This window comes from Martes martes, assembly GCF_963455335.1.
Source record: "Martes martes genome assembly, chromosome: 9".
Lineage (NCBI taxonomy): Eukaryota > Metazoa > Chordata > Mammalia > Carnivora > Mustelidae > Martes > Martes martes.
The window spans coordinates 10,801,769-10,871,769 of record NC_137896.1 but is presented as its reverse complement, the minus strand read 5'-3'; the positions used below and the strand labels follow the sequence as shown (position 1 = coordinate 10,871,769).

The 70,001-nt window shown below is 50.0% G+C and overlaps 2 protein-coding genes across 3 annotated transcripts; both read left to right on the top strand.

Annotated features, from left to right (window-relative positions):
- Positions 1 to 9,702: 9,702 nt before the first annotated feature.
- Positions 9,703 to 25,949, top strand: RNF114 (ring finger protein 114). The gene is made up of 6 exons (XM_080813053.1): positions 9,703 to 9,859; positions 14,170 to 14,320; positions 16,441 to 16,547; positions 16,904 to 17,018; positions 22,744 to 22,851; positions 24,098 to 25,949. The coding sequence occupies exons 1-6, from the start codon at positions 9,720 to 9,722 to the stop codon at positions 24,161 to 24,163; spliced, it is 687 nt and encodes a 228-aa protein (XP_080669179.1). The 5' UTR covers positions 9,703 to 9,719; the 3' UTR covers positions 24,164 to 25,949.
- Positions 25,082 to 48,048, top strand: SNAI1 (snail family transcriptional repressor 1). Of its 2 annotated transcripts, none has more exons than XM_080813052.1 (4): positions 25,082 to 26,171; positions 42,094 to 42,152; positions 42,765 to 43,292; positions 47,037 to 48,048. In XM_080813052.1, the coding sequence occupies exons 1-4, from the start codon at positions 26,167 to 26,169 to the stop codon at positions 47,219 to 47,221; spliced, it is 777 nt and encodes a 258-aa protein (XP_080669178.1). In that variant the 5' UTR covers positions 25,082 to 26,166; the 3' UTR covers positions 47,222 to 48,048. The 2 variants fall into 2 exon arrangements, with proteins under 2 accessions (XP_080669178.1, XP_080669177.1); XM_080813051.1 differs by having other exon boundaries at positions 26,110 to 26,171; positions 41,995 to 42,152.
- Positions 48,049 to 70,001: the final 21,953 nt, after the last annotated feature.

Below are 70,001 nucleotides of genomic sequence, written 5' to 3'. Positions count from 1 at the left end.
AAGGTGAGCTGAGAATGGGGTGATGGGAGATCAGCCCAGTCTCTGAGGACCTTGAAAGTCAGGCCAAGAGTCTAGATTTGACCCCTGGAAGCACCTAGGAACCAGTGAAGGTTTGTGAGCGGTATAGATGGTGATTATAGACCTTGCTCTCCAGCCCAGGTGTCTGGTGCTTGGTGGATAGGGTATGGTGCATAAAAAATCAGCATGTGAGGCCCCAAGAAACACGGCACATTGGAACAGAAGTGATTCGCAGCTGGTACACCTGGGTTCAAATTCCTGGTACTGCGTATCATGGCCCCATGAATTGGACAAGCCACTCAATCTCTTAGCCCCTCTACAAGCTTGGACTCTAGAACCAGAAAGCCTGGATTTGACTTTGCTGCTTCCTATGTATGACTTTGGACAAAATGACCTAACTTCTCTGTGCTTCGGTTTCTTCACCTTTGAAATGAGAAACATAAAAACAGTACTTACTTCCATACAGGTTATGAGATAGTCCATATAAGCACTTGACATAGTAAGTGCTCATTAAGCATTATCTATTATCACACCTTTTTTATTAAGTGGGATAATGCATGGGAAGAACTTCACCCTGGGAAGTTCCAGTGCCTGGAAGGCAGCAAGCCTGCAACTAATGTTGTTCGTGATTAAGGTCATTGCTGTGCAGCATGAATTTGCTAGGGGCTAAGAATTCCATCTGCTTCTCAAAGCTCAAAATTATTAAAAAAAAAAAAAAAGGCTCAGAATTCATTCTGGTCTCCACTGGTAGAGGCAGGACTGGGAGAATTTTGTAACCCCAAAGAAAGCATGTCTAGAAATGAAAGCTGGCATGTCCGGATTCTTCACTATCAGTAAGAAAGGCTTTCTTCCCTCTTTTCCTTGAAATATAAACCCAACTTGCCAATCGCTTCAAAGTCTTTGCATCTGTCTCGGGAGCCAACCACAGATCCAAAAGTAACTCAACTGACTTAAGGTTGTTTATTGGGAGGTCCTTCTTGCCCAGCACAGCTCCAAGGAGACACAGCTCATGGGGTTGGATGTGGAAGACTCAGCCAGCATTCCATGTGGGTGATTCTAAATTGCTCCTGAGAGCGGTAACTCAGACTTTATGAGCTCCTGGTACTTACTATTCCAGTTCCTTAAGGGTTTAGGTCTTAAAGACTGTTTGTTAGAATCAACTGTCTTTGTCCTTCCCTTGAACAGGCCAGGGAAAACCACAAATAAGTTGTCTTTGTTCCATAGCTACAATACCCCAAGGCAGGAAGGCAAAGTAGACTGAAGCCAAAAGGCCTGAGTTGAGATCCCAGCTCTGCCACTTTCTAGCTGTGTGGCTTTGGACAAGCTGTAAAACCTCTCTGGGCCTCGGTTTCCTTATCAGTGAAATGGGACACACAAACAAAGATTAAAAAGTGTGGCCTATGATATCTTCAAAATATTAAGGTCTTGAAAGATAAAGGGAGATCGGCCTGCCTGGCTGGCTCAGTCAGTAGAGCATATGACTCTAGATCTTGGGGTCATGAGTTCAACCTCCATGTTGGGTAAAAAGATTACTTAAAAAAAAAAAAAGGTGAGAGATGAACTGTTCCAGATTAACAGAATTTACAGAACCTGAACAATCTAATGTGCTATCCCAGATGGAACCTTGAGCTGGGGTGAGGGTACACTTAAAAACAACAACGGGCGCCTGGGTGGCTCAGTGGGTTAAAGCCTCTGCCTTCAGCTCAGGTCATGGTCCCGGGATGGTCCTGGGATCGAGCCCCACATCAGCCTCTCTGCTCTGCAGGGAGCCTGCTACCTCCTCTCTCTCTCTGCCTGCCTGTCTGCCTACTTGTGATTCCTGTCTGTCAAGTAAATAAATAAATAAACCTTTAAAAATAAATAAATAAATAAAGATTATTGAGACAATTGGTAAAATATGAAGAAGGTCTACAGATTAGATAATAGTGTTGTATCAATGTTACCTTCCTTTTGATATTTGTACTATGGTTTTGAAAGATAATGTCTTTATTCTTAGGAAATACACTCTGATAGAAGGATAAGAACATCACGTCTACAACTTACTCTCAAATGTCTCAAGAAAAAGAACATATGCGTGTACAGTATCTATAAAAGCCAGCCATATGTGTGTCTGTATATACAGAGAGGAATGGAACAATAAAGCAAATGTGATAAAAATGCTGAAGGGGTCTCTGGGAGTTCTTTAGTTTTGCAACTTTTCTGTAATTCTAAAAATTAATTCAAAATAAGAACTTACAAAAAGAATGACCTAAATATAAAATAATACTTTTTGTGATTTATTTTTAAGATTTTTATTAATTTATTTATTTGACAGACAGAGATCACAAGTAAACAGAGAGGCAGGCAGAGAGAGAGGAGGAAGCAGGCTCCCCACTGAGCAGAGAGCCCGATGTGGGGCTTGATCCCAGGACCCTGGGATCATGACCTGAGCCGAAGGCAGAGGCTTTAACCCACTGAGCCACCCAGGTGCCCCTGATTTATTTTTTTGAAAAGGTTTAATTTATTTATTTGAGATAGAATGAGAATGAGAGAGAGAGAGAGAGAGAGAGCACACAAGCAGGGAGAGCAGAAGGCAGAGGGAGAAGCAGGCTCTCTGCTGAGCAGGGAGCCCGGGGTGAAACTCGATCCCAGGACTCCGGGATCATGACAGGAGCTGAAGGCAGACGCTTAACCAACTAAGCCACTCGGACGTCTTTTTCTGATTTCTTAATGACATTAAAAACTTTGTTGTGCTAACAAAAAAGATATTAATGTTATTATTATTACCTTAAAGACTTTATTTTTAAGTAAAAATGACCTATTTTTAGGTAATACAGGGCTTGAAACTACAACCCCAAGATCAAGAATGCATGTTTCCACTGAGCCAACCAGATGCCCCAACAAAGATATTATTAATGAAATATTTTTGTGAGAGGAATGTGATTGAAAATATTTCATTATTTTTTAACTCTTAGTTCACGTTTTTGTGATATGGCCAATTGAGAATATGTTCTTCAGTTTATTTTGATACTTGCTTTTTTAAACCTTTTTTTTTTTTTAAGATTTTATTTATTTATTTGACAGACAGAGATCACAAGCAGGCAGAGAGGCAGGCATAGAGAGAGGAGGAAGTAGGCTTCCTGCTGAGCGGAGAGCCTGATGTGGGGCTCAATCCTAGGACCCTGGGATCACGACCTGAGCTGAAGGCACAGGCTTTAACCCACTAAGCCCACCCAGGCGCCCCATGCTGCGGTATTTTAAATATAATTATGCTGGAGCTACAAATAGACAAATGTAAATATCACCTGAAAAGACACATTCTTTTTTTCCTTACTTAGAAGAATATAATTTTAAAATTTTAATAATACTAGATAACTATTATTAAATGTTTAATATTTGCTAGCCATTGTAGTAAATTCTTTTTTTTTTTTTTAATATGGGAGCTTCTTTTTTTTTTTTTTAAAGATTTTATTTATTTATTTGACAGACAGAGATCACAAGTAGGCAGAGAGGCAGGCAGAGAGAGAGGAGGAAGCAGGCTCCCTGCTGAGCAGAGAGCCCGATGCGGGGCTCGATCCCAGGACCCTGGGATCATGACCTGAGCCGAAGACAGAGGCTTTAACCCACTGAGCCACCCAGGCGCCCCTGTAGTAAATTCTTTACGTGCACTAAGTTTTTTGTCTTTTAATTTTAATTTTGACTTATCGTTTGCATAAAATGAAATGCACAGATCTTACAAGTTACAATTCAATGAGTTCTGACAAATACACCATCTCTTTTAAAATACAAAATATTTCGGGTGCCTGGGTAGCTCAGTTGATTAAGCATCAGCCTCTTGATCTGAGCTCAGGTCTTGGTCTCAAGGTCTTGATCTCAAAGTCATGAGTTCAAGCCCCGCATTGGGATCCACGCTGGGCATGGACCTTACTAAATAAATAAATAAATAAAATAAAATATAGAATATTTCCAAAGCCCCAGAAAGTTCCCTCAATGTCCTTTCCATTTAAGTCCACACCCAGAGACAATCACTGTTCTTTCTTTCACCACGATTAGTTTTGTCTGGAACTTCATGTAAGTATGATCATGTGTAAAGTAAGTATGATCATATGTAAATACTTTCATTCAGCATATTGTTTTTGGGATTCACCCATATTATAAGTACAATGTATTAACGTATTAATAGTTTGTTCCTTTTTATTGCTGAATTGTAGTCTTTCATATGAAGATGCCACATTTACCCATTCACATGTTGATTTACTTTGCTGTGTTTCCAGGTTAAGTCTATTTGAACATTCTTGTACAAGGTACAATGAACATTCTTTTTTTTTTTTTTTTTTTTAAGATTTTATTTATTTATTTCTCAGAGAGAGAGAGAGAGAGAGAGTGAGCACAGGCAGAGTGGCAGAGGAAGAAGCAGGCTCCCTGCGGAGCAAGGAGCCCGATGTGGGACTCGATCCCAGGACGCTGGGATCATGACCTGAGCTGAAGGCAGCCGCTTAACCAACTGAGCCACTCAGGCGTCCCTACAATGAACATTCTTATACAAATCTCTTTTTGGACATGTGTTTACATATCTTTTGGGTAAAATTTGTGAATTTTACCTAAATTTATTCTTTGGTGAAATTTGGGGTCACAGAGTGGACCTTTCAATGAACGGTGTTGGAACAACGGGGTAGCCATCAGAAAAAGCTAATATTGGATCCACCCCTCACACTGCACACAAAAATTAGTTCAAGACAGATCATAGCTTTAAACATAAAAGCTAATACTACAAAACTTCTAAATGAACATGTTGGAGAATATCTTTGCAACCTTGGGTACATAAAGATTTTTTTAGCACATAAAGCCCTAACAATAAAAGAGGTGGGGGGGGGGAGATAGGTTAGACCTTACAGGAATGAGAATTTTCTGCTCATCAAAAGATGATAAAGTTTGCTTCAAAATAAGGCAGGTGGTGGGTGAAGGGAGGATTTGATGAGGGTATAGAACACATAAAACTCATCATGATTTGTAACTAACAAAGCTGGGCAATAGGCATAGATAAATACATCATTCTATTCGCTTTACTTTCATATGTGTTTAAAATCTTCCATAATGAGTTTTATGATGTGGCATTAAGAAAAAGAAAGACACAGCTAAGAAAACGAATAGGCAAGCCACAGACTGGGAAGAAATATTTGCGGTACATAGATCTGATAAAGGATTTGTATATGGAATTTACAAGGTGTTCAAAAATTTGGTACAGTTCTAAGAAGTAGGCCTGAAATAGCTTTTAAGTATGTATGTATGGATGTATTTTTTAAAAAAGATTTTATTTATTTATTTGACAGAGATCACAAGTAGGCAAAGAGGCAGGCGGGGGGCGGGGGGGGGGAGCAGGCTCCCCGCCTAGCAGAGAGCCAGATGCCGGGCTCGATCCCAGGACCCTGAGATCATGACCTGAGCTGAAGGCAGAGGCTTAACCCACAGAGCCACCCAGGTGCCCCCCTATACGTATGTATTTTTTTTTAAAGATTTTATTTATTTATTTGACAGACAGATCACAAGTAGGCAGAGAGGCAGGCAGAGAGAGGAGGGAGGAAGCAGGCTCCCCGCTGAGCAGAGAGCCCGACGAGGGGCTCGATCCCAGGACGTTGGGACCACGACCTGAGCCGCGAAGGCAGCGGCCCCAACCCACTAAGCCACCCAGGCGCCCCTATATGTATGTATTTTTAAAAGATTTATTTATCTCAGAAAGAGAGAGTGGGGAGAGGGGCAGAAGGAGAGAGAGAATGCTAGAGCAGGCCCCCTGCTGAGCGTGGAGTCAGACATGGGGCTTGATCTCAGGACCCTGAGATCGTGACCTGAGATGAAACCAAGAGCTGGCCACTTACCCAACTGAGCCACCCAGGTGCCCCAGCTTTTAAGTATTAAAGCTCAAAATTGCTTGTGTGCCACACCTGTGAGCAGGTCTGTAGCAGAGAACTGTCTATGGTGGTGGAGATGTTCTGTGTCTGCTATGTCCAGTGCATACATATCTACTAGCTACGTATGGCTCTTGAGCTCTGGAAATAGGGTTAGTGAGACAGAGGAACTGATTCTTTAGTTTTGTCTTTAAATGTGTTTACATTTAAATAGCCACAATATTGGGAAGCGCAGGCCCTAGGGATAAAGCTCTGAAAATAGAAAAAATAAGAGTATATGCTCTTGTAATGTAGACAATTATAGGCAAATTGCCCACTCAGGAGATTGTATTGTCTGTTGCTGCGGAATAAATGGCCACAAATTTAGTGGCCTAAACAACACATGTGGATTATCTCAGTTTCTGTAGGTGAGGAGTGTGGGCACAGTGTGACTGGGTCATCTCACACAAGGGCAGGGAGATCTCCCTGCAATTTTCCTTAGGATCCTTTTTTTAAAGATTTTATTTATTTATTTATTTAAGGATTTTATTTATTTATTTGACACAGAGAGAGATCACAAGTAGGCAGAGAGAGAGAAGGGGAGGCAGGCTCCCCGCTGAGCAGAGAACCCTATGTGGGGCTCGATCCCAGGACCCTGAGATCATGACCCAAGCCGAAGGCAGAGGCATAACCCACTGAGCCACCCAGATGCCCCTAAGATTTTATTTATTTGACAGAAAGAGACACAGCGGGACAGGGGGACACAAGCAGGAAGAGGGAGAAGCAGGCTTCCCGCTGAGCCTGGAGCCCAGATGCGGTGGGCAGATCCGGGATCCTGGGATCATGACCTAAGCCAAAGGCAGACACTTAACAACTGAGCCACCCAGGCGCCCCCATTGAATAACATTTTAAACCATCTGTCACTGCCTATTTGAGATCCTGTATTTCTCCTTTGAACCTTGCCGAGGGCCTGGCACACAGGAAGCCCTCAGGGACTCTTTGTTGCCTGGATGTATGAGTCTACATTGGCAGTAAAAAGCCTGCAAAAACGTTGAGCCGGACCGATTCCCCACTCCAGGCTCACAGCAGATCTTAGATGATGTGGGCAGTCTGAGAGAGGCTGACCGAAGCTAAAGGACAGGGAGAGACTGTTGTGGGAAATAGTTTCCTTAAGAACATTGAGAAGGGAGGGCGCCTGGGTGGCTCAGTTGGTTGAACGACTGCCTTCGGCTCAGGTCATGATCCCGGACTTCCAGGATCGAGTCCCGCATCGGGCTCCCAGCTCCTTGGCGAGTCTGCTTCTCTCTCTGACCTTCTCCTATCTCATGCTCTCTCTCACTCATTCTCTCTCAAATAAATAAATAAAATCTAAAAAAAAAAAAAAAAAGAACATTGAGAAGGGAAAGTTTCATTCATTTAACACATATTATTAGGTTGATTGTGGCTGAGTATTGGGTGTGGTGATGAGGACTGGCAGTGTATTTGCAAGCTGAGAAGGGATCATGGGGACATTCTCATTGGGAATGCCTAGAAAAAACAGGAAAGGGTGGAGTACATTCAGGCTAGTCGGGCACAGATGGGGGTGGGGGCATGGGAGGGGGTGGAGGATAGTGAAGGCTAGTGGTTCTCAAAGTATGGCTCCTGGTGCAGCAGCATCGGCCTCACCTAGAATACTGTTAGAGGGGCACCTGGGTGGCTCAGTGGGTTGAAGCCTCTGCCTTCAGCTCCGGTCGTGATCTCCGGGTCCTGGGACTGAGCCCAGCGTTTGGGCTCTCTGCTCGGTGGGGAGCCTGCTTCCCTCTCTCTCTGCCTGCCTCTCTGCCTTCTTGTGATCTCTGTCAAATAAATAAATAAAATCTTTAAAACACACACACACACACAAACTGTTAGAAATGCAAATCCTTGGCCCTACCCCCCTACCTCCACTGGCCTGTTGCATCAGAACCTTGAGGGGTTGGCTCCCACGACTGGTTTAGGTGACTGAGACACAGGTACTCTTAAGTGCAAACGTGCCAAAGCCAGACTGCATGTGTCCAAATCCTATCATTTTCCATTACCATCAAAAGGTAAATTTAATCTTTTGGTGCTTCAGTGTGCATAGCTGTAAAATGGGGATAATAGAGCCAAAGTCATAGGTTGCAATGAGGATTTATTTATGTAAAATGCTTAGACCAATAAGCATAAAAAAGTTCACTTAATATTTCAATCCTATCCTTTTGACTCTGTAACTAAGTGTATAAGGTCATGGTAAGTTCATTTCAAGAGACCAAACTGGGGGCAATCCATCTGAAGCCTGGGTCTGGGACTCCCCTGTCCCTACCCCAGGGTCTGGCAGCAGCTGCAAGGCTAACACAAAGTCTTATGAATACATACGGCACACCTCTGCCCCTGCCGGAGCAACCTCATCCTCGGAGGGGAGATCGGGCATATTTGGTTGGGAAGAGGTCAGATGCATGAGTGCCTGCCACAGGGATGGGAAAAAGAAACAGTAGAATGTAAACCCCTTGGGCTGCTGCATATGCATGCCAAGTTATTTATTGGTGAAAAGATGCCCACGTGGATAGCTAAATACAATCCTCCTGCATTCAATTAACCTGGTTAACAAACAGGATTTATTTGTCCTGTGTAGACTCCATATTGTGAGGCCTCTGGGGCCTTTCAGGATGGAAGCTTAATTGATCATTGATTTTCCTGGTCAGGAAAACCTGGTTAGAGTTGTTAGCAGAGCCTGCCTTTTTTTTTTTTTTTAAGATTTTATTTATTTATTTGACAGAGAGAGATCACAAGTAGGCAGAGAGACAGGCAGAGAGAAAGGAGGAAGCAGGCTCCCCGCCGAGCAGAGAGCCCGACATGGGGCTCGATCTCAGGACCCCGGGATCATGACCCGAGCCGAAGGCAGAGGCTCTAACCCACTGAGCCACCCAGGTGCCCCCAGAGCCTGCCTTTTAACAAGAAGTATCTTTTCTTAAATGGGCTGTTCACAAGAGCCTAGTTGGTGCAGTACCAAGTGGAGACAGTTGGCGTTCAAAACATCTGGGCTCCAGGCTGGGGGCCTTCTTGTGAGACTGAAGTTTGGACTATCAGCTTCCCAGTCTCTACAGAGCTGTAGTTGGGCCCCATGGCCAGGAGGCAAGTGAACACAGCAGTAAAGCATGGTGACTCCCACTTCTGCTTTCACTACTGGTTCACTGCTGGTTTGTGCCCATAGCCTGTCTTCAACACCTCTCGTAAAGGCTGATCTCCCTTTTCAGTGTCAAGAGTAACCGGCATGAACTAATAATGCTGTCTTGTTTCCACTGTATTTTTACATTGCTCTTAGAAATAAATGATTATTTTCTATTCGTAGCTCAGGGAGTGATATACCTCCCTTTAAAATTTGTTTGCCTAAAAAAAATTTTTTTTTAACGAAATGTGTTTGCCTAAGTTTAAACCAAAGGCAAGTCGATTTGGGATGAAATATTATGTAATTGTAATGATTTAAATTGAGGAAACAGTGCCTGAAACACAGAGCCTGCTCCAGTTCTGCAGGTGTCTGGATCTGACTGCCGTATTTTCCAGTTTTCCCTCGGCTTCGCCCTCCTCCTGTCAGTCGGGGGAGGCGAGGTAGGAGGAGAGGAGAGGGGGACAGGAGGCGTGGCCCACACACAAGTCCCATCCCATCCACGCGCCCTTTCCACAAGCCACGCCCCGAGCGCCCCTTGCCGCCCAGGGTCCCGCCTTTGCCCCGCCCCGGCTGGCCGCAAGCCCCGCCCCAAGAGCGCGCGCTAGCCCGGTACCTCGCCCCGCCCCTCCGGGCTCCTCCTTCTCGGCCGCCGTTGCGCCGCTCTGCGCGGCAGGAAGATGGCGGCGCAACAGCAGGACCGTGAGGGTGGTGCGCAGCTGGCTGGGCCCGCAGCGGAGGCCGACCCGCTGGGCCGCTTTACGTGTCCCGTGTGTTTAGAGGTGTACGAGAAGCCGGTGCAAGTGCCCTGCGGTCACGTGTAAGGGGCGAGCCGGGGTCCGGTCGCGGGGCAGCCTGATGAGGAGGGGTGCGGCGGGGAGTGTCTGGGGCGGAAGCGCTAGGACCGGTCTAGAGGGTTCTTTTCCCCGGGCCCTCCGGGGCTCCTGAAGGTCGGTGGAAGTCGGCGGGGCGCTCTTCTCACTTCCAAGTATTCCGCGGTTTGTTGAGCGCCTACTGTGTTCCAGGCGGCCTGTCAGGCTCCTCACCCGTGATAGTGGAGTCGCACCCTGCTGGGGATTAGGTAGGGTCTCAGGTCGGCCCTTGGTGGGGCTCCTGGCCGGCTCATTCGGTAGAGCGTGTGACTTGTGATCTTGGGGTCGTCAGTTCGAGCCCCACGTTGGGCGTAGAGTTTACTTAAAAGAATAAAGTCGGACTTTGGACCGTGGACAGCCACGCTTTCTCTTGAATAATCTGTGCATTGCTCCTAAAGTATGGTACACGTATGGCGTCGTGTATCCAGCTTTACCAAGTAATTCGAATGTGCACTGAAGTTGGAAAAACACTGAACTAGACTAAAAGAACAAAAGGGAAGTCTTGATAATAGGTCTCACCGGTCTGCCATTAACTGTGAAAGGGTTTGGGAGTTGCAGATAGCTCTTTTTAGTATTCCTACTTGTGTACGGGGTTTGCTGCATTTTGTTTGAGATTGAGCCTCCAGGGCCTGCATGTTGCTGATGCATTGGTTGTGAGGGCTGAAGGAGACGTGTGTGAAAATGACCAGTACAGACTTTGGGCTGGGCTACGTGTCTTGAGGTTGGCGGGATTTGAATTTAAGCCTTGCGCCATCAGACATACAAACACCTAAGCTGAAAGAACTGTAGAAAATGTGGCTACTTCTTGCTGCTGGGTGTTGGCTTTTCCTCAGTGGCCTCCCGCAGTGCTTATCTTGGGCATTATCTTGGCATTGGTTTTAGGACATCTTTGCTGGAGAGTAGACACAACAGGCTCCTGCTGGGCCACAGGTATTTTTACTCCTCCAGCAGAGCAGTACTGCAGGGGAAGAGGGTTGACAGCCATTTTGCAGGTGAGGCTCAACATAGGGCAGACTCACCATTGTCTTAACTCTTCCCAGATGAACTGCAGGTGTTTCCTTGCCAGCCCAGAAAATAATTTGGCATCTGGCAAGGGCTCCCCAGCCACACTGACTGCTTTTTGCTTCTTCAGGTACTCTAAGTTCTTTCTAGCTTTAGGCTGTTCCCACTTGCGGTTCACTTAGCCTGGAACGCTTCCTGCCCCATCTGCACTTGCCCTGTCAGCTACCCCAAATCCTTTCCGGACTTCAAGTCCCAGTTTAACTTACTTCCCTTATCATCATTCCTACTTAAATTACTTCCCTGCTTCACTCCCGGGACTTCCTTCCTCCCCTTCTTCCTTGCGGAGAGCCAAACTTAGGGATCATGAGGACAGTGACCATATCTGTGTTGCCCCTTTCTGTATCCCCAGTGCCTGGCACAGTGTCTGAGCTTCCATCTTCCAGTCTTACATTCAACACACTAAAATGTTCGTATGCCCACCATGTGCCAGGTTCTTGGGGCATAGTAAGAAACAAGGTGATTCTGCCCTCAAAGTTTACAATCCAGTGAATTGATGATAAAGTAGGCTAACAAGTGTTAAAACTATTGTGAAAATTCAGTATGCAGTGGGAGGGTATTATAGGGATCAAACTGGTGTGTTTGGGAGTGATCAGGTAATGAGTGGATGGGTGACCTGAGAAATTGGTGGCAGAGGCTAGAGAGTGTTCTCATTGAGTCATCTTTTCCTTGGATCACCCCTCACTACTTTTACCTGATTTTGGATTAATTCATTGGATTTCATTCACAATTAATATTTATAAAGAGGCTTGACCCAGCACAGTTTACCGATGGAAGAGCAGCAGAAGTTGAGATTTCCTTGAGCCACGTGATCCTTTCCTGGGTCAGAGGTCAAGGGGCAGTACTGGGTTTCTTGGCTCTTTTCTGTACTCACCATCCTGGTTCCATGTGTTCATCAGTTCGTGCTGATTAAAGACAGATGGATGCACCTCTGTGAGGGCAGCACAAGTCCCCCTTAGTTCCAGCCAAGTGCTTTTTTGCTCAGCCTAGTTAGTGGCAGATTTTTGCTAACTTTTATGCTTGGAAATCAGCATCATTGTAGCTCTCGCTGGGTGAGGCATTGAGTTTTTTTTTTTTTTTTTAAAGATTTTATTTATTTATTTGACAGACAGATCACAAGTAGGCAGAGAGGCAGGCAGAGAGAGAAGGGAGGAAGCGGGCTCCCTGCTGAGCAGAGAGCCCATGCGAGGCTCGATCCCAGGACGCTGGGATCATGACCTGAGCCGAAAGCAGAGGCTTTAACCCACTGAGCCACCCAGGCACCCCGAGGCATTGAGTTTTTATAAAACTGTTTCAAGCCCTGAGTGACTGTGTCCCTCCAATTAAGTGGAATATAGCTGGAGAAGGGCAGGTGGCTGGAAGCCCAAGAGAAGGCTGAACTAGATCAAGACCTGTGAAAAAGGAAAGAGAAACCAAAAGCAAGCCCAAGACTCGGGGACTATTTAAAAGCAGGCTTGCATGATGGGCATGACTCAGGCACAGAGTGGCTGGTGAACGTTTGGTCAGCGAGCTGTATCCCGGTGTGTGCTTGAAGGCTTGAAGCTGCTTTTTTTCTACCAGCTGGGCTTGGTTTCTCTGGGACCTCTGCTGTCTTGGGTTCCTCTTGTGATCTGCCTTTGAGAAGAGTTATAATAAATGGTGCCTGCAAGGCCCTGTCTGCCTCTCCAACCTAACCACTTGCCCTCTCCCGGTGGTCTACCCATCATGGTCCCAGAGGGCTCCCTTTCTGCTCTTTAGAACTCCCTTTGTACTTCATATATAATCTCTTTGTGGAACTCTTTGTGTCCAGGTCTGGGTGACTGTCTCCTCCTAGTTTTAGGTCTTAGCTCAAATATCGCCTCCTTAAAGAAGCTCAGTATCATCCACCTCGGCTGATCTCTGCTCGTTTTATTTCCTTCCTGTACTTAATCGCTGTCAGAATTAACATTTGTGTCTTTCTCCACTTTGGAATATAAGCATCAAGAAGACAGGGATTTTGTTTACTTCTCCACTGTGCTCTCAGTGGTGAATCACTAGACTCATCCTGTCCCAGACTGGTCTGTTTTGGGTGGCAGTGTTAACATCTAGTTTTATGACAAAAAGGAAGAAAATCCTTAGAGACAGTAAAAATTTGTCAATGCACAGGTTAGCTTTCCTGAGTTCTTCCTGGCGGGTTTTGTTATCTTACCTTAAACCTGTTGGGTATGTAGCCAGGCTGTTTTCATGCTGTGTTAACCTCTCTCACTGTTTACCACCGCTCAGCATCACTCCCTGCATAGTTTTCAGGATAGAAACTTGGCCTTCTTTGACTTTCCTTCTCCAAATTCACTGAGTTCCCAAGTCCTACTGACTCTACTCTGAATCATTTCCTGAGTTAATTCTCTGTTGCCTTAGGCCCTCAGAATTCCTTGCCTTAGCCATCTGTTTGGTTTCTGCTTCAAGGCTCCTGTCTTTTCTCACCTAAAAAAAAAAAAAAAAAAAAAAATGAAAACCAGCAACTCTCTCATCCCTGATAACCCCAGCTATTTTTCTAAAACTCGGACTTGGCCTTGTTGATATCTTTAAACATCTGGGTTCCTACCGCTCATGAGGAAAGGGGTTAGACTTTTATTTCCTTAGGTGCCTAATGAATTTTTAAGTCTGAGTGCCTGGAATATTCTTATTTACCTCTGCCAGCTGAGCTCTTTTAAAGCTCTTTCATGAACGCTGCCTCTGAAGACTTACCAGCCCTGTCCTCCTTGGGTCACAGCGAGGTGGTCTTGTCTTCGTCTTCTCATAGAGCTTTGCCTTTACCTCTAAGGATAGAGCCTCCTGTTGGTGATGCTTGACACTGGACTGAGGCTCTGCTGCATGTATTCCATCCCAGTAATCCCAGAGGTGGCTACCACCATCCCCATTTCATAGAGGAGAAACTGAGGTTCAGGAAACCCCACCAAGATCCCTCAGTGGCCAGTGCTAAGGTTTGAAGACTGTGCCACAACACCTTTCACTGTGTGTCTTGACAGTTTGTGTTTGTTTTTGTTGGTGGACCTGTGTGTTTTTGGCAGGACACTCCCCCCACCCCCTTTCTGGCCTGGGAGGACTCAGTATTTGAATCAGGAAGAGGGAGCAATATGTTTTTATAATCCATTATTCATTGATGTCTCTTTAAAAGTTGATCCATTTTTGTTGTCTTGTCTCCACAATGCATGACGCTGGTTCTCTGTGTGTCTTGTTCTAGCTTTTGCTCTGCATGCCTGCAGGAATGTCTGAAGCCGAAGAAGCCTGTCTGTGGGGTGTGTCGCAGCGCTCTGGCCCCTGGCGTCCGAGCTGCGGAGCTCGAGCGGCAGATTGAGAGCACAGAGACTTCTTGCCATGGCTGCCGTAAAAATGTATGTGGAAGTAAAATGGAAGAGTCAGTGTCTTTCTGTGACGAGAGGGGGTAAAACGCAGAGCTGTTGCCACGTTGTTTCTGAAGTTAGAGCTTGACTAGGTGACTAACAGCACGTGTGCATGCTAGTTATCAGTGGCAATGGCTGTGCTGTTTCATTTTAGTGATCATATTGGTTTTACTTCGTTTTTTTAAGAGTTCATTTAGTGTATTATATATTGTAGCTTTGAAAACCATAGGAGTTAGTTATCCCAGTTTCTTCCCCTATAAAAGAGCCACTTTCCCCAAAGCATTATGGGTATAATGGTAGGATGCTATTTAATTTTTTAAAATATAAAATGAGGTCAGCATCTCAGAAAAGCTACCTGCTGTCATGAGTTTAAGGGGAGATGTTACAGTCTGTATCATTATGGACATAAAAGATATTTGAAGTTTTTTAGTACTTGATAGAGAAAAATAATGACATAAAGGTCATTATGAAATTACGTGATTGTAAGAGCAATACTTAACATTTGAAATGCATCCATGCTCTTTTGTATAATCATATTAGAATCAAATGTGTTTATTTCACCATCTATATAAAGGAGAAATACTACTGTTTTATTTCCTAAGAGATACAGCCTTATAGGTTTTGAAATCATGATTTTGTTTATTTTGGACTGTACAAACACAAAATAATGTAGGTTTTTTTCCCTTACTCCAGAGATTACCTCTCAAAAAGTGATTTAATTTAGAAGGGCAAAACATTTTCTGCACTTTGACAAATACATGTAAGGTTTTTACAAACACCTGTGTAGGAATTTCACAAAATAGGAGCATACTATATAATTCTAGAACTTTTTCTCACTTTTTTTTTTTTTAAAGATTTTATTTATTTATTTGACAGACAGAAATCACAGGTAGGCAGAGAGGCAGGCAGAGACAGAGGAGGAAGCAGGCTCCCCACTGTGCAGAGAGCCGACGCAGGGCTCGATCCCGGGACCCCGGGATCATGACCCAAGCTGAAGGCAGAGGCTTAACTCACTGAGCCACCCAGGCGTCCCTTTTTCTCACTTTTTAAAAAATTTTTTTAGACATGTCAGTTTCATTTCTTTAACCACTTTAGTGTGAATGGCTGTGAATGGATATTCCTTATTTCCTTCCTTTCAGAGTGATTTAGCACTAGGGGTACAAAGTGGTTATCATTCTGATTAGGGCTATTTCCCATCCCTTTTAACTGGGAGCTCTTTGGTTGGCGGTCTGAAGGCAAGTCCTTTAGCTGGAGGTGAGACAGAAAGGAGCATTATGGTAAGCCAGAGCTCAAATAACGAAGCTTTCTTTTTTTCTTGTGGTTTCCTTTAATTTTGAAACTCAGGATATTAAAATGAAATTACCCGTTACTTTATCTTTATGCATGCATGATGGGTTTTTTGGGTTTTTTTCTGTATACTTTTGATTTTTCTCCATTTTTAAAGATTAGTGATTGTATTGCATTTCCAAGTGTCCTCTAAACCTCCAGAAATGTTTATCTTCCCTTTATCTCTCCTCTTCATTCGTTATGCTTTTCTTTCTTTTTAGAACACCTGCGATGAAGCATTCTCCTCTAGGTTTTCTTTCTCTTTCCATCTTGCAAAGACTAGATTTTATAAGAGAAATAAAACTCAGATTTCTGGTTTTTTGTTTTTTTTTTTTTAAAGATCATTTATCACTATCTGGCATTCTGTACTTTAACTAAAATTGCTGGTCTTTATCTCTTTTACTTAAATGATTACTTTTTACTGCTGCGCATAATGAAAGTGGTTCTTGGCTTGCTGTGAGGAGACTAGTTTAAACACTATGTGGAAAACTTTGAAATCTTCCCTGGGTTTGGAGTATGTGAGCAGAGAGCATACCTTGAATAAAAGCAAACTTCTAGAAGAGTTACTTTGAGTGGAAGCAGTTGTCCTGGGTTGGGCAAGTCAGACATCAGCCTTGGTATTAACAAATACCCTGCAACAAACGTGCTTTCAGCCCCTGTCAGCATAGCCAGGAGTCTGGTGAGATTGTTTGCCAAGGTGGTACAGGTCTAGTTTTCATCTTGACCTTGCTTTGGGACTCTGTTGGCCCTGACTAACTTACGGGCTCTGATTCTTCCTGTCCAAGTTTTTACTATCCAAGATCCGGGCCCACGTGGCTACCTGTTCCAAATACCAGAATTACATCATGGAAGGTGTGAAGGCCACCACCAAGGATGCCTCCCTTCAGCCAAGGTAAATGACTCAAAACACTCCCCTTAGGCAGAGGTCAGGTGTTGCTGTGAGGACAGTGGACACTTGGCATGTTCAAGGGTTTAGTTGTAGGAGTTTGGGAAAGTGGAGGTATAATTGCTAACCTGGCTACACCTGATGTCAGTTTTTGTTTTGGGGGTGGGGTGTGGAGGGCTCTGATGCTCACTTCATTTATTAGCTCTGCTGTTACTTTCAACACTTGACCTGATTCTGAAGTAATTGTCAGAATCCCTGTCATAACACATTGAATGTTGCTCCTTTTTTGGAGGGTACAGTGGATGAAGTGTGGAAAAGTACTCACAGAGAAGTTTTTTTTTTTCCTGCCTTTCATCTTCCAGGAATGTCCCAAACCGTTATACATTTCCTTGCCCTTACTGTCCTGAGAAGAACTTTGATCAAGAAGGACTAGTGGAACACTGCAAGTTATCCCATAGCACGGATACCAAATCTGTGGTAAGAGGAACTAGGTTTTGTTGTTTTCCTTTTTATGAAAAAAAGTCAAACTTGCAGAAAAATGAACAGGATTAGTACAGTGAACGCCTGTGTGCCCTTCACCTAGATTCATGGATTAATAACATTTTACCCTGTTTGCTTAATGATACTCTATACGTACATATTTTTTTGCTAACCATTCAGTAATAAGTTAAAGATACTATGACTTTTTGGTCCTACTCACTTTAGCATGTTATCTTCTAAGAACAATAACATTTTCTTACAAAATCACATTTTTGTGTTTGTCACACTCAGGAAGTGAAACATTGACACAATTTAATATCTAATAGCGAATTCATGTTTAAATTTTAACAATTGTGGAGGCGCCTGGCTGGCTCAGTCTTGGTAGAGCATGCGACCCCTGTTCTCAGGGTTGTGAGTTCAAGCCCCATGTTGGCCATAGAGATTACTTAAAAAAAAAAAAAAGTGGGATACCCTGAAATTTTAATAAATGTAATATCCTTCATAGCAGTATTATTCTGCCCCCAAATCCTGGATCTTTGTGCTTCATGTAGCTGTCATGTCTCTAGTGCTCGGCTTTTCTTCACCTTGCATTACCTTGACATTTTTAAAGAGGACAAGCCAGTTGTTTTGTAAGATGTCCTTCAACTTGTGTTTTATTTCTCATCATTCCATAAGCCATGTGTCCTCTGGGTGCCACATCAGGGGTCACGTGGTGTCTCTTGGCCCTGTGGTTGGTAATGTTACCTTGGATCCCTTGGTGTCTGTGAGGTTTGTCCTCTGTAAAGCTACCATTTTCCGTTTGAGAGTAGTTTGTAGTTGTGGAGAAACACAATGTGTATGAAATTATTAGGAAAGTGCTTATCAGTCCTGTGACTGATTGCAGACTGGCATGTAGTTCTGTTTTGTTTTAATGTTTGGATGTGGTCCGTGTCAGCAGGATTACCCCTTCCTCTTTTTTTCTCCCCAAGTAAGCTCTGTGCCCAACGTGGAGCTTGAACTCAAAATCCCAAGATTAAGAGTTACGCACTCCTGGGGGCACCTGGGTGGCTCAGTGGGTTAAGCCTCTGCTTTCGGCTCAGGTCCTGGTCTCAGGGTCCTGGGATCGAGCCCCGCATCGGGCTCTCTGCTCAGCAGGGAGCCTGCTTCCTCTTCTCTCTCTCTGCCTGCCTCTCTGCCTACTTGTGATCTCTGTCTGTCAAATAAATAAAATCTTTAAAAAAAAAAAAAAAAAAAAGAGTCACGCACTCCACTGACTGAGCCAGCCAGGTGCCCCCTTGCCTTTTAATGTCATTGACAGTCTAGGTTTTTTGTTTTTTTTTTTTAAGGTTTTATTTATTTATTTGACAGAGAAATCACAAGTAGGCAGAGAGGTGGGCAGGGGTGGGGGAAGCAGGCTCCCTGCTGAGCATAGAGCCCCAGGCGGGGTTCTGTCCCAGGACCCTGAGATCATGACCTGAGCCAAAGGTAGAGGCTCAACCCACTGAGCCACCAAGGCGCCCCGACAGGCTAGGTCTTGATACAGCCTCCTCCATAGTTTTTTTCAGTTTTCCATTTATCTCAGACTGTTCTCCTGAACTGTATACTTAGTTCTTTGGTCACACTTCAGCTCCCTTGCCTTAAAAGGTGATGCATGGACTTTAGAATATGCATGAGCTTTTGTGAATAGGATTAGGCCTGGTGATATTCTTTTTTGTTTGTTTGTTTGTTTTGCTTTTTTTTATTTGCAAATTTTAAGATACACCTGACCTTTTTGAGAATACATCAGGTCTTCTGTGGTCTTACCGGGTCACATTCCAGTTAGTATAGCCACTTTTTACAAGGGCTCCCTGAGTTCTTACTGTTGTGCTGTGACAGATTTGACAGATAAATTCCCTCTTGTCTGCTTTTCCCAACACTCCTCACTAGGGAACCTGGCAAGCTCGGCTCATTGTAAGTCATTTTCAGCCAGGCCCTGTTGCTGCTAGGCACACATGCTCTCTGGTAGCTGTTCTGGGGACTCTGTTTGCATTAAGTTCCTGGCATGAACCGTCCTCATCTTTTCCAGGTAACACTGAATCCTGCTTTTAACTGAGTTCAGAGTATCAGGTGCGAATTCCTTTCTTTTTTCTTCCTCCTGTCTCAGGAACTCTCTGATCTACCTCTGAGGTCACAGACTGGCAGTCTATGGGATATGTCTGGACTATACACATTTTACCTTCCCTTTTAACCTTTAAAAACCAGAAGATTCTCTGTCTTGATACGCTGCATTTGAGAAACTGGAAGTTCTGGCAAGAGCCAACTGGCTAGAGTAGCTGCTGGCCCTATAGATGGGACGGGCTTACATCTGTCCTCCTTTGCTCATGTGCCTTCCTAATCTGGTCCCTGTGAGCAATCCTTCAAGCAAAGTTGAATTTGCAACCCTTATTCCTTGTCCTTAACATTCCTTTTTGTGTTGAGGAAAGGGCTCCTTTCCAAGTCTGGCTCTGCCGGGGTCCTCAGGCTCACACGGAGGACTGAGCAGAGGGCCCAGCCCAAAGTAAGAGTTACCCCTGCTCCTGCAGCTTACCCTGCCCTGTGTCTTGTCTTGTCTTACCTCCGCTTTGCTGTCTACCCACGCGGGACTTGTTTTCCTGCAGACATGCCCATCTTCCTTGGCTCCTTGGTGAGAGGAATACTCGAGCTGTTCTCTCCCGAGATAATGTTCAGTTGATTTTTTCCCTCAAGCTTGTTGTTTTCCGCTGCTGCTCTTTGAACCCGTTTTTTTAATCCCCTCCGGATTCAGCCTCCACCCCTGCTGAGTCATGTTCTCTGTGGTCCCAGCTGACTTATTGAGTCCTTGCTTTCTGTCACCTCTTTGCATTTTTCTTCTTCTTAAGATTTTATTTATTTATTTGACACAGAGAGTGGATGCACAAGCAGGGGGAGCTGCAGAGGGAGAGGGAGAGGGCTTGATCCCAGGACTCTGGGATCATGACCTGAGCCAAAGGCAGACAGACACTTGACTGACTGAGCCACCCAGGCACCCTCACCCCGTCTTCGCAATTTTTAAAATATGTTTTCTTTGTGTGTAGTCCATTTGTGGTAAAAAGTGTCTCTCTGGCCCCTTCCCCCTAGTTTTCTGTCTCCCTTCGATATCATTAGTTCCCAGTATTTCTTTACATTCTTGCATTTTATTCTGTTTGGATATGGTAAATGCATTATGTTGCCATTTGCCATTTTTATTTAATAGAGGTAAACCTGATCTAAAACTTAAACTCCACACTGTGGTGACCTGCCAGCCTCTCATGAGAGATCACTCACAGAGAATTGATTGTTCTCAAAAATAAACAGCCTCAGGGCGCCTGAGTGGCTCAGTGGGTTAAGCCTCTGCCTTCAGCTCAGGTCATGATCCCAGAGTCCTGGGCTTGAGCCCCACATCAGGCTCTCTGCTCAGCAGGGAGCCTGCTTCCCCCTCACTCTCTGCCTGCTGCTCTTCCTACTTGTGATCTCTCTGTCTGTCGAATTTAAAAACAAAACAAAACAAAACAGCCTCACCACTTGATGCTAATATTTGTCTTTCTAACATTTATATCTTTATTACATAGATGACTTTGGAAATTTCTGTAGGCAGATGCCAACCTGAAATGGGCGTCGAACCTGCTGTTTTCTGTGATACCAGAGTAGCTTCGCAGTGCGCATTCTTTGGCCACAGTGGGCAAGATGAGAGTTACGTTCTGTGAAAAATACCTGAGGCCAGGGTTTCAGCTCTTCCTTCAGGATGTTTTAGTTATGATTCTTTTTTTTTTTTTAAGATTTTATTTATTTGACAGAGAGGTCACAAATAGGCAGAGAAGCAGGCGAAGAGAGAGGAGGAAGCAGGCTCCCTGCTGAGCAGTGAGCCCGATGTGGGGCTGAGATCATGAACTGAGCCGAAGGCAGAGGCTTAACCCACTGAGCCACCCAGGCACCCCTTTAGTTGTGATTCTTAATGACTGATCACTCAAGAGCAAGTGTGAGGAGACACACAAACACTATCCGCCTGCCCCCACTGCACATTTTCTGTTAAAGTTTGCCAGACAGGCTTAACTATTTTGATAATCATAAGAATGATAACGGATGTTAAGTAAAATGTAGAGACTGGGATTCATTTCCTACCACCATCCTGCCCCGTAGTTTTTAGAAGGGAATAAACGAAGAAGTTTGTGTGCCATCCAAGCCAAGTGGCCTGACTGTGTTGTAGAGCTGGTTAGCTGCAGAGCCAGTACTGGAACCCGGGTGAGATAGCGCGTCTTTCTTTGAAATGCCTCATTTTTTGCCAAAATAAGTGTGTCAAACTAACATCTAGGTGTTGGGGGTAAGGGACAGGTCATCAAAGTATTACCCGCTTTTCTGTAGGTTGGAAGTTGCATGCTAAGTTTTACAATGCAGACATACATTTTTTTTTAAGATTTTATTTATTTATTAGACTGGCATAGATCACAAGTGGGCAGAGAGGCAGGCAGAGAGAGAGGTGGAAGCAGGCTCCCAGCTGAGCAGAGGGCCCGATGCGGGACTCGATCCCAGGACCCTGGGATCATGAGCTGAGCCAAAGGCAAAGGCTTAACCCACTGAGCCAACCAGGCACCCCCAGACATAAATTTTTAACACATCTTTGCCTGTGTTTATAAAATATTGCCTTAGATCTGGGTTAATTTGGTTAAAGGTTAAGTGCATATCATTAAGGTTAAGTGCATATCATAAATTTGATAGTGCTAGAGAGTATTCTGTGGTTTCTGGTACTGCAACCTAATTTTCTCTTTTTCCCCCTCTTTTGGCTTCCTGAAATCCCTCTGGTTCTTTTGTCTCTGTTGAAGCCTCTCTTCCACCAGCTGTTGGCCCTCTGTTCTGTGTCTTTTCCATCTATAGACTCCTTACTTGTTAATGTTTCAGCCCTTCCCATTGGAAGCCATCTCCTGCTTAGTCGCTGGACCTGACCCACCTTCCAGCCCCATAGCTGCGGCGTCCAGCCCAGCTCCTTCCACAGAGGAGTCTTCCACCGTTCAGACCGATCTCTTGCCAGCTCCTTTCATCACCCCATCTTCCTTGTAAATAGTGGGGTTCCATTTCCAAGTCAACTGCTTAGGCCTGCTGCTCCCCCTGGCCCAGCTCCTCTCTGTCCATATCTGAATTTTGTGTTCTAAGCAGACTGAGCACCTGGCTGTTGGCCTGTCCTGCTGCTCCCTGGCCTCTCCTCTGTGCCACTGCCTGTCTGCGGGAGCACCCTTTCATGTTCTCTTTGTCCTTCCAGATACCTCCCTGTTTTTAAAGCCCCAGTCGACTTCTTACATGAGGGCTTTTCAGCCTCAGCCCTCTTTTCTAAGCTTTGTCTTTGTAAAAACAGCGCAGAAGGCTGTGTTTTACTTCCTCAAGATACGGTTTGTCTGTCATTTCCTGGGTTTTCTTTGTGCTTTTGGATCATTTTGTCTGCTGGGTCAGACGGCCAGAGTCTAGGCCCCGACTGGGCTGACACATGTCCTGGTCACAGTAGGGGGTCAGAAAAGGGTGGTGTTGTGCCTAAAGCCTTTATGCACTCTCAGCTGTCATTTGACCGGAGGAGGCGGCCGACTGCTCTCTGGGATATAAACATGCATACGAAGGAGTGGCCAGGCCCTAACCCCATGTGTCAGGAAAGCTGTCCTGGAGGAAAGGAGGCCAGATACAGGCCACAGAGAGCTAAGGTCAGCTCAAATGTCAGGTGCCTAACACTGTGCTTCTTTGTTGAAAGGTTTGCCCGATATGTGCCTCAATGCCCTGGGGGGACCCCAACTACCGCAGCGCCAACTTCATAGAGCACATCCAGCGCCGGCACCAGTTTTCTTACGACACTTTTGTGGTGAGTCTGAAGCCTGGGCCCTGATCCTTCCCCTGGGGGACCAGTGCAAGGATCTTCCTTCTCCTACCTGGAGAACTGTGGGTCCCATTGTTGAGTTTTGTCACTGGTGTGATGGGCTCCCTGGAACAGCAGCCGTGTAGTCTGTACTTGTGAACCCGGTGAGTGGCCAGAGCCTTTGTTGTGTGGTAGTTAAGAAGGTGAACTGGCCAGACATCTGCGGTGACACATAGTGAAAGCTTGCTCCCCGGGTTTTTTCCCAAAAATGTTTCCTACTTCCTTTTGGTATGTGTAGTTTTTTACCTGTTACGGAACCTGGCTTAGGATCCCAAAGGTCAGATGCTCATGCAGACCAGGCCCGTAATGGCAGTGGTCCTCGTGAGGATTCACAAGCTGTTCGGTATCCAGCCCGTCCGGTCCAGGTGATCGTTAGCGTGTGGAGGTAGAGGGATAGTACTGCCTGTCTCCTCCACCTGCCCCAGCAAGCTGGGAAGGCAGAATGTTGTAGGAAGTATCACATATTTTTTTAAGGACTTGAGGTCAAACAAAACACATCCACTCGCCAAAGGTGTTCATCCAGCTCGTATCCTTTCCCAAAAGCTAAGCCGTTTTGAAGGGACCCACTGTTGTCTTGGCATAATAGTAATGGGTGAATTTGGCCACCTGTTTTTCAAAGTAAATGGCCAGTTTACAGATACGTGTCGTGAGGATCTTAGAGTAGTATTCAGTCTTAACGGCTGTATTTCAGGACCTGAGAATGAAAGCGTGTCTCTTTCCTAAGTTGTCAGAAAATATTTATTCCTCGGTATAAGAGAGCGTCTGAGGTTCAGACTTCAAAATCACTGTCCTTTTTGTGAGTGCTGTGAAGAGGAATAAGGTTCCCAAGTTCTACCCAAGTAGGTAATTTGGCCTCATTGAATCAAAAAGGCAAATTTGACTCCAGTGTACTCCCCTTGGAGTACTTGGCCTGTGCCCCCCTCCATGCACGTGCCCTGTGGTCCTCATAGTCCCTTTCTGAGGGAGCCATCAGGATTTCCATCGTCAGGCTCGGGCAGCAGAGGCACAGAGAGATGAAGTGAGCAGTTTGCCCCCAGTTCTATGGCCAGCATTGCACCCTGGAGCCGGGATCGGTCCTGGGTCGGTTACCTCTAGAGCCCAGCGTCCCCGGGCTGCCCCGCTTCTCCTACTGAACGTGAGTCTTTGCAGCTGTAACCAGTGCTGAAGCCGCGTGTCTGTGTTTCGCCCGCAGGATTACGATGTCGATGAAGAGGACATGATGAATCAGGTGTTGCAGCGCTCGATCATCGATCAGTGAGCAGTCTCCGCTGTCCGTCTCCTGTTCCAGAGCTTCCATTGTGTGTGAGGCGTGGAACATGTGACTCATACACCTTAAATGTACAATGGACCTGGAAGTGAGCTGTGGTGTTAGCATAGGGTCCCTTCTGACAGGAAAAGAGGTCTCCAGGTCAGAGCCGTCCTTTCCGTTGGGGTCTTCCCTCCTGTTCGTTCTGTCACGTGTCTGGTCTCTGACTGCTCCTCAGCTCCTTCTTGGAGCTTCTGCTTCCTCTTCTGGAAGAGAATCCAGCTTCTCCACCTGTCCTTGTTTCACACGTGTTCCTCCCATCTAGTGTTCATCTCCCAGGTCCTCTGAGCCAGCCAGGACCTTTCCTGGGTCATGAATAGCACAAATGAGACCAGCATCTCCTCTCCTTGTCCCTGAGGTGTGTGTGTGTCCAGTCGCCGACAGAACTCCTTCTGTCCTCTGGGAATTCTTGTTCGTTGCCAAAAGCTGGAGTTTTACCTCTTGGGAAGCATTTCAGAAGGCCTGTTAGGGTGAATGTTCTGGGTTTAGCATGATCTGATGCTGGAAGTTTTGATTAGTGATATTTTCCCACCACTCCTGCACACCCTTAGAATTAACTGGTTCAGTCTTAAATGCCTGCATGGTGCCTTTTTAGGATAAGGTGTAACCATACATTTTTAGTGAGAATAAGTGTTTCTAGGTTAGGAAAGTTAAACTCCAATTATCCATAAGCGGGGAGGAGGGTCAGCTAAGAGCAGTGCGAGGGCCGTAGCTTTTTGGTTCTGATTTTCAGACTAATGCTGTGTTTTCAAATGACTGAGTCATGTTTACCTCTCTCTTCGGGAGCCTGCTTACATTTTTGTCCTCGAAGCACGAGAAGGAGTCCTCAGATGAATAAGGAAGACGTTTGGGGGCTCCAGTGGATATTATAGTTATTTTATCTTTTATTTGGTAACTTAGATTAAACTGAGTATTGCTTTTCTATCACAAATGGTTTCCTTATGAAACTGGTTTCTGCGTTTAAATCAGTGTGTGAAAACCTGCCTTCTAAAGCAGAGGTTATAGGAAATCTAGTATCCCAGCCTGCTGTCTCTTTTTGACAAGACACACTGTTCAGAAGCCAAACACATCTCCTCTGAGCACTTGTTGATGGAAACTGATAATGGAAGCTTGCTTTGTTAATAGCTCAAGAAACGTGAAGTTCACCATGTTTCACAAATGTTAATAAATACAGGGCTACGAGCTGTCAGTCTAATCTGTAGGAGCAGAACCTTTGATTGACCAAAAGGCCTGTGGCTTTAGGTTCGCTTTTTTGTGTCAGACCTCTCTACGCTGAGCACGGAAAGTTATTCTGGTCAGTAGCTGAGGTTGCAAGTGACCGCGTGCTTTGGGCCTGTGTGTACTGCTGTGGTGGGCCTCTCCCTCTGCCAGTAGGGGCTGCAAATGCCTTGTTCCCAGTAAAGACAGGGCCCTTTGGGGGCGAAGTAATGTTTTCTAAAGTGATATTGTTTGGGAGGGCTCAAATGTTAAGGTCCGTGTCTTCACTGTCATTTCTGGAAAAAGTTCGCTCTGACCTCCCTGAAGTGAGAGGTCTAAGTTTGGAGGGAAATTTGACAAAGCTGTCATTGGAGGGAATGGATGAGAGTGTGTCCATTTCACTGGTGGTACCAAGAAACTGATTTCCTTGTATTAAGTGCACTTCATGTATTTCTAATAAGATGACTTTCCAGAAAGTGAAACTTGTTAATGTTCTGGCTTTTAAATGGTGAAATATAAATAAATTTCCTAATTTATCCAATTGGCAAGCTGTAATTCCTGCTTTCATTAACCACTTTTTGCTGAAGTCTGGGCCTGCGGAGGCTCCGGAAGATTGTTGCTCTGAGGCGAAGTGCTTGTCCGTCACAAGTCCCATCTGGCTCCGAGTTTAGCTCCAACACTTCACCGGCTGGGCCTCACCAAGCTTGTCCTCTCTGGAAAACGAACACAACCTTCCCTTCTCATGGCTGGGAGCGCCGATGAGGTGAGAAATGACCGTGCTCCTTGAAGCAAGGCTTTATTTAGACATGTGGCTTTGGCTCCATTCTGATGACTTGGCAGCAGCCCTGAGGTGTCGTAGTAAAGGGTCTCGTGCATTAATATCTGAGGTCATGGCATGCTCATGGCATGCTCAAGTTCTCCATTCTGCCTCTGGCTGTGGGACTTCGGGCAAATACTTTCCCTTTCTGAACCTGTTTCCCTACCATGAAATGGGAATAATTTTCTGGCTTCTAGTGACTTTATAAAGGAGGAGATATTTATTATTTATTAAATTGCTACCATTTCTTAATCCTTACAGTTTATAATTACACAATTGATGAATGTGTGCCCAGCACTGTGCTGGCACATAAAGGTGCTTAGTCAGTAGCCTATATGCCTGAATATAGGAGGTCAATCATTTTTGTCAGGAAGGAAATTATAAAATTTTTTTGGCCAAATTGGACATAAGAACTTTTATTGTTGCAAATGAACTACTCAGGTGTCTACTTATTTTTCATTATGTGTATTTAAAACAGACATAGAAGTATTGCTTTTATCTAGTCGTGCATTTCCAGGAATAGCTGCCTCTTGAGGATACAGGGATTCAAGAAGCAGCACAAGCCCGGCGCGGCGCCTGCGGCCTGGTGGGTACTCCCTGTGGCCCTCGGCTACCAGAACTGCCTCCTGGGCGTAGTCCTTCCAGTCCCAGTCCCGTAGGAATCTTAGATTTACCGTGGCCCAAACTGAGCTCAGCATCTCCAGTTTCCTCCCTCCATGCCGCTCCCTCTTCTGCGTCATTCCCTCTCGCTGCAGACAGTACCAATAAGTACTCAAGCCAGTGATCCATGCATCCTCTTACCCCCGCCTTCATACCTCCACCTTTGGCTAAGTTCCAGTAAAGTCCTGCACTCCGGTTGCACATCAGGAAGTCACCATTTGTGCCTGCCTTTCCTCCAGGTTGACATTACACACTGTGGCTGTCCTTTGAAATCCCTTGTCATCCAAGACAGGTCAGCAAAGTGACGTTTGAACTGAGACCTGAATGAGATAAGGGACAAACCTGTTGACCAGGTGGGGGAAGAGCGTTCCTGGAGGGAGTCAGTTCAGAGGCTGTAAGGTGGGAGCTGGTGTGTGACACTGGGCTACTTCAGCAAGGGGGCCGTTGTGAGGCAGCGTGTCAGCAAGGGGCTGTGGAGGGCAGATCTGGGGCTTTTCTGTAGCTGAGATGGGAGCGTGGGAGGTAATGAGTGACAAGACCCAGCCTGGGTTTAAAGAGGAATCTTGGGCTGCGTGTGGAGAGGGGACCATAGCAGGGAACACGGAAGCAGAGACTGGGGAGGCGGTGGCCACGGGAGTGCAGGGAGATGAGAAAGGTGGCTGACAAAGCAGCGGTGAGGTGGTCTGACGCTGTTTGTAGAAGGGAGGTGTGAAAGCGAGTGAGGGGTCAAGAACAAGACCACGGTTTGGGGCCTAGACGATTTGGTGGGCAGAGGTGTCTTTATGAATTGGAGGGAGAACTCCCCCAGTGGCAGCTGGGGGGGAATCAGGGATATTTGGGGCGTGGGTGCTTTGGCCTGGAGCTAAGACTTCCAGGTTCTCTCCTTGTACACCGAGAACGTGCCAGCTGTCAAGCAATGCCAGGATGTGCCCAGCGCGTTGTTGAATAAAAATTGAGTCTCAGGACATTCCCTGTTTCGGTGCCGAGATGGGTGTGGATCAACGGAGTCCTTAAAATGTATGACTAGACAAACTGTCTCTACGTGTGGTGTAGATACATAAGTAAGGAAGAACCAGGCATTTGAGTGTTTCATTTGCAGTGGTGAAAGCTCTCATGTTCAATTTGGCCAAAAAATTTTTTCTTAAATTTCCTATTGGAGGAGGAGGATTTCCTCATACTCAGACATATGTGGTATGTGCACCTACCACTGTGCTAGGCACTGGGGATTCACGCATTAATCCAATGTAGAATTAAAAAGTCATTTTTTAAAAAGATTTTATTTATTTATTTGACAGAGATCACAAGTAGGCAGAGAGGCAGGCAGAGAGAGAGGAGGAAGCAGGCTCCCCGCTGAGCAGAGAGCCCGATGTGGGGCTCGATCCCAGGACCCTGAGATCATGACCTGAGCCGAAGGCAGAGGCTTTAACCCACTGAGCCACTCAGGGGCCCCAATCCAATGTAGAATTATCAACGGATTAAGTGTTCGTGGTAAGGGATTAAAAGATGGTAGCGATCTAGTAAATAGTAAATATTCTTACTTTATAAAGGAACTAGAAGCCATAAATGCATGGGCTCACAGCGTCATCTAGACCTTTCTCCTTTCTCCACCTGGGCCTTCTCCCTCGCTCTCCTGTGACTTGAGTATCTCCTACTACCGGCTCTTCTCCCAAACAGCATTTGTACATGATTGGGTTTCCTCCACCATCTAACTACAGGCCCATATCTCCCCTCCTTCATACGCAGACATCTTGAACTGGTTGTCCTCACCCACGGCTGCAGTTTCTCTTACTTCGCAGTTTTATCCCTGAACCGCTCCCATGTATGCTTCGTACCCTGCCCCTCACCAAAGACAGGGCCTGTCACTAACTCCAGCAGACACGTTAGTCTTCCGTTTCCATCTTCAACCTGTTTAGTGCTCTTGGCCCCTCCCTCCTTTTAGAAGCAGTTGCTTCTGCTGGCTTTTCTGTTGGGACACCATCTGGTTTCTCTTCCTGTTTCTTTGCCGTGTTCCTTTTCCTTGGCAGTTGCCACCTCTTGGTTCCCACCTCTTAGCTATTGGAATTTTTCAGACTCTGCCCAAGACTCCATCTCACCTCACACCCTGTCCCCGGGCAAACTCCCTCCCCCATTCACCACTGTTCCCTTGGCTTTCCTTGCTGTCTGCGTGCTGATGGACGCAGACCCATAGCTCTAGGGCAGGCAGCTCTCTGGAGCTCCAGGCCCACAGAGCCAGCTTCCGCATAGAGCTGTCCACCGCGTGACTGAACATCTTCAGTTCTGCATGGCCCAGACTGACTGCTCATCTGCCCTCTTACTATCACGCCCTGCTGTAGGTCCTCCTTCTCCCACCACCTTACGGGAGGTGAGGACACCATTCCTCCAGTGGCTCCAGAATTAGCCTGAGTATCATCTTTAACTCCTTTGTCCCCCCCAAAAAATTGTGCTGAGTTTACTCCCATATAACGAATGCACTTATGTTTTCTCATGAGCCCACTGCCACCAGCATCTCAACACCCACCATGATCTCACCTGAATTATTGCCACAGCTTTCCTTCTGGCCTCTCCAGTGTTCTCTAGCCAACATTCAGTGCATCTTGTCTCAAATGGCCAGAAGGATCATAGCTTTAAAACCCTTCAAAGGCTTCAGATACCCTCAGATACAGTCCCAACACCTGGACATGGCCTTCCAGGGCCCCCCGTGCTCTGCGCCCCTGTCTGCCTCTCCAGCTTCAGCTCCCGACATGATCACTCACTGTGCTCTAATCATATATGAGCCTTTCTGCACCTCAGGTGTGTCTGTCGTGTCTCCCACCATCCCTCTGGAATATTCAGTGCTGCTGCACCCTCTCCCCCCATCACTTCCTCTACTGCCTTTGCTCCCAATTGTAGTTTGGATGTGTAGATCAGAATTTCATGTCTAATGTGCCTACAGAAACTTCTGGTGCTAATGAGGATATGTATTAAACTCTTGTATAAATACCCCTACTATGCCATAAGTTCCTGAGGTTAAGATTCTTGTCTTATTTACCTCTGTGACCCCATCGCTCAATATGGGGGTACAATGCAGGACTCCCAGGTACATGTTAATTTCAAGGGAACAACAAATAACTTTTTAGTATAAAGATGTATCACATATTCACGGAAGTACAATTTGATCAAGTCAGGAGATGAAAGCCAGGAATATTCATGCTGGGAAGTTATTTGTTGTTTGTTTGGAATTCACATTTAACTGGGTGTTGTGTATTCTTTTTTTAAGATCTTATTTATTTATTTGAGAGAGGGAGGGAGGGCACAGAGGGAGAGTGAGAAGCAGACTTCCTGCTGAGCAAAGAGCTGGACGTGGGCCTCTATCCCAGGACCCTGGGATCATGACCTTAGCCAAGAGCAGACGTTTAACTGACAGAACCACCCAGGTTCCCTGGGTGGTGTGTATTTTTATTGGTTAAGTCTGTAAAACCTATTCAATTTATATTAGCACAGTAAATGTTCTGAACATCTATGTGCTAGGCAACGCATACCTTCTTATTATTATTATTTGAGCAGTTACTTGTGCTCTCATATTAAGAAGTTAAGCTCTTGAGGGCAAGGACTGTGCCCATTTTTGTGTGCTTCTGTCCTCCATACTTGGCCCCAAGTACCTTCAATAAATATTCCTAGCATTGAAATGGAGCTAAAAGGGAGCTCTTTTACAATGGTACTTCCTTTCTGTCGCCCAGAAGTAGGGCCCTATGCGGTGGTAGGGGAGAGCCTGGAGGGGGCCGTGTCTCCTAGAGCCAGGGACTGGGTCCGTGGTCCGCAGGGAGGCTGGCCCTCAAACTGGAAGCGCAGGAGCAGGGCCTTGCTGGTCAGAGGGGGCGAGACTCAGGTGGGCTGGCGAGATACGATAGCCGCTGCCTGGTGGAAACCTGACCTGCCCAGGCCCTCTGGTCCCCGGATGCTTTCTTGCCTGTATTAATCTCCTTATCACCTGACCTTCCTCGGTGTCTGCGGAACGTCCCATCGGGGGCTCACTGGGGCGCTGTGAATACAGGAATAACGATGGTGATAATCCTTCTCATCCCTGGTTTCTGACACAGTGCTTACCTTCAAATAATTTTGATATAATCCTCAAATACCTGAAAGGTTTGAATCAAAGCCAGGCACTCAGGTTACTCTGGAAAAGTCCATCTCATTGAATCCTCCTAACCAGCCCTTCGGAAGAGACACTGATAGCATTCTCATTACCCACACGAGGGAGTGGAGGCCCCAGACGATGAGTAATTTGCTCAAGCAGGGATCCAGCCATGCAGTGTTGCAGCATGGAGGTGAGATCAGACGCATGGTCTCAGGCACAATGCACAGCACCCTATTTCCAGCACCCGCACTGCTAGCTCTGTGACCTTGGACAGATTATTCTAATCTCTGGTTTCCTTATCATCAGTAAAATGGGGTTATGTCTTCCTCATAGAGTTGTGGGAACCTAGTTAATCACGTAAAGCTATAGTGCAGGCCCAGAACAAAGTAAGTGCTTAATGCCTAATAAATGAGCTACTTGTGTCGCTGCTGTTTTTTTTTTTTTAAATCAATTCCTGAGACCACCCAATGCCTGGTGCTTCCTGAGCAGCAGCTGCAAATGTTTGATGACTAAATGCTCTTATGAAGTGGGGTGTTTCCCAAACTTGGCCTGAAGACATGAATTACCTGGGAGTCACTTGGTATAAAATAGATTCTCAGGCCCTTCCCTTGGAGATTCTGATTGGTAGACGTGGGTGGGGCCTGGGAGTCTATCTTTTAGAAGGAACCTCAGGTAAAACGCATCCTTAGGCTAATTTAGGAAATCCCTACATAATGTAAGGCAGGCTCCTGTTACCACAAACTTCTCGAAGCTTGGGTGGGGCAGTGACTCAGGTGATGTTTAGAATCAGGTGGACAAGCTTAGTCCCTAGAGGTCATAAGACTTTAGTGATACCTATACCTACTTTAGTGATATCTAAAAATCATCTAGGGGCACCTGGGTCTCTCAGTTGTTAACCCTCTGCCTTCGGCTCAGGTCATGATCCCGGGGTCCTCAGATGGAGCCCCCCCATCGGGTTCCCTGCTCAGCAGGAAGCCTGCTTCTCCCTCTCCCACTCCCCCTGCTTGTGTTCCCTCTCTTGCTGTCTCTGTCAAATAAATAAAATCTTTAGAAAAATAAAATAAAATCATCTAAACTACTTGGTCTCAAATGATCTTACCACAAATGATCTACAAAGGAGAAGTTAATGACTTTGTAGTGGAGAAGCCTAGCAGACACCTTGACTGAGTGATTAAAAGTAGTCTCATTGGTAATGGGACAAACCATGGGTCCCTTGTTGGAAGGCACTGAGGACACAGAACCACTTCTGAGGTTCCCTGCAGAAAAACTTTTAACCTGAGTCTAATCGTAAGAAATCATCAGGCAACTCATCCAAATTGAGAGACCTACAAAATAGGCAGGACTTTTCCTGTCAAGGTCAGATTCAAGGAGTCTACAGAGGTCTGACAGCTAGTTGCCATGCTGCGTGATTTTGATTGGAGCCTTGATAGGTGGGGGTTACCGTAAAGGACATTATTGGGCCAACTGCTGACATTGGAATATGGGCTGTGGAATAAGGAATGGTATTTTATCGATGTTAGATTTCCCAATTTTGATAATTAAGTAGTTACATAAGGAGGATAGCCTTGTTCTTAAAAAGTATGCATAGAGGAATTTACAAGTAAAGGACATGACGTCTCTATTCTTAAATGGTTCCAAAAAAAGTGATGCCTGTGTATAAATATGTAGATAGGACAGGAAATAGGCACCGTGTTGAAAATCGTAAAGCAAATATGCAGTATTAAAAATCAATGCTTACTGTTAAAATAACAGAAGACACGTAGGGCAGAAAAATATAAAGAAGAAAGTCAAAACCATTCACCCCGCCCCACAGACAACCAGACAACCCATCCTGTCAGTAGTGGAATATTTACATGTCTTTGAGTCATCGTGTTTCTGTTTGAAACTTAAAATGGGCGAATGTTCTACTTGCTGTCTGTAACGTGTTTTCACTCCCAGGTGTATGCACCCACATCTTCCCATGTCAGTGTCGTGTTACTTTAGCAGCTGCAAGGTGCTCCTGGTGATGGTGGGCAGTGCTTTCTTCATCCTCGTCCATTTAGGTGGTTTCCACCTTGCCTTTTCTAGACTGTGCCAGAGTGAGCATCCTTGCAGATACATTTTTGCCTCCTTCTCTGAGTGTTTTATTTATTTATTTTTTAAGATTTATTTATTTATTTGACAGAGATCACAAGTAGGCAGAGAGGCAGGCAGAGAGAGAGGAGGAAGCAGGCTCCATGCCGAGCAGAGAGCCCAATGTGGGGCTCGATCCCAGGACCCCGGGATCATGACCTGAGCCAAAGGCAGAGGCTTTAACCCACTGAGCCACCCAGATGCCCCAACCTTCTCTGAATGTTTTATAATGCAGAGCTGCTGGGTCAGATAGAGCGAGGTTGAGATAGACATAAAATAGGGAGACAGAGGCAGGCAGAGTCTGAGGGAAAAGCAGCATTCCTGAGGAGACAGAGGGAGCCTGTGTGAGGTGTAGAGGCCCCAGCGGCCTGGCCACAGGAATCCAGCCAGAGAAGTGACTGAGTCACTTTTCCGAACACACCCTACAGATACAGCTGTAGGTAAGGTCAGAGTCCTCGATGCAGGGGTTTTCGTGGGTCCATTGTTCCTGAGAAGCAGCCTAATTGCACATGACGGGGCTGGTTCGAGTTTGTGCCGTGTTCCTCAAAGCCAGTCTCCAAGTAGGGCTGCCAGATTTAGCAAATGAAAATACGGGAAGCCCAGTTAATTCTGAATTTCAGATAAGGAATTCTGTTGGTGCATAAAGAATGAATCTTGGAACACTGAAAAAATAAACCAAAAAAAGAATAAGTCTGTCCCATCCAGTCTTATACTAAAAATCTATTTGTTGTTTATCTGAAATGCTAATTGAATTGGACATCTGTATTTTATCCGGAGACCCTGTCTCCAAGATCAGTGAGAGCCCCAAGGTGAAGTCAGGATAGAAGTTGTGTGTGTATGTGTGTGTTTACACGTGTGCACAGAGGGCTTCTGAGGTGGGATTGGAGGTTTAGCTCCTGACTTGGGTGGCTGTTGTGGTTGAGGGGAAGGGACTTGTCTAGGGTCGCACAACCCTGGGTGGTAGAGCTAGGCAGGGCCCCAGCTTGGTGCCCTGCAGTGATTTGTGTATATGTCTTTAAAGTATTCATATAATAAACACAAATATTTTTAAAAATCACAATTTCCTAAACTCCACTTAAATATTTTTGGTTTTAAAAAGTACTGGCAGGGTCCTGAGGCTCTGCCTTCCTGAACTGTTCTCACATCCTGGAACGTTCATCTGCCCCTGGGCTGCTTAATCAGGTTGGCCGCTGGTCACTGCTGCGTGAATGTCCTCTCACTTCCCTTCCCCTCTCACCTGCCCATCCTTGTGACCTCAGCCGGGAGTCGGTTTGGATCTCACTCCTCTGACTCACCCTGTGTCCCTTGGGGCTGGTGAGTTGCCTCTTCCTGTCTTCCTTCCTCACCTGTGAGCTCCACAGGCACAGAGACCTTGTTTGTGTCCAGCTGGGTTATCACAAAAGCCTCGCCTCCTAGGCCAGGTACCTTCTGCAGCTCACTCGCTGTGATTTGGGGGTATCTCACTTCTGGGCCTCAGTTTCCTTATCTATAAAATGGGGCTAATGATCTTGCCGACCACTCAGGGCTTGCTGTGGGAACCAGATGGGCCCCGTGTGACGGAGGAGGGAGAGTGAGATGACATTAGCGTCTCTGAGGTGATGCTTGAACTGAGGCCAGCTCTGGGAAGAGCTGGGGAGGGCGTTTGACGAGCAGTCAGAGCAAAGGTCCTGCTATGGGAAAGAACCTGTGTGAAGAGGAGAGAGGAGCGGAAAGACGACCCCCAGGGCTGGGTGAGCAAGGGGGAGAGTGGAGGTGATGGAGCGGCTGGGGGGCCATGAACAGGGTTTGGGTTTTGAGTCTGAACCTAAGAGTGGACTCTGACCTGAGGAAATCCTTTGCACTCACTTTCCCCTGCTTGGCAGTATCTCCCACCAGAGAGGTTCACAGAGGCCCAGGGGTCTACGGGTGTGAAAGGTGGGTGCGGGTGGGGCAGAGTGGAGGCTCCTGGGGCTTTTCCTGGAGACAGGTTCAGCCTTCTGCCAGGAAGGTGGAGATAAGAGGGTGATAGCAGTGCAGTCTGAGGGGCGAGGCTGCCAAGGCCAAATTAGTGTGCGAGATAGTTGGAGAGATAGTAGTTTGAAAGATTGCGCGTGTGCGCAGTGTGTGCGCGCGTGCGCGTGCCCCTGCTGGTGAAGCTCCGGGGAGATGAATGGGGGAGGGTGCACTGTGCCCCTAGGACAGATGCCAGCGGCCGGTGTGGAGAGGCCTGACTCCAGAGTGACCCTCAGCCCACACACAGACACCTGCCACCTTCGGGGCCTCAGACAACTGCCTTTTCACTAGGGTGCTCACCTCTTCCTGGTTACCCAGGACTGTTCCAGAACTCCCCCTTCTTATTACCCCCGCTGGACGGATGAAACCATGTCTCAGAGGCAGTCTGGTGGTTGGGCTTTTTTTTTTTCCCCATGAAAAAGTAGTGTATTTGAAATTGTGATGCGTGTATCTGAAATAAAACATTCATACCCTTCAGAAAAGGCTAGGAGGCAAAGCAGTCCACCCACCCCTGTCCATGTCCCCCCTCAGACGTGACCAGATTTGGGGTCAACTTTCACAGATGGTCGGGGCCTACATGGTGGGTATTATCTTATTTACTGCTGCGCAAAAGACACTGTTCCCCTGAATTCTTTTCACTTAAGGTCTTGGGGTTCATTCATCCATTCAGCGAATATTTATTAGGCACCTACTGTAAAGCAGGTGCGGGTTGGAGGTCACAATAGTGAGTGACCCCTTCCTGCCCAGGTGGAGTCATGGAGGGCGGAGAGTGAATATTTAGGTTTTGGGGGCCTCAATAGTGAGGACATTCTCTCTGTAACAACAGAAAACATATTTCTACACATTTTTTATTGACAAAATGTAATATTTAGGGGCGTCTGGCCACTCAGTAGAGCATGCAACTCTTGATCTCTCAGGGTTGTGAGTTCGAGCCCCATGTTGGGGGTAGAGATTACCTAAATAAAGTTTTTTTTTTTTTTTTAATGTAATATTTAGGGGCACCTGGGTGCCTCAGTGGGTTAAGCGTCTGCCTTTGGCTCAGGTCATGGTCTTAGGGTCCTGGGATCAAGCCCTGGGTTGGGCTCCCAGCGGGGAGTCTCCTCCCTCTCTGCCTGCCCCTCTCCCCCCCCCCCCGCCGCCGCCCCCCCCCCCCGCCTGGTGTTTGTGTGCCTTCCTCTCGCCATACCAAGACGAGCCTCAGTTCAGATTTGGCCCATGGGCTGTATTTGCCAACCTGTGGTCTAAAGGGCAAGCAGCAGAAAAAGTCAAACATACACTCTGTCCGGTAGTGGTGAGTGCAGGGCAGGAAAGTCAAACCAGGAGGGGGGATGAGGAGTCAAAGACTGGAGGGAAGAGCTGTGGGGGATGACATGGTGTCAGAGAAGGCTTCCCTGAAGAGATGAGGGGGTGAGCCTGGAGGCCATCTTGGGAGGAGAACATTCCAGGGAAAAGGGAGCATCACATGCAAAGTCGCTGAAGCGGAAACAAACCTGGTGTATTGTGGCTGGTGCCTCATTGGCTCAGAGGGGCCACAAAGGCCAGACCCTGCAGAGCCTCCTGGTGTAGTGAAAATTGTGGCTTTCTCTATTAGAGAGATGGCAGCCGTGGAGGGTTTAGGTACACAGATAGGCTTTGACATTTTAACACCTATAAAATATTTTATTGATTGGACTGTTAGATACTTAACAAGTCTTCTATGATGGGTAACTTTCGCTACCCTTAAAATGAATGAAGCTAATACTTGAACATAATATAAAAAAAAATTCAGACACGGGATGGGGCACGTAGTATAAAGCTTCTCCCTCCCACCCCTGCCTGGCCACCCAGATCCACTCCTTAGAGACAACCATCATTACCAGTTTCTAGTGTCTCCCTCCAGAGGTGGTTTCTGTGTCTCTAAGAAATACCTATGTATTTCTCCCTCTTTATATGCAAATTGTCCACGCTGTTCTGTACCTGTACCTTGAATCCATTATGTGTAGAGCTTTCTCCTTTTTGACAGGTGTGTAATATGACTGCACTGTAATGTACTAACTGGTCTCTAGGTGGGCCTTGGCCTGAGTGTGGGAGCATCGAATACCACCTTGGGATGCTAGAGAGATGCCCATGTGAGTGAGTCTCCTGCACAGACCAGGCGCACAGCAAGTGCTCAGCAAATTGGAACGAAAAGGGTTTGCACATCTTTTCTTGGGAGTCCCCAACTCTGGGCCACACACTATAGACTTGGACCCCAAAACTCCCTTGAAAGCCATTTATATCTGGGGATGGTGATTTTGACTCCTTCGAAGGGCCTATGGGGTCAGGCCCAAGGCTGAATCATTGCTTTCAGGCAAGTGCGAGACACTCAAGAGGTTTTGTTTTTTAAATCAAGGAAGGATAAGGGTGGAGGTTGAGCCTTGACTCATTCCTTGAACTTTCTGTAGACAATGTCTTCTTCCTGGTCGAGATTAACTCTTTGATTGATTTGCTCACTGATTAATGATCTAATCAACAGGGGCCAGTTGGCCTAATATACAAAGAGCTCTTAGCAACTAAGAAATTCATCAGCTCTGTGACCAAAGGACGTGAAGGGAAAGTTCAGAACATGAAGAAACAGAAATGGCTTTGCAGGATGAAAAAACCCCTCCACCCCATCCATGTGAAATGCACATTGTGACTAGGAGGTCTCACCGTCCCTTATCAGATGGGCAAAGATAGAAAAGTCAGACAATACCCTCCCTGAGCCAGGTTTTAAGAAGGGATCCTCACCACCCTGCTGGTGGAAGTATAATTTATTTTAACCTTTTGCACATTTGGACATCTGGACAAATGTATCAACATTTTATATAACATAACTTTGACCCAGAGTGCAAAGATGTGTGTACAAGATATTCATTGAAATTGCCACCTTGTTTATAGTAGCAAAAAACTGTAGTCTAACCGAAAGGCTCAGCAGGAGTCCTCCTGTTAGATAAATAGTGTAGTTGTGGTATAATTCATACAGTGGAAGAGTATATAGTCCAAAAGATTAAGGAAGCTGCGTGTAATGATACAGAATAATCTTCAAGACACTGAATATTGTTACTTGGGAGGAAAAAGCAAAGTGTAGGCTAGCATGTGGGTTCCCATTGGTGGTACATAAAGAAGACATGTATGTATGTATGTGTGTGTGTGTGTGTATAACATATATATAAATTATATATATTAATATGTACATACCTCGTTTCTATAAAGACCATCTCTGGAAGGTCCTAAAAGACTGGTAAAAATAGTTGCCTTTGGGGAGGATATCTGGGATGAAGAGAGATTTTCTGCTTTGGATGGTTGTCAGTCACATTTTTAGTTATTGTTTTTATTTTTTAACTTGAGATTTTATTTATTTGAGAGACAGCGTGCAAGAGAGAGCAAGCACGAACAGGGCGGCGAGGGGGGAGGTGGAGGGCAGAGGCAGAGGGAGAAGCCGGCTCCCTGCTGAGCCTGGAGCCCATCCTCGTGGGGCTCTGTCCTAGGACCCCCGGGATCATGGCCTGAGCCAAAGGCAGACGCTTAACCCACTGACCCACCAAGGCGCCTCTATTGTTTTAACTTTTAAAGATTTTATTTATTTATTTGACAGATAGAGATCACAAGTAGACAGAGAGGCAGGCAGAGAGAGAGAGAGAGAGAGAGAGAGGAGAAAGCAGGCTCCCCGCGAAGCAGAGAGCCCAATGTGGGGCTTGATTCCACGACCTGAGCCGAAGGCAGAGGCTTTAACCCACTGAGCCCATCCAAGCGCCCCTATTGTTTTTACTTTTAGTGGGGGATGGACACCCGTGGAAAATGCAGGCTTCTGTTCACCTTTATCTTCCTCTCAGAGGCCATTCCTGGTCATATGAGATAGTCCCAAACTGTTCTCCGGGGCAGGTGTCCCAGTTTTCACTCCCTTAGGGGCGTGTGAGCCAGCCCTGCGCCAGGCGGCCCAGGAGCGGGCTCAGGGAGAGCCTCGGCCAGCAGAGGGCGCAGGAGGACCGCGCCCCCGGGCGTGGGGCGGGGAGCGGGGAGCAGTCGCCGGGCGCCGCGGGGTCCGCGGTGGCTCTGCCGCAGAGGCCGCCCACTTCCGGGAGGATCTGACACCACTGCATCTAAAGTGTCACCTTTCCCCTCCCCGCTACGCAGCCTGGTCGGAGAGCGGGTCTGTCCGCCCGGGGCCTCATCTGAAGCCCCCCACCCCTCCCACCTCCCGGTCTGCGCTGCTTCCGGGAGGGAGGGGAACGAGGGCGGGGGCAATTCAGTCAGAGAGGAGGGTAGGCTTAGGGTCCTCCCCCAGCTTTGTACTCCCTCCCAGGAGCAGGTGCCTGACCAACCGAGGCCGAGGAAAATGGAAAGCCGGAGGCCCAGGCCCTGGTGTCTGAGAGCTAGGGGCCCCTGGACGCTGCCTCTCGGCATCTCCAGGAGATAGGATTTACTCTGACCTTATGGGAATGTACCATGCATTGTTAATCCATGATAACTGTTGATAAACATTTGGGTCGTTTCTAGATTTTCGCTATTAGGAACAAGAGTTTGGTGAATATTCTCTTGTTTCTTCTGAGTTTAGGGCTGGGCAGCACTTCTCAGCTTTGATGGCTCACTAGAATCACCTGGAGAGTTTTAAAAAATGCTAATACCGGAGGCCGCCTCCACCCCTACCCAGACTAATTAAATCAGGATGTCTGTGGAGGTGGGGCCCGGGTTTGGGTGTTCCCTAGCAGAATCTAATCTGCCGCCGGGTCTGAGAACCCCTGTGACTCGATTGGCCTAGGACTAGAATGCTGGGAGGAGGAGAGTCACCTGTTACTAGCGGATGCCAAACTTTTTCAAAGTGGTTGTGCCCGTTGACACTCTCCTCAGGATAGGACAAAAGTCCTGTTGCCCTCACACCCTCATCAACACTTGACTTTGACCAAATTTTAACTTTTTTTTCTTTTGATGGGTGTGAAATGGTATCTCACTGTGGTTTAATTTGCATTTCTCTCATTACTAATGAGGCATTTGGTGAAAATGATGAAACACTGAAAAGAAGCCAGCCAGGTGAAGATCTGGGGGAGAAAGATGGGGGGGGCGGTGGTGGCCAGCAGGTGCCAAGGGCCTGTGATAGGAAAGGGCTGGGAGGAACACAAAGAAGTGTGGAGGGAGATCATTGTGCCTGGGAGTGGGGAGAGTGGCTCAAGACAAGGTCAGCATAGGTCAGATCAGCTGGGTGGAGGGCTGTGGTGAGGACTTTGGCTTTTACTCTGGGTGAGCCAAGAACATGGGAGGGTTTGAGCAGAGAGACTGTGGCCTTACTCCTCCCTCTGGCTCCGTGTGGAGAATCACCACATTTTGAAACGAAATAGACACAGGGTGGGGGGGGGGTGTTCTTCGTAGTGACTGCGTATGGCCCGCCTCCCCCACCTTACCTTTGACTCACCGATTAGAACACAAGTTAGTGAACCAAACAGTTGTCCCTTCCCTCATTCTCCGTGGTGAGTAGGGGGACTTACGGGTTTTCATAGTTCTTGTTTCACAGATGGAATCAAGCTGGGGGGTGGGGGGTGGGGGGGGGACCTGTGGATTTATTTCCGTGCCCTGACTCTTATCCCAGGCCTGGCATGGCCCTATCTGGAATGAGTAGGTGGGCTCCCAGCAGAGCTGAGAGTGAGGCTCCAGCTGTTCCTCCCTGGGCCCACCCCACGTTTGATCAGTCCGTCCCCCTCCCCCCACCCCACGCCCGAGCCTGGCATTAGATACCTTAGACACAGGATTTATGACCCCCGGACAGGTGAGAAGACCCACCTCAGCCCCTCCCTTCCCCGCTTCTTTCTCCCACCTGCCCAGAGTGATCTTTCTCAACCAAACTCTAACAGGTCCCTCCTCAGCTGAAAATCCTGTCTTGGCTCCCACTGTCCTTGGGGCAAAGTTCAAACTCTAGGCCCTGGAGGCCCAGCAGACCTGACCTCTCCAGCCTGTCCACCCCACCCCCATCCCTGGGAGCTGCTCTCAATGACTCTGAAGTAGTTACTGATTCTAACCTCGGGCCTTTCCCCTCGGTATTTCTTCACTTCCTCTGGGAAGTTGCCCCGGACCCCCTGTCAGGTGATCTGCTACTTGACTGTCACAGTGCCCTGTGGCCTCCCCCCGCATCAAAGCACACTTCCCTTTGCTTAATTATCCCCTGTTTACTTCGTCTCTCTCCCCGACCAAACGGCGAGCTGCCCTTCAGTAGAGACCCCGAGTGTTTTGTTCAGGGTTGTGTCCCCAGCTCCGGGAATAGTGACTGGCACGTAGCGGGTGCTCAGTAAACATTGGCTAAGTGAAGGAATGGATGCCTTTTGCTAGATGATGCCAGATTGCTTTGCAAAAAGGCTGTGGCATTTCACACTGCCAGCAGCCACGTGAAGGTGTTCATTTCCTCGCATCCTCCCCCGAAATGTGTATCGTCCCTCGTCAATCCCACGCTCTTTGTGAGGCGCCAGCCTGACCGAGGAAATTTCCGCCCCCCTCCCCAGCCCGAGGCGGAGGCGGTTTCGGAACGTCAGGTGCCCAGACCCGCAGTGCGCGGCGCCAGGGGGCGCCAGAGGCGGACGACCGTGCAGCGCTGAGCTGGCGGGGCTGCGGGGTCCCGAAGGTGGCCCCGCCTAGCCTGGAGCTCCCGGCGCCCGCCCGCCCGCACTCTGCTGCGGGGCGATCCGCGCAGCGCCCGCAGCCGGGCCTCCTAGCGGCCCCCCGCCCGGCCCCCAGCGCCACGCGGCGCTAGCCCCGCCAGCCTCCGGCGCACCTGCTCGAGGCGTGGCCTCTGGCGAAGGCGCGCCTCGATTGGCGCGGAGGTGACAAAGGGGCGTGGTCTCATCGTGCCCCGCCCCCATCCCGAGGCTGGCGTACTTAAAGGAGTTGGCCGCGCGTCTCCACTCACAGCGCAGCGGCACAGCCTCGCGGGTGGAGTGCTTCGCGACCCCTGCGCGACCCGGCAACCCCGGCTGCTTCGGCCACCATGCCGCGCTCTTTTCTCGTCAGGAAGTCCGCCTGCTCCCGCCGGAGGCCCAACTACAGCGAGCTGCACGACTCTTCTCCAGGTGAGTGGACGAGGTGAGGGACCCCGGGGGCTTCGGGGAGACCCGCAAAGGCCGCGTGGGGGGGCACCTTGGGGGAGGGGGCCTCGGGGGCCAAGTCCAGGGCCGGGAACGGAGCCCAAGGGCCTGGCGCGGGGCAGTGGGCGGAGGGGCGTGAGGAGCCCGGGGCAGGTGGATGCGGGCGGTTGGGGGAGGGCTTCCCGAGGGCGGGGGTCTGGGGTGAGGAGACTGCGCGGCGACCGGGCCCCGACGGCGGGGAAGCGAGGGGAAGCGCGGCCCGGAGGTGGGGCGGGGGACACGCGCCTGGGGATGGGAGGCGCCGGTGGTGGCCCGCGGGCCGGGAGATGGGGGGGGGCACAGGGGGAGCGCCCCCGAGTCGGGGTGAACGGCGGCGCCCTTCGTGTAAGATTTGGAGGCCGAGGCGGGCGAGCCGGGCGGCCCCGGGTGAGGAGGGGCTCCGGGCGGGCAGGACGGGCAGCCCTGGCCGAGATCCCTTCGTTCCTCCAGTAAGTACTGAGTGCCGGCCCCGCGGCCCCCGCCCGCAGCAGACCTCTGTTTGTTGACTGACTGCGCGACCGAATGCCTGACCCTGCCCTTTTCTCCGTCTCCCTTCAGAGTTTACCTTCCAGCAGCCCTACGACCAGGTCCACCTGCTGGCGGCCATCCCACCTCCCGAGGTCCTCAACCCCACGGCCTCTCTGCCCACGCTCATCTGGGACTCTCTCCTGGCACCCCAAGCCCAGCCCATCGGCTGGGCCTCCCTTCTGCCCCAGGAGGTCCCCAAGGCCGTGGAGCTGACCTCCCTGTCGGACGAGGACAGTGGGAAAGGCTCCCAGCCCCCCAGCCCCCCCTCACCGGCTCCTTCGTCCTTCTCTTCCACCTCAGCCTCTTCCTTGGAGGCCGAGGGCTATGTTGCCTTCCCAGGCTTGGGCCAGTTGCCCACGCAGCTGGCCGGGCTCTCCGTGGCCAAGGACTCCCAGACTCGCAAGGCCTTCAACTGCAAGTACTGCAACAAGGAATACCTCAGCCTGGGTGCCCTCAAGATGCACATCCGCAGCCACACGCTGCCCTGCGTCTGTGGCACCTGCGGGAAGGCCTTCTCCAGGCCCTGGCTGCTGCAGGGCCACGTCCGGACCCACACCGGTGAGTGTCCCTGTGGGCCGCCGCCTTTCTCCTCACAGTCCCCACTGCCTTCTCTGCCAGCGCTGGGGGGGGGGACTCCTGGGCTTTCTGTGATTTTGCGGAGTGTGGAAACTGGGGCTCCAGTCTCCTGACTTCTGGCTCGTTCGTTCAGGGGCTTGGCTCCCTGAGATGTTTGGCAGGAACATTCATTCGTTCCTCAGCTAAGCAGATGGGAGAAGTAGATAACTTTGTCTCTGCAGTCTCCGTTTCTCCACCAAATGGGTTGGAGTTGGATATGGGAGAGGTGCAACCAACACCTCGCTGCCAGGCCAGGTGTGAAGGGGCCCACCTCACTCCGCCCTCCCCCAGCCGAGCCAGGCAGGATGTTGTGAGACCCCCCACCTGCCTCTGAGTCGTGCTTCCAGAACTTCAAACCTTGAGTCAATGTTTCACCTCTCTGAGCCTCACTTTACACGTTTGTAAAATGAGCATAAGAACATCTTGTGGGGTGTCTGTGCCAGTTAAATGAAAGAAAGCACCTGGGCCACCACTTGATACATGATAAGTGCACAGAAATGGTTTTGATATTTGCTCTGCTTCTATGCTGTGTGACCTTGGGCAAGCGATGTAATGTCTGAGCCTCAGGATTATGATAGCATAATCCTATACGGTGGATTCTGACAGCATTTTGTAGGTTTGGCCGTCAAGATTCAGTGGCTCCTCAGTCACTTCATAATAATTTGTTATCATAGTTCTCAGATCTGCTCTCCCTACCCCCACCACGGAGTAGATAAACTCAGTCCTGTTACACAGACCTGGGAATACCTTTGGCAGCAGAAAACAGGTCTTAATGTTTCAAAACCATAATAAACATGAGATGGAGTCTCTTCTGTTCTCTAACTTTCTGGAAATGTGGAAGAGGTAGCCACTGTGTCTTTTCAGAACTTGAAAGGTGGAGGCCACCATATTTGGGGCTGCTCTTTGGGGAGTGACTTTGGTAGAAGGTTCAAGGGTCATAGCTGTCAGCTTTGGGGTCAGGCTGACTGGGTTGGAGACCTCAGTTCTGGCATTTCCTGGCCCAGTGGCTGACCTCTGAGCTGTGAGGGTCAGTGGGGCAGTTTGTTAGGCCTGGCGTTTTGCAGGCATTATTGGTATCATTATTACTCCTACAGAGTGTCCCTGGCATCCTCCCCAGCTGGCAGACCATGGCTCCCCATTTCTTTTTGTGCACACATAGCCCTGATTTTAAAGGGACCTGATAGAAGGGTCCAACTGCCTGGCCTCTGTCTTGGGCGATTGCCCAGCTGAAGAGGACTCTATTTGGAGGAATCAGAACCCTTGGGGTACTCCCCTGAGCCCCCCAGCTTCTCTTCCCACCCATCAGGACATTTTCATGTAAAGGCACGGCTGGGACACAAAAAGCCTGTTGAAATGCACCATCACCATCCTCATTGACTCCCATTGTGTGCCTTAATGGTGGGCCCAGTGGGTGGGGGCTGGGGGGGTGGAGCAGGTGCATGGGCCAGTGGTGCCCAGCACCTGTTCCGGCCGCAGCTGCTGGCCCACAGCGTGTCAGGCCCCTTTAATCCGGGGAGTATCACATGTACAGTGCCCCCCTTGGCGGCCTTTGTCCCCGCCGGCCTGGTGCCGATTTCACACTCGCCAGGATCGCCATAAAGACGTCTGCGGGGGTGGGGGATCTGCAGGGGTGCAGGTCTGTGCCTGCTGCTTGCACACGCAGACCTCCACCCCATCACATCCTATAAGGCCTCCTTCCTCCTTTTTTCACGTTCGTGTCTAATCATACATGACGTAAAGGTAACTTCACAGAGCACTTGCTCTATGGGGGGGGGGGCATTGCCCATGGCTTCCTTCACCTGGGTTAATGTGGTAAATCAAAAGCCTTAGGAGGCAGGTGATGTCCTAACGCCCACCTTACAGTTCAGGAAACTGAGGCACAGAAGGAAATCAAACTTTTCCCAAGTCACAGCTCATAAGACTGAACCAGGGCTCCTTCATCTCTGCCAAGGAGGTGAGAGGGAAGTGGCTTTCTGTGCCCTGGGGAAAATAGGACTCCTTGCCCTTAACCATATCTGCATACAGTAAGCCCTTAGTTCACAAGGGAGCCTGTGAAGGAGGAAGAACTTTACTTGGACCTTATGGTGCGGTCCTCAGACTCTTAAGGCCTAGTATGCAGAGGGTGCTCAATAATGACAAATCAGTTAACTCAGACATCCCTTCCCTAGTCTCCTGCTAAATTCCCCCCTTCTGTGGTGTGGCCTGTTCCCTTGTATTTCTGCCCCAGGAGACTGAACCCTTGAATAGGTGGCTCCATAGTGAGCCTCAGACATCTGACTTCTGCCCCCCCCCCCCCACTCCAGTGCCCAGCACAGTGCCCCAGGCAGCCAGAAGGTTGATGGGATTCATTCATTCCCTGCTCTTGAATTCCAACCCTGGGATTTAACAAATGGGCCATGGCCTAGGGGCATATAATGCTGGGAGTGGGAGGGTAGAATGCTGTTTTTTAGTAAAGAATGCTCAGCATTATTGCCTGGCACAGAATGGAAGCTCGATAAGTACTTGTTTAATGAGTCATTATTCAGATTTTTTATTTAGGAAATGCACCCCCAAGGAAGAAAAAACGAAATACAACATTGTCAATGTTTTTGTGCTGTGAACTCTATCATCTTAGTTGGGGCAGGAATTAGGAAAAGTTGGTGAAAAGCATTATCTGGTGGTGATTGAAGGGTCAGGCTCTTCCGAGCCTTTAAAAAAAGACTTAGCTATTGTATAAGCACTTACTGAGCACTTACTGTGTACCTAGCTCTGCGTGCATAACTCTCTTTTTCAGCATAACCTTGGCCAGGCAGGTGGTGTAAGGGCCACAGGTGGGAAGGAGTTTTAAACAAGGTAGAAGGTAAAAGGTTTCTGTAGCCTCTTGGGGGTCCCAGGCCCTGAGCCCTTGGAATGAATTCAGGGAGGCCCCTGCTCTTGTGGGACTCTGATTGCGGGACAGACAAGACTTGACAATACCAAATGTGGTCAGCATTGTGACGGGGAAGCAGCTCAGCGAAGTGGCTGAACCTGTTGGGGGGAGGGGTGTGCCAGGGAGCCTTTAAGGCTGACCCCAGTTTTGTCCCCAGATGAAGTAAATCCAGGAGTGATCATGAGGAATCCCCACTATAGCCCCCTTAACTGAGAGGCCATCTGTATAGTGGTTAAAATCAGAGGCTCTGGAGTCAGGCTCTTGGTTCTTGCTGGGTGGCCCTGCATATGCTACTTGGCTTCTCTGTGCCTCCGTTTCACGGACTCTAAACTGAGGACAAGGGTAGGATTAAGGGAGATGAGCATAAGATGGTCCTCGCTGTCTTCTGGCACAAAGTAAGTGTTCAGTAAATGCAGTTGCCATCATTGTCTCAGCTGGCTTACCTGGGTAAGTGCTTTATTTACCACCTCTGGATTACCGGCCCTTACAGGGGTGGGGATGAACAGCTCCATTTTACAGATGAGCAACTGGAGGCTCAGAGCAGCCGGATGACTTGTTCTAGGTCACATGGTGGGAAGTGGCAGAGCTCCCAATCATATCCAAGCCTTCGGACACTAGATAATGGCCTGGTTTTTCTGGGTCATGGGAGTCCTTCAGGGGTGGGGTGATCTGGGCTCTAAAGGCCCAGGTGGGTGGGTGGGCGGGCAGGGATTTCAATAAATAAATGTCAGCTGTTACCCCAAGTGGTTTTAGCACTCAACTCCTGTTTCTGTCCCCAGGCGAGAAGCCCTTTTCCTGCTCCCACTGCAGCCGTGCCTTTGCCGACCGCTCCAACCTTCGGGCCCACCTGCAGACCCACTCAGATGTCAAGAAGTATCAGTGCAAGACATGCTCCCGAACCTTCTCCCGCATGTCCCTGCTGCACAAGCACCAGGAGTCAGGCTGCTCAGGGGGCCCCCGCTGACCCTCAGGGCTCCTCCTGCCTCTCTAGACAACCCCCTGCATCGCAGCCTTCTCAACTCCAGAAAGAAGGTGCCCCCATACTTCTCACTGCCACGGAATTCCCTTCTGAGCTCCCCTGTTTGGCTCTGTTGGCCCCACAGGGCTCTGAGGACCATGTTCCAGTTCTCTCTGCCCCAGGTGCCTCAGGGGGCTCTGAGGGAGGCCTTGCCGTGGACATGTCTGTGGACGGCTGATAGGGAGGGTGGTTTACAGCCGACTGTTCTGGAGTCGGCCTCTCTGTGTGGGTTTGTGTATCCAAAGGTGTTTGGATACAGCTGCTTTGAGCTCCAGGACAAAAAGGAAGACTGATAGGAAACTACCCCCCACTCAGGGGAACCCATTCCTCCCCGACCCAGAACCCTCAGGCCACCCCTCCAGGAGGTGTGACTAACTGTGCAGTAATCCACCCCCAGGTTCAGCCTGGGGGCCTGTGGGCAGCCACTGACACAAGGACGTGTCTAGACCCCAGGTTGCCCCGGGCCCGGGCAGCTATCTCAGTCTCCTGTTTGTCACCGTGGCACCTGTCTCATGGGCAATCTAACAACAGTCCCAAAAGGGACTGTGAGTAATTGCTGTCACTTGTTGGGGGCCTGAGTGGGGTGCTTCAGCCCGACCGATGTGTCTCCCAGAACTATTTTTGGGGTCTGACAGGTGGCCCCGGGAGGAAGATGTTTACATTTTTAAAGGTACACTGGTATTTATATTGCAAGCAACATTTTGTACTAAGGAAACATTTTGTATAGTTATATGTACAGTTTATTGATATTCAATAAAGTGGTTAATTTATGTATTAAAGTCTACTTTTTTTTATAGAAGGGTGAGTGTTTTACAGGCCTTCAGGGAGGGAGGAGGTGGCAGGGATTCATGGAGCTCAGATCATTCCTGATGGGCTTAAATCCTGTCCTCTTAAACATGATGTGGCTTTGGACCAGTGACTTCAACTGTCAGGGACCTTATTTGTACAAATGGGTTTCCTCTGAGCCTGGGTGTCCTGTCTGATGCAGAGGGTGGGAAACACCTGCAGGCCAGTGAGCAGCAGGGGGCTGTGTGTAGGTTCCTTGCACTTCTGACGTCGTGACCTGGATTTATTCTCTCATCCTTCCATTTTGAGGCTGACCAGGCCCACAGGGTGAGAAGCCAGCTCCCTGGGTCTTGTCAACTGGACAGGCTGCTGGGCTTTGCCCCAGCACTGCAGGTCGTTCGGGGATGGATTGACTGCTTCTCCGAGATGCGGGAGTGGATTACAGTGAGCAAGAAGGGGACAGAGGATGTCCTTCCTGTTTCCAAGGGCTCTGGGCCCCACTCTGGCCTCCCTGTCGGACCCACACCTCTGTCTGGCCGCTGGGTACCAAATGGCCTTTGATGCAAGGAAATTGGCTGGCCGGAGCCGAGAGGGTGAGAAGCCAGGCCAAAGGGTAGGGGTCATTCAGCTTCCTGCTCGAGGACGGACGGGAAGACGGTCAGCTTGTGTCCTGGGCTGGGATAATTCACTCCTGGCTGGCTGTCACGGTGACCTCACCTCTGGGGCCCTCCTGGGGCCAGGAGAAAATGAGTGTCCTTTTTGAGCACAAAAGGTGCTGAAGGTGCCAGTTTCCTGCGGGGAGCTGAGCAGGCGTTGCAGGCGTCCCAGAGCTCCCGAGCCCCACAGTCAAGCCGGGGGTGGGGGGAGCTTCATGTTCCAAAGGAGAGATGATTCTTTCTTCTAAACAGGAAATGGTGACCCGCAGGCCGGGAGCAGCCCTTAATGACTTGCAGCTTTCCTCCCAAAAGAAAAAAAAAAGTTCTCTAACAATCGCCAAATTGTAGCTGGCCTCCCTGAAGGGAAGTTAGGGAGTTGCGGTGGGGGGGGGGGCGATGGGGGTTGGGCACCAATTTGCTGAAGGCCTACTGTGTCCCCGTCCGTGGGCTGTCACGTACAGGCACCCACAGTAGGTGCTGACAGCAACTGGTGAGGGGATAAATGACTTCACACACTCCTGGGACGGGGAATGGGGCAGGTCTCGTGGAGACCCCTCCCCAGCATCTAAAATGGGGTGTACCATGCTCTGATCCTCCTGGGAGTTAGGGATGCCTGGGTTGTGCCCCTGTCAGGGCCTAGAACAAGGCTCTTCCCCCTGGAAACCCCAGTTTCTGCCTCTACAAAATGGGGGCCATGAGGGCCCTGCCTTCCTCCCCAGAGCCTGGAAAGGGGCTTTCAGTCAGTCGTGATGAATATCATGTGTGCCAGGCCCTGTTCTAGGCCCCCGGGCGCAGCCGTGAGCAGACAGTCCTCCGTGCAGTCACGGAGCTTAGGTTCTAGCGAGGGAGATAGCAAACAAACAAGTGACTAACTAAACGAGTCTAGACGCTCAGATAGAATTAGAGGGATCCATGGGGCAGGCTCTCTTGATAAGCCAGAGCCCGCGCTGCACTGACTTTCCAGTGGAAACCTGAAGGAGGAGAAAGTTCAGGCGTCAAGGGAGCATGGAATGAAAAGACTTGGAGGCTGGAACGAACTTGCTCTCTGCAGAGAAAGACCAGGGTGGGTGGAGCTAGGGGGACAGCGTGGGACCAGTGAGGCTCCCACATCCTGCAGAGTGAGTGTGCGGCGTGAGGAGTCGGATTTTAGTCCAGCCTCTGGCAACCAGGGGCACCAAAGCAGGGGAATGATGAAGCCTGCTCGACTGGTATTCGGGATCCCCCGGCTCCTGGAGGAGAGCGCACTTAGTGGAGTTAGGGGAGGCGAGAAACACTGGGAGCCCTGAGGCCCCGGCAGAAAAGATGCTGGCCTGATTCAGGGTGATGGAGCCTATGGGGCTAAAGGCTCATTCAAGGGGCACGGTGCCCGGGGTGCACACCTGAGCGCTTATGGGCGAGGGTTATTTGGGGCTATTAAAAAGGGATGTTGGCTCCCAGGGGCTGAGGTAGGGATAGGGATCAAAGGAATGAGGAGTGTCCCTATGTCCCGATATGGAACAGTCCCCACTTAGCCACATTGCTAAGCGAAAAAAGTCACCTGCTGTACATGTTCCTTTTTGCGGGAAGAAGAAGAGGTGGAAATAAACATGTTCTTCATTCCTGTTTGTATTTACATATGGAAGCTCTGGAAGGATTTACAATAAAATATTAAAGCATTTCTCTAGGGAGTCACAGGAGGAGGAATGGGGCTGCCGAGACAAAGGAAAAGAAGCAGGGAGACGGTTTTTTAGATTTTTTTTATTATTATTTTAACGACTTCTTTTTTCAAAAAAGAAATCTCTACACCCAGTGTGGTGCTCGTACTCACATCCCGGAGATCAAGCGTCGTGTGCTCTATGGCGAGGCCCAGTTTTTTAGATTTTTAAAACATGTTTACTTTGCAATAATTTAACCTGACAGAAAAGTTGGAAGAAAAGCACAACAAACGGGGATCTTTCATATGGATTCTGGAAAATATCGAACATTTCTCCTGCTTATGTCTTCTCTCTGTGCATGGTTACACGTACCGACACACTATTTACTCCGGAGTCATTTGAGAGTAAGTTGCAGACATGATGTCCCCTGGACTATTACACATTGAAGCATGGATTTTTAAGGACAAGAACATTCTCTCCTACAAGCATAGTCCAATGGTGGAAATCAGGAAATCGAGCCTTGGTGCTACACTATTGTCTAGGGCACAGACATCATCAAGTTTCTGGACCGTCCCAGGGACATCCCCCCACAGCCCGTTGGGTATGGAGTGAGATCCAGGGTCACACACTTGTCCTGTCTCCTTATTCTCCTTTATTCTGGGATAAATGGTCTTTTCTTGGTCTTCCATGATTTCGAAGCTCCTGAAGTGTTCAGGCCAGGTGTGCTATAGAATGTCCCCCAATTTATGGGCCCAGCACGCTTCCGCTGTGCAACTCTGCTAGAATGTCCCCCAACTTAGACTTTCCTGATGCTTCCTAGCGGTTTCACTTGGGCAATGCGCTCTCGGCAGAACCACAGATCTGGTGTTGTGTCTTTCTCAGCGCAAGGTATCTCGAGGCCTGTGAGGTCCGCCTGCCCCATTAATGGTGACATCAGCTTGGGCCACTTGGTTAAGGAGCTGTCTGCCGGGATCAAGTTCCTCTTTTTCCCCTTTTGTACTTAATCTGTATCTTGTGGGGAGACATTCCGAGACCATGTGAATATCCCGTTACTCCTCAAACTTCCACCCACGGCTCTTAGCCCTCACTGGCGATTTTCACCTAAATCAATTACTACTGTGGTGGCTGCCGAGTGGTGATTTTCTAGCTCTTCTGTTTTTACTGGTCAGCTTTCTCCTGTAGGGCAGAGCTTGCCCCCTCTGTCTGGGCCGCAGCTCCGAGCTGCAGGGTTGCCAGAGATTGGGTGGGAACCAGCAGGGGCTGGTGGGGCCATTCGATCCTCCCCTGGGCTCTTCTTTATAAAATAAGTCCAGGAAATAAACCGATGGCTACGCAGTGTCCAGGCAGGCAGGGCTGGGCCCGGGCCACCTCGGGCACATCTGGGCCCCATTAGGGACCCGGCGGTTACTTATGGGCGTCCCTTGAGCTGGGATGGGGGTACTCTGGCAAGCGGGAAGCCGGGTCCTTCCTGCTCCTCTTTGTTTTTCCGATTGTTAATGTCACATGTTATAGGAGTTTACTCTTCAATTTAAAAGAAAGAGGAATGATTAGATCTGAGCTTCTTTGACATGTGACTAGCACACCTTCTCCCAGTGCCTCTACTGTGCAAAGAGCTCAGTGTGTATCTGTCTAAATAAAAAAATACACATATTTACATGTGCACATGCTCCAATCTCAGCGACAGAAAAGCCAGAGTCCTCCCCATGGCCCACAGGTGCTGACTCCTTCTGGCCCCAGCACCTCTGCCTCAGCCCCTCCCCCATGCCCTCACTCCCTCCACTCTACCGGGCCCTCTGTCACCTCAGGGCCTTTGCACTCACCTCCTCTCCTCCCGTCCCTCTCTGGTTTGCACCCAGTGTCTTCCCTGTTGAGATTTTTCTCCAAATCACTTGTCACCATCCGACAAACCATATTTTCACTGTTCACAGTTTCCGTGTTGACCGTCTTGCCCACCAGAATGTCTGCTCCCTGCGAGTGGAAACATTGTCTGCTCTGCTCACTGTCCAATCGCTGATGCCTCGTGTCTCTTGTGCAGGAGGTGCACACTTGGTAAAATTTTGCTGAATGGTGAATGAACACATGTGTGCCCCTAGGAAATACAGAATGGCCACCACACTTATGGGGCGCTTTCTATGTGCTGGGTACCATGCTGAGCACCTCACACGGATTGACTCATTAAACTTACACAGCCGACTCAAGAAAGAGAAAACCAAGGCACAGAGAGGTTAAGTAACTGGCCCGGGGTCACAGAGCAAAAAAGTGGCAGAGCTGAGTCAAACTTTGACTTCTTTTTTTACTGTTGTCATTTTGCTCCTTCTACCTTTGGGGTCGGTGTGATTACAACTTTTTAAATTGCAGTAGAACAGAGTCTGAGTCTTTATCTTGGCCTGCCCAGCAGCTCTGGCACAGAGGGGCCCATTTTGTTCCCAGTCTTCTAAAAAAAAACCCCACACACCCTTCTCCAGCCAGTAGACAGCCAAAAGTGTGTGGCGATATGGGAGAGAGGTGGACAGGGAAAAGAGAGCTCTGGGGGTGGGGTGCGTGGCCCCTGCAGACCAGGAGAGAGGCTTCCAGACTAGGAGCTTCACGAGGGTGGGACCACCCACCCGGTCTGATTCCCCCGTGCGCTGTGGGCCTTGGACGCACTCTGGGCACCCCCAAGTGGCTGTTCTATTCTTTCCTTGCCCCTCCTAGCTTGTGGTCGCTCTCAGAGATCCTGACGTTCCTGGGCTTGTGGCAGGAAGGAAAGAAGGGCAGGAAAGAGAAGAAAAGAAAAAAGAAGGATTGGGGCGCCTGGGTGGCTCAGTGGGTTAAAGCCTCTGCCTTTGGCTCAGGTCATGATCCTGGTGTCCTGGGATCGAGCCCCGCATCGGGCTCTCTGCTCAGTGAGGAGCCTGCTTCCTCCTCTCTCTGCCTCCCTCTCTGCTTACTTGTGATCTTTGTCTGTCAAATAAATAAATAAAATCTTAAAAAAAAAAAAAAAAGAAGGGTCTGGAAGAAATATACCCACTGCTCATAGGGATTTTCTTTGGGTGTAGGTTCAGGTGCTAGTGGGGAGGAGGATATTTCATTTGATGGAATTTTTACTTGTACTTTAACTATCGGTGCTCCTTCCAAAGAGCCTCTCTTGACTTACAATCAATCAATCAATCGATCAATCAATCCTTTAAGGGAGAAACCAGATACTCCCATGGGGACTTGAAAGGTACGCACACACGCTGACAAGTGCAGGCAGCAACTTGTAGGGTGGCCTAAAAAGATAGTACAATCCCATTTCTGTAAAGTTTTACCTCCCATTTCATGCACCGTTGCCTTCTCGGAGAGGGAAATGTGTGCCCTGTGACCCCTGTGGGGTCCACGGGGCTTCTGTCTGGACGGCACGGATGTTGGGGTTTTAATTCCCTTCTTGAGAGATCTCTGAATTTTCTTTTCTTTCTTTCTTTTTTTTTTTTTTTAGAAGAATACATTTTCTTTCTTTCTTTTTTTTTTTAAAGATTTTTATTTATTTATTTATTTGTCAGAGAGAGAGCGAGAGCGAGAGCAAGCACAAGCAGGCAGAGCGGCAGGCAGAGACAGAGAGAGAAGCAGGCTCCCCGCCGAGCAAGGACCCCAATGTGGGACTCGATCTCAGGACGCTGGGATCATGACCTGAGCCGAAGGCAGCCGCTTAACCAACTGAGCCACCCAGGTGTCCCAGAGCTCTGAATTTCCTATAACGAGCATGTGGTTTTCTTTCTAAACAGAAACAACACACACACACACACACACACACACACACACACTGAAGAAGGATGTTCAAGAGGTGGCAACATCCCAGGGTGAAGACAGTCACCCTGTCTCTTTCCCGAGGGCTGTGGGGTGACATCTGGGAGCCGTTGGGGGCCCATTGTGGGCACCGCTGTGAGCTTTGTCCTCAGCCTCCCTGTCTCTGGGCAGCATTGTCCAGTCCCCAGAGGCCATTACTCCCTGAAAGCCCGAGTATTTACTGTGCAGGGCTGTCTGTCCAGGGGTGGGTCGGTCCTGAGCAGGAGAGAGACAGACCGAAGGCAGGCAGCTCATGGGACCTGCCCAAGAACACACAGCTGGGAGGCCACGGGATTTTTTTGGGATGGCTTTGGATTTTTTTTTAATGCCTTGGTTGAACTACAATTCACGTATCATACGCTTCTTCCCTTTAAAGGGCACAATTCAGCCGTTTCTAGCAAGGGCGCAGGATCATGCAACCATCCCCCATTCCAGAGCATTTCATCGCGAATCAAGAACCCCCATGCCCGGGAGCAGCCACTCCCCCTCACCTCCTCCCCGCGGCCCCTGGCGACCACTAACCTGCTTTCTGTCTGTAAGGACTGTCCCCTTCTGGAAGCTTCAGGCAACCGTGGAATCTTAGAAGGGAGCCCACACGGCCCTGTGTGCCCCTTCGGGGCGGCATTCCCTCGGCCTCGTGTGTTTGGGGGTCCCTCCACGTAGCGTGGCCGCGCTCCGTTCTTTCCGTGGCCCAGTAACCTGCCACTGGTGGACACGCCATGTTTCGTCCATCCACGCGGCGGGCGATGGACTTGGGAGTTGGGCCGCCTGGCACACTTCTGCACGAGCGCCTGCGCGGCCCCCCGAGCGGTCGGCGAGTGTTCATGCGGCCCTGCCCCCTTGCGCCCACTTTGTTAGCATGGGGGGGGGTGGTTATTGTGTATTTTAGCCGTTTCAGCAGGTGAACGTGTGTGACAGTCTTCTCAAGATGGGACCGACCCACAGGAGACTGCTGCATTGAGTGTACCAATGGGGATGTGTTTCTTTCTCTTGGGAAATAAAAGGAGAGCGATTTGGGGACCATGCGGTAACTCTCTTTAGACACCAGGATTGGAACGGGGTCTTCCCTGACCCAGGGTCAGGGTGACTTCTGCGAGCAGGACCCCCTTCCCACGGGGAAGGAGAAGCCGGGGTGCCCTCACTCTCCCACGTGGGGCTCTGCTCTGGGCCAAGGGCAGGTCTGCAGAAGGTCAGGAGACTCCCTGCCGGGAGACCCTGCCATAGGAGCCCAGTCCTTCCTGCACTCAGCGCGCGTGCACCCAGCCCCTACTGTGTGCCAGGCCCTGTTCCAGGCACCAGCAAGGCAGCAGCGAGTACACAGCAAGTCCCTGTTCTCAGATACTCCAGGGAGGGGGTGATGTTGCCTGGCAAGAGTGCAGGGTGCCAACTCGGTCTGGGATGTGGGGGGTATTTGGGGAGCCTTCCCAGAGCTGGTGAAGGAGGAGGAGTTAGCCTGGCAGAGAGAATTGAGCAGGAGGAGGAGACTACAGGCAGAGGGAAGGGCAAGTGCAAAGGCCCTGAGGTGGGAATGTACTTGGTGTGTTCAAGTGGAGGTCAGTGTGGCTGGAGGGGAGAGAGGAAGGAGATGGGGTGGGAGAGGCTGGCAGCGGCCCGCCTACAGGGCACTGGGGGGCCAGGTGTTCGGATCTTATTCTTAGGCATGGGAAGCTGCCAGGGGATTTTACACAGAGGAGTGACTCTTCTGTGTTTGAGGGGACCGAAAGGAAGTGGGAGACAAGAGAGGAGGCACCTGCAGGCGGTGGCTTCCGCTGGAGAGTCAGGAGGAAGAAGGGGCGGGAGACGTCCTTGTGCCTGTGCCAGCGGTGTGGGGGGCTGTGGGGGTTGATTCTAGCCCAGCCAGCTGTGGGCTTGAGCCCTGAAAGGGGAGGACAGTGGGCAGTGGTGCCAGTTGACAAAATTGGGCCTTCTGGAGAGGAGACAGGGAGGGAAATGGTGAAATGTATTTCTCTAGAATTCTCTTCTCGCCCAACCCTCTCCCAGCCATCTCTACCGGTCCCCTAGCAACCTCCACGTCGCCCGAGTCCTGGCCTTCTGAGTCCTGGTCTCCAATGCCTCACACTAACTGAACGACAGACCCCAGACCCTGCCTAGCCCTCCCCCACTCCCTCGCTGGCCCACCACCCTTCCCCACCTGGGAGCTCTGAGATGGACATGACCTGCTGCCGCTCCTGGCACACAGCAGGCTCTCAGGGAGTGGCTGCTGAATTAATTAAAGAAGGCTGTGGATGGCCTTGGTGGAGAATACAGTACTAGGGAGCCATAGAGGAGTCTGGAGGGAGGGAGGGCTGGGTTCTCTCGCTCACTCTCCCCCTCTTCTCCCAGGCCTGTGGGAGGGCAGAGGCTCTCTGGGATCTTGACTGAGGTGGAGCGACCGGTTCCAGGGTCCAGGAATGAAGCTCATCACAACAGCCAGTCCTCCAGGAAATGCATACCCTCTTACTCTCACGTCACCATTTTGCAGAGGAGGAGACTCAAATCCCAGAGGGAGGTGGTTTGCCCAAGGTGACCCCCAGGTGATAAGGGCAGAGCAGGGATTCGAGTCTACACCTGCCTGGCTGCATAGTCCTCACCCAACCTTTTGTCCTCAAAAAGGCTTTTTAGAAAAAATAAAAATAAAAAGTAAGGACCCAAGGGGCAGGGAAGAATTCCTCTCTGTAGAGGCCTTCCTAGAACATCTCGGGAGTAAATACAGACACGTGCCAGCATCTGGGTCTGGCGTCCTCTGCGGAAGAGCCTGGAGGCTGGGGTCCGGGGGCAGGAGGAAGACGGACTTGTCACACTTCTTTCCGAACTCTTGGGATTGTTATTATTTTAAGTGTTAAGGAAAGTATAACAATCCGACAGAGATGCATGTACCTGAAGAGTTCAGCTCAATGTCTTTTTTCAAAATGAATTCACCTGGTGGACCAGCATCCAGATCAGGAAACAAGAAACAGAACATTCCAGTCCCCCAGAAGACAACTTCTTTCATCTACGGGGTTCATCCTCATGGCGGAGCGTATCGGGAAAGTGTTTCTCGGGGTGCCTGGGTGGCTCAGTGGGTTAAAGCCTCTGCCTTCGGCTCAGGTCATGATCTCGGGGTCCTGGGATCGAACCCCAGAGCATCGGGCTCTCTGCTCAGTGGGGAGCCTGCTTCCCCCTCTCTCTCTGCCTGCCCCTCTGCCTACTTGTGATCTGTCAAATAAATAAATAAAATCTTAAAAAAAAAAAAAAGGGAATATGTTCCTTTTTAGCGCTAATGAAGTACTTCACTGTTTGCCTATTTCACGGTGTGTTTATTTATTCGGCAGTGGGTGGACCTTGGAGTTGTTTCCTTTTTTTTTTTTTTTTTTACAATTATGAATAAAGCTGCTATCAGCATTCACGTGAAGATTTTTATGTGAACGTAAATTTTCATTTCTTTTGGGAGAAATACCTAAGATGGGATTGTTGGGTTGTAGTGTAAGCATGCGTCTGACCCGATAAAAAGAAAATCCTGCCAAGCTGACTTCCGGAGCTCTGTGCCACGGCCCCCCCGTCCCCCCTCCCCGTCCCCTACCCCCCCCCACAGGAAATGTATGAGAGAGTTCTTGTTGCTTCACATCTCTGTCAGTACTTGGTATTCCCAGTTTTTGGTTTTGTTTTTATTTTAGCCATTCTAGTAGGTGAGAAGTGGTATCTCACCGTGCGTGTGTCTGTGTTTAACTGCTTCCTCAAGGTAGCATACAATAAAGTCCATATATAAAGGTCAACATTTGACAAGTTTTGGCACATATCCCACGAGTGAAACTAGCACGGTTATGACCATGAACATATCCGTCACCCCCAAAAAGTCTCCTTACGCCTCCTCTTTGACTTCCCTCGCTCCCTCCTTCCCACTCCCCCCATCCCCAGGCAACCAGTGATCTGCTTTCTGTCACTACCGATTAGTTTGCCTTTTCTAGAAATTATAGAAATGGAATTGTATGGTCTGTCCTCTTTTTTTCGTCTGGCTTCTTTCACTCAGCATAATGATGGAGGTTCAGCAATGGATCAACAGTCGTTCCTTGTTCCTGCTGCGTCCTATGGTGCCAGTGTGGGGATAGACCACTGCCCTTTGGATGGACATTTGGATTGTTTCGTGTTTGGGGAGATGACAATTAAAATTGCTATAAGCATCCATGGGCGAGTCTTTGTGCGGACACAGGTCTCCGTTCCCCCGGGTCAGTGTGCAGGAATCCAGCTGCTGGACTGTGTGAGAAGAAAATGCTTCACTTTTTCAGAAACCATCAAGCCATTTTCCAAAGTGGCTGCACCATTTCGCTTTCGGTCCAGCAGTGCACTCACGAGAGCTCTAGGTCTTCCACATTTCTCTCTCGCCCACACTTGGTATGGCCAGTCTTTTAGATTTTAGCTGTCCTATTGGGTGTTTAGTGGTATCTCATTGTGGGTTTTTTTTTTTTTTTAAGATTTTATTTATTTGACAGACAGAGATCACAAGTAGGCAGACGCAGAGGGAGAGGAGGGGAAGCAGGCTCCCCGGTGAGCAGAGAGCCCGATGTGGGGCTCGATCCCAGGACCCTGGGATCATGACCTGAGCTGAAGGCAGAGGCTTTAACCCACTGAGCCACTCAGGAGCCCCTCTCATTGTGGTTTTAACTGGCATTTTCCTAATGACTAACAATACTGAACACCTTTCCACGTGCTGATTTACAATCCATGCATTTTAGTGAATACCCACAATATTTAAATCTTTTGTCCATTTCTTAATTGATTTCTTTTTTGGCGGGGGAGGAGTTCTTCATATATTCTGGATACAATTTTTTTTTTTAAGTCAGATATGCGTTTTGCAGATACTTTCTCCCCAGTCTGTGGGGATTTCTTTTCTGATCATATCCTCTGCCCACTTTTCATTGGGAAAATCAATGGTCTTCGTGATGTTTAAGAGAGCTTCGTGTTTCTTCTAATCTTCACTTTGGGCCACAGACCTTGCCTGTCCCAGCTCAGGGGGCTGCAGCAGGGGGCGTGGAGAGAGGGTCATTAGAGAGTCTAGCGATGGAAAAATTCCACCCCTGGCCTCGACGGCGTGGCCTCACTTTCTCTTCCCTCTAATGGGGACTGCTAAGTAGCCCCTCCTGGGCCCGAGAGAGTCCTCACATACCATGTGCAGGAAGCGTTGTTCTCGTTTTCATCACCGTGGTTGTCTGTGTGTGGTTTCCAGTGCAAGCGTCAGGTTCAAAGCTCAGCGCTGCTGCTCCCTGGCCGCAGGACCCCGGGCCAGTACCTTCCACCACGTCTCCCCATCCGCAGAGTGGCCGACGAGGGGGCTGAATACACAATGTACCTAAAGTACTCGGCACAGAGTAAAGGCTGCAAAACCAAGTATTATTGTCTTTTTTTTTCCAACTAAAAATTGAACCAGTTTAATGGGATATCAGATTTTTGGCTGGGTGCGGCTGGAGGGGCTGGGAAAGCAGGTCTGTGTCTGAACAGATGGGGGAATGACGGCCCCTGCACCAGTGTCACCGTCCCCTCCCATGGGATCAGCTTACTTCCTCCTCTTAGCGGCTCTCCACGACCAGAGCTAATGACCACATTCGGCAGAGGAGGAACCGGGGTCCTTCATGGCTTCACCTCCCTCCTCTAGGCCCCCACACCTGAGTCTGGCCCGTGATACCACGCAAGGGAAACACCATGTCTCTCCCACAGCTGTCTGGGGGCTGAGAGGGCACAGGAGGGGGTGACACCGGGGACCCAAAATACTGATGAAAGGAGGGACTGATGATGAAAGTTAGGTGCAACCGAGTCCTACTTAAAACAACCCAGATGGAAACAAGAACCCTGAGAGCTATACTTGTGTCCATCTGGTAAAGAAAGGACAAAAAATATTTTAAGGATTTAAGAATTATTTTATTTATTTTTGTCCTTCCTGCTCTTGGCCGGACCTGTGAATACGGGAACATTTGTCATCTCATTGGTGATAGTGACCATGGTAGGTCACCGTTGGGGATAGGTCAGGGACAGGGACGTGAACCAAGCCTGTTTTCATATTACTGGTTGCTTCTAAAAGCCCGTATCAAGGGGCGCCTGGGGGGCTCAGTCAGTTAAGCATGTGCCTCTTGATTTCGGTTTGGGTCATGATCTCAGGGTTGTGAGCTCGAGCCCCACATTGGTCTCTGTGCCGAGATTCCCCTTCTCCCTCTGCCCCTACCTCTATGTGTGTGATCTCCCTCTCCCTCAAAAAAATAAATAAAATCTAAAAAAAAAAATTTTTTTTTAAAGTCATCATCAAATACAGGCAAAATTCTGGTTGACAGCTGCTTAGTCGAATATCTTCTTGTGGCTCCTGGTTGAATCCCATCAGTCACTTAAAATATAAACATATATTTATTATAAAGGAGTCAAATATGGTCCTATTTTAATTATTGTGAACATGGCCAAGTGTATAAAAACAAGAAGGTTCAAACAAATAAAATCTAAGAAAACAAATCGATGTTTAATATAAAAGCAATAACTCTGGATGAAACTCAGGAGTTTATTTTCTGGAGCAAATGTTTCCAAATAATTAAATGATAATGAGTAGCAGAGCAGTAGAATTAATTCTAATACTTGTATCATTATGTGGTTTGCTAGCTTTCATAACAAATAATAAAATTCATATTAAGAATATAACCTTTAAGAATGTAATATTTTTCAGTTATTTAATTTCCTCTAGGTCCCTGAGACTTTTAGGAAAAAAGTCTTACTTAGGCCTATTCAGAAAGTGAAGGAAGATTTGGAGAAAATGAGGAACCCACATGTTTTTTGTCCACGCCAATCAAACTTCAGAACAATGGACATTATGAGGGAGTCTTAGGTACATACTTTTTTTTAAAAAAGATTTTATCTATTAGGGCGCCTGGGGGGCTCAGACAGTTAAGTGTCTGCCTTCTGCTCAGGTCATGATCTCAGGGCCCTGGGCTCAAGCCGGGCATTGGGCTCCTTCTCAGCAAGAAGTCTGCTTCTTCCTCTCCCTCTGCTGCTCCCCCTGCTTGTGCTCTCTCCCTCTCTTGCTCTGTCAAATAAATAAATACAATCTTTAAAAAAAAGATTTTAAAAAGTTATTTGAGAGAGAGAGAGTACAAGCAGGGGGAAGGGAAGGGGTAAAGATAGAAGGAGATGGAGAAGGAGGGAGCCCTACAAGGGGTTCATTCCAGGACCCTGAGATCATACCTGAGCCGATGCAGACGCTTCACTGACTGAGCCCCCCAGGCGCCCTTGAGCTCACACTTTAAACCGATGACTTTCAGGAGGAGATAATAATAAAACAGACTGATCATTTCTTTTTTTTTTTTTTAAGATTTTATTTATTTATTTGACAGACGGAGATCACAAGTAGGCAGAGAGAGAGGAGGAAGCAGGCTCCCTGCTGAGCAGAGAGCCTGATGTGGGGCTCGATCCCAGGACCCTGGGACCACGACCTGAGCCGAAGGCAGAGGCTTTAACCCACTGAGCCACCCAGGTACCCCTGGACTGATCATTTCAAACTGTCTGATAGAATCTTACCTCCCCTTCTCTCCTATATTCATCTCCTGGTCCATGTCCAGAAAACAGATTTAACCCTGAGGATGTTAGCAAAATTTATACACAGGGGAGGACGGGTGGCCGGTGAGACACAGGGCTGAAGAGGGGATGGAAAGGTAGGGGGCAGGGGGGAGGGTCGATGCAGGGGGGAGACAGAGAGGGTCCTGCAGAGCTCACAGAGCAGGTGGCTATGGCTGAGGACATTGAGGCTCAGAGAGGTTAAGAGACCTACTGAGGTCTGTGTCTGACCTCATGTGGGGGGACATGTGGGGGCGGCGCTGATAGTTTGTGTGGACAAATTCAGGGACAGAGAGCAGAAGGGGTGGAATGCGTAGGGGTCTCAGCACAAAGTGGCGAAGACCCTGCAGGGCTGAAACAGAGGGGACGACTGGCTCTCAGGTGGGCCACAGCCCCTGGCGAAAGGAGTCAGCTGCAGAGATGATGTCAGGGCAAGGCTGGACAAAGGTCAAAGACAGGTGCGTGGGGGACCAGAGGGAATATAAATACAGACGATAAATGGGTATAAAGATGTATTTGGGTCTGGGTCTGGATCAGGGTCTGGAGGGGGAAAGGAATAAGAAAATGGAAAGAACTAGGTGGGGGACCCAAAGAATAACAGAGAGAGGTGCTCAGGGAGAGGGGAGACCAGCAGGAAGGATGGGAGAGGAGATGCGGGCAAGGCAGGCCGGAGGGAGGCAGGGGAGGGGGGACAGAGAGAGGGGCGCACAGCGAGAGCCCAGGCCCTTAGCACGCTCCCTGGGAAAGCACAGAGGGAAGCCCGGCCTCAGCAGAGGAAGGGCCAGAGCAGCAGTGGACGATGGCAGAGGGAGGTCGAGGCAGGGCGAGGGCTGGCGCAGAAGAGGGACAGTGGGAGTGGGAGAGAGCGGGAAACCAGAAGAGGAGGGAGAGATGGTTTAAACCCTGAGTGACACTGGCAGGCGAGACGTGGTGTGACACGGAGAAAGCTGGGAGCACGGGGAGCGGCTGGGCACCGGGGAGGTTGTAGGAGCACTACCGGTGAGGACATGGGAGACTCTGGGGAGGAAGCTGGGGAGGTCTGTGGGTTAGGAGAGGTTTCCCGTGGGTGAGAGGCTGACTGTCACAAGAAAGGTGGGCACAGTGGGAGAGCAGCTGGGTGACACAGTGGGAGGGGGTTCTCTGAGTGGGGGTGGCCTGCGGGGTGGTGGGAGGACAACCACATGGTACATGGTACATGGGAGCGCCGGGGCTCTGAAGAATGCCCAGGGGAAGGTGGCCGGAGCAAAGGGATTCAGCTGCTGTCCTCTGTTGGGTCTGGTGTGGACAGGGAAATGTGAGGCTGCATGGTGGAGGGGACAGTGTGACAAACCTGGTGGCACCCTGGGGACAATGTGACATAGACTGGGGTCCCTGCAGCTCCTCTGGGTTCTGAGATGCTTGGAGCAGAGAGCAAGAAGCTGCATGAGGCTGGCAGGTGGGGCAGGGGGAGTCAGGGCTGGGGGGCCCTGCATAGAGGAGCCAGATGGGACCCCACTGTCCTCAGGTGAGCCGTGCCCAAGGAGCTCCCAGGACACCCCCCTCTTCTCTGGCTGCCGTGTGTGTAAGCGAGATGTGGGAGAGTGTCCTCGAAACAAACCCAGAGATACACAGACAGGTTCCCTTACCGGGTGTTTTGCCCTTCTGTCCTCTCGATTCCCTTCCAGGTCACAGAAGCTTTAAGCACCCCCTGCCGGGGGTGCAGACGTGGCCCTCCTCTGAGGGACCTAGGTATGACTTTTGTTGTGAGCATCTTCGCATAGAAATGGGCCACCGTGAGGAATCCCACCACTACTTGGTGCAGGGTGGGCACTGACCTGGAGTTCTTCTTCCCTTTGTTCCTCCCCCGCGGCCCTGGCCAGTCCCTGTGCTAAAAGACAGGGAATCGGACCTAGCCTTGCCCATGTCCCATCAATGGACCCCATCATTATGAGTGCAAGGGATTGGTTCAAATCCCAGCTTGACTACCACCTGCTGAGGGACCTCAGTAGGTCTCTTAACCTCTCTGAGCCTCAATGTCCTCAGCTGGAGAGGGGGAAATTGTACAGATTCCTAGACTGACAGAGTGGAGGAAAAGAATGGGGAAAAATAATCCAAGAGATAACTCTAGTAAGTGATTAATAAATGCTGACTAAGCAGGCTCCTGCCTCAGGGCCTTTGCACAGGCTGTTTCTGTCACCTGGAACACCCTTTCTTTCCTTATTTAGGATTTATTTATTTATTTTAGAGACAGGGAAGAGGGAAGGGTGGAGGTGGGGAGAGAGAATTTCAAGCAGACCCCTGGGCGCAGATCTCCAGGGGGCTCAAACCCTAGACCATGACCTGAGCTGAAACCAAGAGTCAGATGCTTAAGGCAGCCACCCAGCTGCCCCTGGAACACCCTTCCTTTAGATGCCCACATGACTCCAACCTTCAAAGAGACCTTTTCTGACCACCCTATGACCACATCATGCCCCCCTCCCCACTTTCACTCCTCACCCCCCCCCTTTCCTGCTTTCTTTCCCTCCACAACACTCACCACCACCTGACACTTTCCTTTAGGTGTTTATTTGCCCGTGTCTGGCTCCCCCGCTGGACCGCCAGCCACAGGAGGGCAGGGAAGTCTGTGGGCCGCCCCATCACCATGTCTAGGCCAGCACCCTGCACCTAGTAGGTGGCGCACAGAGAAGCGGGAGCTCCGCCCACATGCCTCACAGTGATGCCACCCCCTCCCTGTGCGACCGCGGACAGTTATTTTAACTGCCCAGCCTGGTTTGCCTTCGCCAAGCGGGTGTGGGTTTCAGAGGAGCCTTTCCCCCAGGAGTTTGCTGGAAGGGTCTCCTGGCCTCCGCGGCTCTCCCCGCACCTTCCAGGAGGGCTGGACCCTTCCCGGAGGGCTGGACGCCGGCCGTGGTGCGGCTGTTTCTTCAAATGCATGTTTATGAAGGTGGACCTCTGGGGCGCGTCCTGTCCCTGGAGGGGCCCCTTCTGCCCCAGCGCGCCGGGCCGCCCCGCCCGCGGCCTCGCAGGCGGGCGCCCCTCCAGGCCGCGGCCCCCTCCCCGCCGGCCCCCAGCGAGACGAATGCAGCACACGGCGGCCTTTATGGGGCCCGCAGACAGCGCGTCGCCAGGCTAACCCTGCGTGGAAAATTCGGAGGTGGAAAGCAAGGCGCCTTAATGAGGGGGCCGGCGGCGGCGGCGGCGGCCAGGGGGCGGCGGGGGGCTGCGGCCCGACCGGAAACGTGAGCCGGCTCCGCGGACGCCCCCACCCCGCCCCGAGCATTCTGGGCACCCCCCGCCCCCTACCCCGGGACCCCGCGCCCCGAGGTCGGCAGGTGGGGGAGTGGGGGGGATGGCGGGGAAGGGGGCGCCAGCGGCTGGGCGCGTCCCTGCGCGCCCCAGACTCTCTCCTGGAGCCTCGCTGACCCCGACTGGGGGAGGGGGAGGATCGAATGCGCTGACCTGCGCGGTGCTGGCCGGCACGTGGGAAGCCCTGGACAAAGCTAGGCACGTATGGAGACTGTTCACATGACAGTTTCATCAGCCGCAAGGTCGAGGCCGAGACACCCAGGAGAGGGCGGCCGGGCCCGTCGGATTTCCGGGCCGGTCCCCACCGCCTGTGGTGAGGTCTGAGCCAGACTTGAAATCCGGACAGTCCCTGAAGACAAGGCCGCGAGGTCAAGGTTATGGATCAGGACCCGGAGAGGGACCGAGCTGAGTGGCCAGCCCCAGCGCTGCCGTGGGAGTCCCGAGTCAGCCAACGTGTCCCAGGACCTGTTTTCTCATCTGTGAAGTGGGCCTGGGCCAGGCACCCAGCCGTGTGCTGGGGGAGAGCAGGGCGCAGGACCGCCAGCCTCTGGACTCCTGGGCTTGCCCCAGTGGGGGTGACGGAGGGATTCCCTGGAGAGAGGAGCACGAGTGTGTGCAGGAGCAGATATAATTCACCCCCCTCCGTTCTTGGGCTGGAAAGAGAGAGAGGGAGGGAGGAAAAGAGGATGTACAGAGGAAGGGGAGGCTGGTGACCAGGGCTGGGGAACTTGGAGAGAGGGTTCGTGGAGGCCCAACTTCAGACTGACGCAAAGAAGGCAGAAAGCAAAGCTGAAGGCAGCCAGACAGCGGCCCACATCGGCTCCTCCCTCCACCCCAGGTCTTCCCCCTGGTGTCACCGCCCCCTCTTTCCCTGATTCTTCCAGGCCTCTACTCAAAGGTCAGCTGCTCAGAGAGGCCTTCCCAGACCACTGTCTAAACACACTCCCAGCCTGGGCCTTTCTCTTTGCCCTGGCCCTGATTTCTTTCTTTTCACTATATTTATGTACTTTTTTTTTGTTCATGTTTTTCATCTGCCTTCTCCACTTGCCCGTGAGCTTGATGAGGATGGCGACTTTGTTCACAGCTGTAGCCTCTGCACCCAGCCTGGCACACAGTAGGTGCTCAATAAATGACCGACGGATGAGTGAATGACCGGCCAGAGCCAGGCGATGGAGGACAAAGAAAGCCTCCCCTTTGTTTCTGCTGGTTGTTTCTGGCTTGTAGGGGACAGTTTCCTGAGCTACAGAGCGGCAGACAGAAGATCAGGCGAATAGCGGGGCAGGGGACAGAGAGCTCCAGGGCCCACTGGCTGTTCCTTCCTCCGGGGGCCCCACAGTAGGAAGCAGCCCCAGCAGGGCAGTCGGGCCTGGGAGCTGGGAGCCTGCTCTGTCATGGCCACTGGTGAGAAATCTCACACCTCACACGTTGTAAATGCAGCTCACTCGGCTCCCTCCTGGCTGGGGCAGCCCGGTGGATCTGCCTTGGGTTGCCCTGCTGGGAGGTGTGTATGGTGGAGCCTCCTAGGCCCTGGGATTCTCTTCCTGGAGGTGGGGCAGGGGTCTAAGGTTTCCACAGACAGGCTACTGTAGAGCTCAAGGGTGAGCCAGCCTTCTAGGGTTCAAATCCCAGCCCAGCCACTTGGAGCTGTGTGATCCTGGGCAGGCTAGCGAACCTCATTGTGTCCTATAAAAGGTACCATAATAGGAAAAATGTGAAATAATATAGTATGGGTTTTGTTCAAGGCCTCTAATCTGCCTTTGTGCTGTGGACCGCCTTTCATGTTTATAAATCTAGATTTAAATTTATAAAGTGTTTAGAATTAAAAGAAAACCAGTTCTATTGAGCTAGGTTTATTTAGATATTTAACAGTGAAATGCTTGCTACAGGGACAGCTGTGTTTCTTCGTTAATGCATTTAATGGCAAGACCTGGCGTCAGGCCTAACTAATAACTACAGTAATTTTGAAGTCGGAAAAAGAATGGACTCTATTTCTGCGAGGCTATAAAGGTTCATGGAAGTGCCCGTGACTTCTGACTGACGAAGCCCCAGCCCAGCTACTGCTGCCGTGGTTCATTTCCCTTGTCTGCCCGCAGGGAAAGGAAATGCCAGATTTCAGCTGGAGGTTAGTGAAAATCAAGATGTACCTTTCTTCCCCAGTCCAAGTTCATGGGTTTCTGGATTGCCCTGTGGGGCCCCGGTGGTGAGTGACAAGGTCTCTCCAGCATAGTCTCAGTGTCCCAGAGCCCAGGCAAGTCAGGAGGGACCCCGTCAGGTGTTCTAAAGGCGGCTCTGGATGCAGAGTCCCGTGGGTCTGAGTCCAAATTCAGCAGTGACTGCCAGTCCCTGGGGCTCCTTGGCCTTTTGCTGTTGGCCTCTAGGAGGGAAGGGGCTAGGACAGCAAGTGTCCGATGCCCTTGGGGGCTGTGGGAGATGGGGGGGTGGGGGAAGGGCACGCGGGGTGGAGGGGTGGGAATGAGGCTCTGAGACAGGGGAGCTCTATTCTGGACCTGGCAGCCTCTCCGGCACCTGGGACTGCGTGTAAGTTACCGTTTTGAGTTTGTGTCATCTGGGTTGGGGGGGCAGGGGTGTGTGTGTGTGTGGGGGGGCACGTTTCAGGAAGATGTGGCTGTTTGCACGCCGCTGGAGGAGTCTGGTGTGATTGGATGTATGAGTCTGTGTGTTTATTTGTGTGTGTGGGGTCCATTCTGGGAAGGGATTGTTGAGAGTGTGTGTGTGTGTGTGTGTGTGTGTGTATGTGTGTGTGAAGATTTGGTTTGGTGGGGGGTGTATTCTGATGCAGTCTGTGTTCAGGTCGGGTGTCTTTGGTGCTGGTGTGGGTTTGAGAACGTGGGTGGATTTGGGGGCAGACGGAAGGGTGGCCGGTGTATGCACACACATCAGGGCTGGTGGGGGGGTGGTGTCCGATGTGTGTCTGTGTGAGCGTGTGTGGCCCTGTCACCGCCGGCTCCGGGCCTGGCCACATAAACTTCACACCCCTGCGGGCGGGCTCCGTCGGCCCCGCAGTGGCCGCGTCAGGCAATGGGAAGCAGATGGGCCGGGATGGAGGCCATATGGGGCTGGGGGTGGGGGCGCATTCCTCCCTCCCAGAGCCGCCAGGAAGCCCCCTGCCTGCTCGCCCCCCATCAGGGCGGGGGCTGGAACTGACACAGTAACAAATGTCCCGCAGCCAGCACGGAGCCTTGGCGGGGGGGGGGGGGTGCTGCAGGGAGAGCAGCCCCTGCCCCATGGGGGAGTGTGTGTATGTGTCCGTGTGTGTGGGTGTGTGTGCACGTTGTGTTTTGGGGGGTGGTCCCGGAGATGCCAGCTGGGCAAGGACGCTGCCCTGAGAAGCCATAGCTAACCCCCGGGCTGTGCACCCTAGAGCACTGGACACACCCTCGTGCCTCAGTTTCTCCAGCAGGGTCATAACAGGGTGGCCATTTGGGATGGGATTCTGGGAAGTTCGGGCCTAGTTCCCAACCTAGGGCAGAACCCTAACTCCAGAAAGCTGGGCAGATCCCAACTGTGAGGACAGCAGTAAGTCCCAAAGGCTCACCTTGCCCATGTGCGAGATGCAGGAGAGTGGCTACAAGGTGGGTTCTGGAACCCGACTGGCCTGGGTTCTGATCCCCGCGCCAGAGGAGGCTCTGTGTGACCTCTGGCAAGGCAGGTCTCTCTGGGCTTCTGTTTCTCCTCTGTAAAGCTGAGGGAGTAACAACAGCCTTTACCTCCCTCCCCACGGTCTCTGAGGAGACTGTGGGTTAGTCTGGGCTGAGTGCTCACTGCCATAGTCAGCCCTGGCCGCGCTGGCCAGGCATGGGGCCCTGAGCTGTGTGGCACAGCTTCTCCTTAAGTGCTCATTGTGAGCTCACGGAAGCTTCTGGGAGCTCCTTGACAACCCCATGCATAGCTCCCAGGCTTAGGGCCATTTTGCAGGTAAGACCTAGTGAGCGAAAACACTCACTCCTGCCTGGGGGCACATGGATTTCAGGGGCAGAGCTGGGTCCAGACTCAGGCCTCCTGTCCCTAGAGCCTCCTCCTCTGACCACCTTCTCAGGAGGCCTGGCTCCCTCCACCCTTGCCCAGGCCCCACTGGCAGGAGGAACCAGTCCTGCCTCCAGCCTGAATGGACTCAGGTAGCTCCAGCGAGGTCCAGAGCCCTGCTGCCTCTCCCTGCTGTGTGGCCCTGGGCAAGTCCCTGGACCTCTCAGGGCCCCAGGAGACGTGGGGGTGGGGTGGGGAGTGAGACAGGGAGACAGGTGAGGAATTGAATGTTCTTATTGGAGTGTCGTATAAATCATCCTGGTACTTTTCCTCTCCTGGAGGTTGAGATGGGAGAGGGGCGGGGGGGAGGGGAAGTGAGACCAGCTCTAGGGAGCCTTGCCCCAGTCTGTTCTCCCCCTCCAAGCATCCTCAAGGGTTGGTTCCTCACCAGCACCCACACCTCTCCTCTGATCCTCAGTCCAGGGGGTCTGGGTGGAGCTGACTCCATTCTGGGGAGGGAGAGGGCATGTGACCCAGCACTGACCAATTAGAGTGCTGCATCTTCTCAGCCAATGAGAAGCTGGCCTGGGATTTTAGCTGGAGTCATAAGGAAGGAAGCCCCTGCTTTCTGTTGGGGTGGCTGGTTGGGCAGCAGCCTGGAGTGTGGCGTTCATCTTGCCTCGGTGAGTGAGGGGAGTCTGACTGAGAGGAACCAGCAAAAATGGACAGAAAGCAAGTACTGGCGGTGACCTCTAAATGCCTAGATGCAGCCATGCCTGGCGCCGTGCTGGTTCCTGCTTTGTGGGTGAGAAACTGAGGCCAAATCCAGGGTCGCACAGCCGGGAAGGGGCAGAGCAGGGATTTGAACCCAGGCGGACTGGCACCAGCGGCGGCGCCCTGACCCCGCAGACTCCACAGAGCCCTTTGGTGTCAGCCCCTCCCCCTGCCTGGAGTCTCACCCGGCAGAGTGTTTGAACCATCCCCAGGGAGAGGGCTTCCTGCCTCTGGCAGAAAAAT

Excerpts from the sequence above, each read along its gene's own strand:
- RNF114 (XM_080813053.1), top strand. The coding sequence starts at position 9,720 with ATGGCGGCGCAACAGCAGGACCGTGAGGGTGGTGCGCAGCTGGCTGGG. Across the intron at positions 17,019-22,743 it reads GCACGGATACCAAATCTGTG|GTTTGCCCGATATGTGCCTC; the intron begins GTAAGAGGAACT and ends CTTTGTTGAAAG. Across the intron at positions 22,852-24,097 it reads TTTCTTACGACACTTTTGTG|GATTACGATGTCGATGAAGA; the intron begins GTGAGTCTGAAG and ends TTTCGCCCGCAG.
- SNAI1 (XM_080813051.1), top strand. Across the intron at positions 42,153-42,764 it reads GCTGCACGACTCTTCTCCAG|AGTTTACCTTCCAGCAGCCC; the intron begins GTGAGTGGACGA and ends GTCTCCCTTCAG. Across the intron at positions 43,293-47,036 it reads CCACGTCCGGACCCACACCG|GCGAGAAGCCCTTTTCCTGC; the intron begins GTGAGTGTCCCT and ends TTCTGTCCCCAG.